The 72089-nt window shown below is 34.7% G+C and overlaps 2 protein-coding genes across 2 annotated transcripts in view; one reads left to right on the plus strand and one right to left on the minus strand.

Annotated features, from left to right (window-relative positions):
- Positions 1-13227: 13227 nt before the first annotated feature.
- Positions 13228-39228, minus strand: LOC139688591 (zinc finger protein 431-like). The gene is made up of 8 exons (XM_071586133.1): positions 39133-39228; positions 38062-38227; positions 33651-33769; positions 32901-33023; positions 25236-25364; positions 24241-24354; positions 15855-16092; positions 13228-13286 (listed from the first exon to the last, which is right to left on the minus strand). The coding sequence occupies exons 1-8, from the start codon at positions 39226-39228 to the stop codon at positions 13228-13230; spliced, it is 1044 nt and encodes a 347-aa protein (XP_071442234.1).
- Positions 39229-62165: 22937 nt separating this feature from the next.
- LOC139688592 (uncharacterized) overlaps positions 62166-72089 on the plus strand; it is a 13863-nt gene continuing 3939 nt past the window's right edge. The window contains exons 1-5 of the mRNA XM_071586134.1: positions 62166-62360; positions 62532-62702; positions 63274-63483; positions 63877-64089; positions 67777-67866. Coding sequence (XP_071442235.1) covers positions 62226-62360; positions 62532-62702; positions 63274-63483; positions 63877-64089; positions 67777-67866 — 819 coding nt within the window. The 5' untranslated portion in view covers positions 62166-62225. The remainder of the gene's footprint in view (positions 62361-62531; positions 62703-63273; positions 63484-63876; positions 64090-67776; positions 67867-72089) is intronic.

Consider the following 72089-nt stretch of genomic DNA (forward strand, 5'->3'; position numbering starts at 1 on the left):
AAGAAAGCTATTATGCATTGATTTCAAAACCAACGCTCTTTCATAACAATATACATTATGTTATACTACCTTGATCAAAAAGTTCCCGGAATAACCACCGTGTGGCGCTCCCATCGTTCCGATTTGAGTTATGTTTTTTTTGTTAAATTGGTACATCTGTTGTTGATATTCCCTTTAAATCTTAGTGTCATAACTTGACATTTGCAAAAGTTACGTAGCCAAGAGTACATCTATCTCTGTGTGTGTTGGCGATTTTTTACAATTGCAGAAATGGATTTAAATTTGCAACAACGAACTTGTATTAAATTTTGCGTAAAAAACGGATTTAGTGGCGCACGGACATTGGAAATGTTGGAAAAGTGTTTCGGCAACGATTCTCTAAAAAAAACGGTCGTTTACCAGTGGCACGAGCGGTTCAGAAGTGGTCGTGAGTCAATGGAAGATGATGAACGCAGTGGCAGACCATCGACATCGAAAGTCGGTGAAAAAATTGATAAAGTAAAAGAAATGTTGGTCAATAACCGCAAATTAACCATCAGAGAAATAGCGGAGGACTTGAACATTGCCTATGGATCCGCCCAAGACATTGTAGTTAATGATTTGGGTTTCCGTTGTGTAGTAGCAAAGTTGGTGCCAAAAGACCTCAATTTCATGCAAAAAAGAGACCGTGTTGACGTCGCAAAAGACATGATTTGAGAAGCTGAATCCGATCCGATATTCATCAATAGGATCATTACTGGAGACGAGACGTGGGTTTATGAGTACGACACGCAATCCAGACATCAGGAAAGTGAATGGCATTCACCAAATGAGCCGAGACCAAAAAATCACGTCGTTTTCAGTCAAAAAAGAAGGCAATGCTGACGGTTTTCATGGATTACAACGGTGTAGTGCATCATGAATTTTTGCCAGAAGGCCAGACAGTAAACAAAGAGTATTATTTGGGCGTTATGAGACGTTTGCGTGAAGCAATTCGCCGAAAGAGACCAGAAATGTGGGCAGAAAACTCGTGGATTTTGCACCATGATAACGCACCGTCGCACAGTGCTATAATTATTCGTAATTTTTTGACGAAAAATGCAACAAATACCATCCAATAGCCACCGAATTCACCTGATTTGGCTCCCTGTGACTTCTTTCTGTTCAATCGAGTTAAAAAACCATTACGGGGAACGCGTTTTAGCAGCCGAGAGGAAGTAATGGAAAAATCGCAGGAAGCACTGATGGACATACCGAAAACCGAATATAAAAAATGTTTCGAGGATTGGATCAAGCGCTGGCATAAGTGTGTTGCAGTCGATGGGGATTACTTTGAAGGGGATAATATAGATTTAGATGAATAAATTTGTATTTTTAATTTTCTGAATAAATTCCGGGAAATTTTTGATCAAGGTGCTATTCTGAGGGCAGGGCTTTTTAATCTTAGGTAGTGTTATGAGATGAAATGGCCTTCCATGTGGTTCGGCATGGCTAAATCCTTCTTTAAAAGAGGACTGGCATTAAAAATCTTTAATATCATTATTGAATAATACTTTCATTTAATTCAACTATTAACAGTATCAAATGTCCTGTGTTTATGAAAATGATGGACTACCAAATGATTTAAGTTCCAGAGTAACTTGTAGAAATTAGCTCCCGAGATGTTCATTCCTGATAAAATTATTTTGATATTTTGACCATCTGTCAAAATAAATAAAAATGGATATCCTTGGCATAAGTATCATGATAGATGAGGAGAGCTTAGATAGTGTTCTTTGGTGATAAATAGGGGCTGTCAATGCTCAAAATGACCAGGTTGTATTCTTGAACAAGATCATGATTCCAATTAGACAATGTGATGACTGCTTCTAGTTTTTTAAAGAAGCTTATTACTATGAGAAAAATAAGCCGCTAGACCTATTCTCTGTATTTCATATGGTATTTAATTTGATTGGAGGACCAAAACTATTGTTCACAATGTTGAGGCATTTTCTTGTTAATAGTCTTTAAATATTTTCATTTTATATTTTTAATCCATGGATATCAAAGGTGTACTTATTCTTTAATAGTAAGCTCTCCCATAATTTAACTTCTTTATACTTGATTTGAAACACTGACAATATCATTTGATGTTAGAAGGTTCAATGAATGATGTTAATGCTTTTGAAGAAATTAAGACAAATGTTATGTATAAATGCATTCAAAAATTATTAATTTAAATTGAAATGTAAAATTTTAAACCTTGTATAATTTTATAGATCAGGTTTGAAAGATTTTTGGGCATTCTTATAATGTTTTACATGGATGCAATCTGCATTGGTTATGTTGGTATTTTTCAGGATGATTTAGAGGACTTAGAATTACATTTATCCTCTGATGAAGAAGTAGACAATAAGGAAGAATGTGATGAAGATACTTTGCAGGAGACGGGTGGAGTTACATCGGAACAGTTGACAACACAAGGTGAGGGGAGGTAGAGACTCTGTTGTCTTCCTTTTGCATTTTGAATATTTTAGAAATACCTAAAATGTCAAATACAATGTTATGACTAATTACAAAAATTGATTGGAAAATATTTATATCAGAATAAATTCGTAACATAATTATTATTATCAGGTAATCTACCAATCAAGGTTGGTCAAGGATAGACATAAACACTAATAAAATAATTTCTGACCCCTAGCAAAACACAACATCCTTCGCTATATCAGGTCCCTCTTCAGCTCTGAGTTCTTTCTTCTTCCCATCATCCAGTCTAACATCCCTATTCTTTTCCTTCACTTTCCTCATTTGCCTAACATTCTACCCTCCATTAGTGTTCAACATCTGGCTGCAAGTCAAAACCCCCTTCAGAAACATTTCCTGCCTCCATAAGATATCTCCAAGCATACCTCTTTCTTTGCCCACTATACCAAGTACTTCCTCATTTATTTTCTTCTCCCTCCATTTTACCACCTCCATTCTTCTCCACACCCACATTTAAAAATCCTTCAGGCAATGTCTATCCTCCTGTTTCAATGACCACGTTTCTGCACTGTATATAGCTATCCTCGATATCAAAGTTTCCTAAAGAGTCTTTTCATAATGTCCTTGCTCAACGTCCCTTCGCCTAACACAATTCCTATCCTTATGTCCCTATTACTTTTACTGTGTTGGTCCAATCAATACTGAGATACATAAACTGTTTTTCCAGCTCTAGTTTTTGCCTTCCTATTTTAATGTTAACCTAAGCTTTTTCATCCTAGAAAATTGCATATTCTTTGTTTTATCAATATTGATTCTCATCCCATACCTGTTTTACTGAACTGCCAATTCACTAAGCAATGCTTGCAGCCCCTTGGCTGACTGACAAACTAAAGCTTGGTCCTCAGCAATCCCAACTGATTTTATCAATTCCCCATCCACTTTCATTCCTACCTCCCATTCTTCCCATGTCTCTTTATTCATTTCCTCTGAATACATGTTGAACAGCAACACTGATAATGGACAACCATGCCTTGCACCTCTTTCTAACACTGCCCATCTGGACTCCTCATTCCTTACTTGCAGCTGAGCAGTCTTGGACATGAACAGGTAGCAGATTAGCCTTATTTCCCTCTAATCTATTCCTATTTTTGGCATTATACCTCGTGGTCATGTTCTTTATTCCTTTTGAATAAAAATCTCATTTCTCCAATGGCATCAAATATTTCTACTGCCTTTCTATACACAAACTGATCATCCTGTAAGTTATTGATTGCCTTACTCTCTTTCCTTTTGTTTATGATCCTAAGAACAACTGCAACAGAAGAGGTTGCAAAATAAAATGCTCTCTTTCAGGAATTGACAGGGCAAAAATCCTAAAAATAAACAAAATAAAATGCTTATAATAGATTTCATTTCACTGCCACAGGTTGTTATTTTCTAAGTCCCTCTTGTTTTCAAACTTTAATAATTTAAGTACCAATCTGATACATATGTTGAACCACAAATATGCCATGGTTGCTTTTTTTCCATTTTATACTAACAGTTAAGGATCTTTACCCCTTTTTGCCATGATTATAAATGAAATTATTGAATATTTTTCCTCAGTTTTGAAGTTTCCCTTGTCAAGGTTTTAGTGCACTAATCAATTTAACTCCAGGTTTATTTACTATGGTCTTAATTTGTAGTAAAACTTTTTCAAAAGGTATTCCAGCTTTTTTATTTTGAATATTTAACCCTTAACTATTATCTTTAGGGATTTTGGGTATAAAATTAAGCAGGATCCATACATAATAAGTATCATCATTACCTCTAAAAATCAGAAGCCAATGATGTTATCCTCACAGCTACCTAAATAAATTGAAAATATGTTCATCTTGGATCAATATACTTAGTTGGTTTATCAGCCACTCATCAAAAGTCCACTGAAAATCATTTTCTAGAATATTGTTTCCAAGAGCATTGCTATGGGAAATTATGTCAGAAGCTTCCTTCTATTTTTGTTCCTTGCTCAAGACTTGCCACCAACTTTGAAAATACCTCATTTAATACAAGATCCTCATTAAACTGTTAATGTTGGTACCACCCAAAAGGCTGGATTCTTTAATAATAAGGGAGGTTATTAAATGCATATCAGAGTGAAAAACAGTTTCATTTTTGGCACCATAGAGTCAGTTAGAGTGGTCACCAGGTAACTTAGGTGGCCTTTATCTTTTACAAGTTGTCCCCCTTCATTTAATATTTTGTGCCACTCAAAAACCTCTGAGGCTTAAGACATCATCTGCATTAGCCTTTTTAATTAGTTCCAGGTCTCCAAATTTATGACCTGGAACTAGAGCATTGCTCCCATATACACTAATTGCTTTCATGAAAACAAAAAAAATCAGTCATAACTAATATCCACCATCTTTCTCAATACATGCACAGAGCCAACAAAACTAATATTTATTATTTTTGGAGATACCCTCTCCTAAGCCTACAAGTCAGACGCCTATCCACTGCTCTATTTGGACTACAGCAAGCCAGTCCTGATACCTATTATACTGACCCTGTAAGTGCATTCACACAAAAACTGCACCATTTTCCATAAAAGAAGTCTGAATCCTTTTGTTTAAGAAGAGCCTTATTATCATGCCATAGTTGTCAATGCTATTTATTTATTAGTTGTACAGATCCAAAATTTGCGGTTTCAGTATTTTTTTAGCTTTGTTTATAATTCCTTAATGATGTAATTTTTTCTTGTGTATAAAACAATAGGGGGATCGAGATGGTGCGGGGGCTAACGTACTGGCTTCCCACCCTGAGGGCGCGGGTTCAAATCCCGGCGGTGTTGAATATTTTTCAGAGGTATCTCGATCCCTACTTGAGGTGCTTTGTGGAGGGCACTTTGAGGGAGTACGCCGTCCGTCGGATGGGACGTTAAACTGCGGACCCCTTGGCGCCTTTCGTAAAGAGTAGGCTAATGCCGACGCCGGGTTTCTCTCCACCCTTCATCCTTTCCTGTCCATCCCCTATGGCGCAAATGACCTTAGCTGTCGGTCGCCTCCCCTCAAAACTACTACTACTATAAAACAATAGTTTCAGATACTGCCCTTTTATAGAAATGGCTTACATTCTTAATTTTATATATCCTTTAGCTAATTTAGTTTCTGGTTTTTTTTGGGAATTAACCTCCTAGTCCTTATCAAAGTCCTTGTGAGATATAATTAACTTGTTAAAAAGTTTGCACCTTAATATATTATATTTCATTTCTTGAATTCAAGAGATATTTCAGCCTGGAATTAGTCCTAATCTTTTCATAATTCCCAACTTCATAATTGATCCAGAAAGCCAAATAATAATATAACATGAAGTCACAATAAATCAAAAATATTATTCTCACTGTGGTAATGTTTGCATGATAGATATTTTTGCAGCCAATAGTAGGTTTATTAACTACTAACATATTATTCATTCTTAGGTCCTAATAAGTTATTTTGGCATGGTTTAATATACACTTAGCTTGGTCACTCGGAGGTTGTAATTTTGCTAAGTGGACCTATATTTATTTCATTGCTAGATGGTGAAATATTAAAAATATCAAGAAAAAGAATATTAAAGTAAAAGTAATTTATTCTTTAGAATTATTTTAGTACATGTAATTGAGTCAGAATTATCTACCCATGGTTAAAACAAGATTATACTCTTTAATTCTTTTTTTTTATTAAAGCACTATTTGGCTGGCATTTGAAATAGGCATGACACAGAAGTGCTTAATAATTGATCTTGTGAAAAGCTAGCAAGCAGCTAGCAATAGCTGTTCAGCATAACTTTTAGTGAGACTTAAATTTTGTAATAATAACTTGTTTCATTATAGTTTTCTGTTAAACCCATAAGAAATGTCACGTATTATACACTAATACTTTTCTTTTGTTTAAAAGAAGCATCATAACATTTTTTTTCTGACCATAGACCTAAAAATAAATTTCCTTTTTAAGCGATAAATTTGTTTTTAAATCGTTCTATTGACAGAAAAGTTAAAGTAGGGGTTTTATTTTCTGTATTAAATTTCCTGTGTAAAATATATTTGTTGTCAAAAATTTCTAGCAATCTAAAGGACCACTATAGGAAAAGTTATGCCAGAAAAAGTGAAAGGATTTTTTAGATAAATTGTATCAAAATTATAAATAAAAGTAATTTGAAGGGCACCATATGTGTCAGTTGGAAATCAGGGATTGCCATACTTATAATAGTTTCACATAATTAAATAGAAGTAATTAATAAATTAAGTATTAAACTTAAATTATTTGAGGTGAATGACTATCACTCACTAAATTGACCATTTTATCTGACTAGTAATTTGTCCGTGAATGAATTGATGATTTTATTATTCAATAAAGATTATCATTCTTCTAGTCCCCATTTAACATTTTGAAATTTTAGTATTTTAACTTCTATTGTTGGACTTTGTGCTTTTGGTAAAAAATAGCCACACAGAGTTAATTTCATTTGATTATCTATTCCCTAGGAAATGAATTTCCTTTCTTTAAACATTTGTCTTTTCTCATATTCCATTCTTTTAAAACAGGAAATATTCTTATTCCTTCTCAAAATTATTTTACAAATTTAATTTTCTAGGCATTTGTACATGCAAAATAAACATTAGTGGATATCTCAAGCATGATGCCATTGTACCCTTTCTCTGGATAATTTTTTATGTATATAAGTCAATTTACCACCAGAAAATTATATTCATTTAACTCTATGTCTCTCGATACTCATCTTAATCTTTGTACATTTTCTTTGTGTCATAGTCTTTGCTTATGAATAACACTTAAAATCCAAATATTAGTAAACTAAAAAACAGCATAGTATATATATTTTTAGTCCTCTTTTTGACAGAATTCGATGCAAATGTTTGGTATTTTTAATATTTACTTTTAAAAGTCAACAATAAGGTGCTCATGGAATGTGCAAGCTGGTTAGAAACAAGGCATCAGTTTAGTAAATTGGTGAATTCTTCTGCAAGGGTCACAGTTTTAATTGCTTGGTGTTAAAATGTTAGAATTATCAATTAAATGAAATAATTTTAATGGAACATGAAAATAAATCTTAAATATGATTTTCTAAAATTAGGGAATGGAGCAACAAGTATCTGTATTTTAGATTTGTTTATTTTAAATAGAATTTCAATGGATGATTTGATTTTAAAAACTCAAGGCAACAGTTTTCTGAAAAAATTCTTCTGAAAAAGTGCTAAAGAGTATTCTGCCTACTTTTTTTGTATTGAGTACAAATATTTTTAGCAGACTCTTAGAAAGAAACTAATAAAATTATTTGGGTCTGCATCAGATGATGACAGATGCTTTGTTCCTGGCCTTTTAGCTTAATTGAAGATTGCACAAAGAATACCATCTTAAGTAAGCACACATGCCCTAGGACAATTTTACTGTAAGAGTAGTTTATGTACATAAATGTTTTAAATGTCATCTTGAGAAAAATAAATTTGTTCATTGCAGTTTTATAATTTTTCATTTATAAGATTCCTTTTCTTCAAATCTTTCAGATAATTACAAGAAACAAGATGATGCAGGGAAGGATGCAGGAGGTATTTTATTGCATTCTTGTCAAATTTGCTACAAGGAATTTGCACAAAGGGACCTTCTCAAAGATCATGTCTTGCGTGTGCATGTTAGGAAGGACCCACAATTCAAGTGTGACTCTTGCTCAAAGGCATTTGACAGGAAAAATGACCTGCCAAGTCACATCAACTTGGTGCATTTGATGAAAGGAAAGTACCAACATGAATTCTGCACCAAAAACTTCCTATTTTTGAGTAAACTAAAATTCCACAAGTCATCACATACTGCAGAAAGACCATTTAAATGTGCAATATGTTTGAAAGGTTTTGTTCAAAACAAGCATCTGAAGAGGCACATTTTGACACATACTGAAGAAAGACCGCATAGATGTGAAATATGCTCAAAAGCATTTACTCAGAATAGTTATCTAAAAAGGCACTTGTTAACACACACGGGTGAAAAGAGACACATGTGTGAGATATGCTCAAGAACATTTGCACTGAATAGTAGTCTAAAGAAGCACTTGTTGACACATACTAGGGAAAAGAGCCACAAGTGTGAGATATGCTCAAGAGCATTTACTCAGAATTTTGATCTAAAAAGGCACTTGTTGACACACACAGGTGAAAAGAGTCACAAGTGTGAGATATGCTCAAGAGCATTTGCTCAGAATGTTAATCTTAAGATGCACTTGTTGACGCACACTGGAGAAAAGAGGCACAAGTGCGAAATGTGCTCAATAGCATTTGCACTAAATAATACTCTGAAGATACACTTGTTGACACATACTGGTGAGAAACCACACCAGTGCAAGATCTGTTCTAAAGCATTTACACAGAGTAGTGATCTAAAAAAGGCACTTCTTGACACACACTGGTATAAAGAGCCACAAGTGTGAGATATGCTCAAGAGAATTTGCTCAGAAGATTAGTCTAAATTGGCACATAATGACACACACTGGAGAAAAGCCACACAGTTGCAACGCCTGTTCAAAAGCATTCATTCGGAAAATTAATCTCAAGTCACACATGAAGGGACACTACTAAATGATCAGGGAGCAGAGTAAATTATATTCAATTTCATTCACCCATACTCATAACTGGAGCCTTATTCTCAGCCACATGTATTTGAAAACAGAAATGAGTGTGACATGTTCGTCAGAATTTTAAAAATAAAGCATCATCATTGAATACAGGAAGGCTTAGAAACGAGTAAAAAACTAAATGGCTTGAATTAAACTAATCCTTCTCCCAAGAAGTACAGAGGCAATGTATGAATGACATGCATAATTTAGATAATGACGATTATTTAATGATCATAAACTTTTCCAAATAATTATATCACTACCATGGACCATCGTAATACATTTGTTTCAAATTTTTAAAAAGTGTCAACATTATTCTGTTTTGTGTAACTTCTTTGAATAAAAATTGACAGCTTTGAAAAATTTTATTTCACTATCTTTCATTTGAATATCATTAAACCTATTAAGAATCCATTTTCAATTGCACAATATTTAGTTCAATGAAGTTAAGGTATATCTGCATCGGTTCCTTTGTTGTTTATTGCTGAAAAGCTGCAAGGGAATTCCCTAGTTCTAAGTGATCATTATTGGGATTCTATTGCTGATGTTGTCTTTGAGACAGTTAATTGGTAAGTTAAGAGTTTTAAGTATTTGTTTCTAAATAAAAATAAAGATTGGAATGCTGTTACCATTTGTGGTATTTTCCCTCCAGATAAAGGGGCTTTAAGGTATTTCAGTCGAAAGCACACTGTTTAAGGAGGAAAATAAGCTGTTGCTTCTTTTAGAGATATGCCACTTAGTTGGGAATATAAATGAAATTTTTGGTATTCTGGCATTGAAATGCATGGATTTGGTGATGTTTGCAATTTGCCAAAACATGCTTTTCACTATGGTGTTTTTGGCACTGAGCGGCAAGGTTAAATGTGTTGGTAACTTCTGGAATCTACGAAACTTTGCTGGGAAAATTGCTTTTAAAGGGCTTTTAAGATATGCAGCACTCACATTGCCCAGAGCTTATCCATCTTTATTCCTTAGTGCAAGTTATTTTGCAACTTTTCTTTTGCTATCCTCATGGTCTAAGGTAACTCCTGCCCCTTTGGTGGCTTAATGTCATACAAGATGTTTGGTATCTTTTTTGATATTTTTTTGTATTGTACCACTTGATGGCTATCCTTCTGGGAGGTCTTCTCCAAGGGATTTTGGACCCTGTTGAAAATTCAGGTCAAAGTGCCATCAAGTAAAGGATGGCAGTAATTCATCTAAGCTGACCTGGCATGACCTCAACAAGTTTGATGTAATGGTAGCCACTTTGGCCTATTGAATGATACTCCTGGACCTGGTAAAACATGTAGTATAAAATAGAATCCGGGTACTTGCTGTCATCCAGGCACGTGGCTGGGAAACAGCCACCATCAGAAAATGCCCTGCTGCGGCTGCCCTTGAATACTATCCAGCCACAGCTCACCATTATAGTACAAGCACCACCAAGACAACAATACCAGCCAGCAGGACAGCCCAGCAGACAGGCAGGAGCCAAGAATGCCTATACTCAGTAATCCGGGCAGCCCTTTTGGGGCAAAAGACGGTTCTGGGACACGTGTTCCTCCACTGCCAGGTTTGACAACTGAGCAAATGCCTGTGCCTGCACCATCACTTACTGTGGTGCCAAGCCATCTTAGCAAGATGCCTAATGAACCTGGGGTCCTTGTTGAGTTCCTTAAAGGTTCCAGAGGCCCCAGACACTAGTAGTGGGAGACAGACTCCTCATCTTCAGGAGAATCAATGGTAATTGAAAGTGATGAACAGGAAATGGTGACAAGTGTGTCAAACACATTGGGAAATAGTGGACTTGATATGGACCCATACAAAGAGACAAGTGTGTAGCAATTGCCACCACAACTTGCTACGCATGAAATGCATGACAATTACAAGGGCCAGAATGATAACTCGGAGCCAGACAAGGAACAGGAGCCAAGGGAGCAACCACTGTTACCAGGACCGCAAGAGGAAGAAGGAAAAAGCGCTCCCTACCTCAGGCAGATACCCATATAGATGCGGATCCTTCAGGCAGACCATCCATTGGGGCGCCAATGTACCAGGACAAGAAGAAATTTTGACGATACTCCCAATGGGTCTTCAATTGGCACCCACCATTATGCAACAGTGGGTGCAGGCAGTATGTAGTGAACTGTGCAAAAAATTCCAGGTAGTCATGATAGCATATCTGGACGAATGGCTAATCCTGTAGAATACTGACCAAGCAAAGTTGGTGCAACAAATAGTTCAGTTCATACAAGTAGAGCTAGGAATAATGGTCAATCTTGAAAAGAGCTTGTTAATTCCATCAGTGAGAATAAAATATCTGGGGTTACATATAGACACTGCTTTAATGTAGCTCAGCTTGACAAAGTACACATTAAAGCAGATCAGATACATGATTGATGTGGTCCAGAGAATACAACAGAAGGATATACCCAAGGCGGCGGGTTTATAGTGCCTGGATAACCTACATTTGGAAACCCCCCCCTATTCTTAGTCCAGGACACAGCAAGGGGCGACATCACGTGGCTGGAGTGCCTATGGGATGACAATTAATGGCAGGGACCAACAGTGTTTTCCAATTATAAGTACATTTTAGATGTGTTCAGTTACAAGACCCTATTCCAGGTGGCATGGGTGATCCCAAAGCTTTCAACTACTGAAATATGGGCCATAGAGCATTAGAGCCCAATTATGGAGACAGGGGCTTTGGTGGCCTAATTGGAGGCCCATCATGCAATCAGCATTGCAGACCCCGATATGAATGTAGAAATTTATTCTGATGATCAAGCTGTAATTTCAACCGAGACTAGGGGAAAAGGTGTTATATTTATGTGTCATGATATCTTGTATCTATTTATGAGCTTAATTAAAGAATGGTCACAGAATGTGACCTGGAGGTGCATTCCCTCGGAACAAAATCTGGCTGACCATCCTTCTCTGACTGTCCTGCCTCCCTATGCCCACTTGGCCTCGGTTTTGGGAGTCAGGAGGATATATAGTATAGGTGAGACGAGGCCTGAGATGGTCAGTTGGTAAAAAAGTTTCAGAGAAGGAGTACCTTCAGATCACATCCAGTCATGTATACCTCTGGTCATCCTCTGCCGTCTTATCCTTAAAAGGTAACAGATATCACCCTTGAAAACTATTTTCCTGCCCTCTCCATCAAGGAGTCAGATGGAGAGGCGATGATATCCGAGGAGATCTCTGAAGACATGCAGGGCGAGTGGGAGGAAGAGGAGGAGAGGGAAAATGGGAGGTTTCTGGAGAACAGTGTGGAGGTGGTGGGAATCATCATAGTGACTCCATACCGGATCAATGCTGGCTGGATCCCAAGGAGTGCTGCGGCATCATCTGACTAGGCAGCAGTCAGGTGGGACGTCATTCATGCTAAGGAAGCAAGGTGCAATGGAAATAATGAGATGGCATCCCGGGATGAACTGAGCCCCTGCACCAACTCGCTCCAGTTGGGTCAGCAGCTGATCCTGTCTTAATCCACCGCGCTTACTTAGTGACTTAAGCCACTTGGCCCACAGGTACTCCTCCGTGATGGAACTCAGCCAGCCTAAGGAGCATGAACTCATGCCTTGAGAGTCAGAGGTGTGACGGAGATAGGTGGAAGTGTGCCCTGCCCTTTGCGGGTGGAGTGGATTCTTGAAACGATAGGGCTGAAATCAAAGAAAAGAAGAAATGATATACAATCCATTTAAAGAAGTTGTATTTCCAAATTGAGTGTGGAGGAGAGGAGGGGAGAGAGATGGAGGGGGTGATTTTCCTCCCCTAAGAATATCCGTGCATCTTCCCACCCCCCTGCCTCTACCTTCCTCAAACCTGGGCTTTTGAGTAAATAATCTTATTTTCTAGGTCAATATTTGCTACGTTTTCTTCCTTTGAATCACATGCATAATGTGAATAAATATTCCATAGAAATAACATGTCATTAAACTTCTAATCATTTATTTCAAAACTTGTTAGGCTATGTCTTAGATGGACCCTGGCATTACAAAATAATGAGCTCTTAAACCCTGATATTCATGATATTATTTCTATGGAGGGGCAAATAAGTGAATGAAAATGTTGATAAAAGCATAACTATCATAGACCTATCAACTGATAATTTATTATTGGTAGAAGTGCACATGGAATCTACACCGTTTATCATCATTCTGGTCTACAGACCAAGGAATCATAAGCAGAAAGAAATTGATGGAATTTACCACCTTTACACAAAATAATAAATAATGAGTTCATGCAAGACAATAGGGCAGCATTTGTAACCTATGATAAAGATTAATGTTTGGAATAAGATAAAAGGCAAAGAAGAGATGGAGATTAGGTCGGAGAGTACAGTTTATGCACAAGAAATCACGGCATTGAGAAAGGAATTGAGTTCTGCAGGTTAAGGATGGAGATTAGGCATTATTTTCTCCTTGTTTTGACAATAAAAGACATAGGTATGCATGAAAAACGCCAGGTGACTCAGATAGGCATTAGTTAGATATTTAATACAAAGATTTAGGTACAATTAAGCATTAGGATAAATAAGAAATTAACCCAAATTATACTAGTATAAAAAGAATTGTATAAATGCCGTCGGAAGCTGTGGAACGTTTACAGAGTAAGGGTTGAATTGGTGCACTATACATTAATGCAGACTAATTGTCATTTGTCCAATGCCATTGGCTTGCTGCTACTATTATAATTTCAGGTGGAGAGTACAAGGAAGGGAGAGGGGGAGAAGAATTGGTTGAATTTGTAAAAGTGCATTAAATAATAAATAATGCAGGTAAGCAATAATGCAATACAAAGAATGCATCTTGTTTTAATGCTGGAATATGTATGATCAGTTACCATATTACCTGCCACATCATTGTCTGACCATTTCCTATTTGACAAACAGATCTCCCCTCATAATTCCCCTCATAATTCAAAACTGTCTTTATTCTTCCCCCAATGACTACTTTCTGATGGCTACCATCAAAATTACTCATGTAAGTATCCTTCTTTGTTCCTGAAATATCTTAATCCGTATTTTTGTACATTTATGCATGGTCAAAAAGCATTGTTTCAAAGATAATGAAAGACATCAGGTAAGTGAATGGCGTTCACCAAATGAGCCGAGACCAAAAAAACCACGTCGTTTTCAGTCAAAAAAGAAGGCAATGCTGACGGTTTTCATGGATTACAACGGTGTAGTGCATCATGAATTTTTGCCAGAAGGCCAGACAGTAAACAAAGAGTATTATTTGGGCGTTATGAGACGTTTGCGTGAAGCAATTCGCCGAAAGAGACCAGAAATGTTGGCAGAAAACTCGTGGATTTTGCACCATGATAACGAACCGTCGCACAGTGCTATCATTATTCGTAATTTTTTGACGAAAAATGCAACAAATACCATCCAACAGCCACCGAAGTCACCTGATTTGGCTCCCTGTGACTTCTTTCTGTTCAATCGAGTTAAAAAGCCATTACGGGGAACGCGTTTTAGCAGCCGAGAGGAAGTAATGGAAAAATCGCAGGAAGCACTGATGGACATACCGAAAACCGACCATAACTTTTGCAAATGTCAAGTTATGACACTAAGATTTAAAGGGAATATCAACAACAGATGTACCAATTTAACAAAAAAACAGACCTCAAATCGGAACGATGGGAGCGCCACACGGTGGTTATTCCGGGAACTTTTTGATCAAGGTAGTATATACTATATTCCTTCCCTTTGTACTTTTCCTCACCTGATGATAGTGTATCAAATCCATGGTTGAAAAAAGTGTTAAATTTGGAAAATCACTATACTTATTAATATTTTAATGATTGATAGTCAAATGAAATTTTTCACAACTGGTAACTTTTATTCAAAGAAATAACACAAAACAGGAGAATGTCACATTTTTACAAACTTGAAATCAATGTATTCTAAAGATCTTTGGTTGTGATGAATATTTGGAAGACTTTATGAGCAGCAAATAATCCTCATTAACTAAATTATGCATGTCATTCATACATTGCCTCTACTTCTTTAGAGAATGATTTGTTTAATTAGAGCAATTTAGTTTTTTACTTGTTTCTAAGCTTGCCTTTATTCAATGATGATGCCTTGTTTTTAAAACTCTGACAAACATGTAACTGTTTTATGTGGGCTTTCAAAAGTATGTGGCTGTGAATAAGGCTCCAGTTATGAGCATGAGTGAATGACTTTGAATATAATTTACACTGCTCCCTGATCATTTTTTAGTGTGTGACTTGAGATTGTTAGTCAGAATGAATGCTTTAGAACAGACGTTGCACCTGTGTGGTTTTTCTCCAGTGTGTCATCATATGCCTTTTTAGATTACCTTTCCGAGCAAATGCTCTTGAGCATATCTCACACCTGTGCATCTTTTCACCAGTGTGTGTCAACAAGTGCAATTTCAGGTGGCCACTCTGTGAAAATGCTCCTGAGCATATCTTACACTTGTGCCTCTTTTCCCCAGTGTGTGTCAACAAGTGCTTCTTTAGACTACAATTCAGTGCAAATGTTTTTGAGCATATCTCGCACTTGTGGCTCTTTACTCCAGTGTGTGTCAACAAGTGCATCTTTAGATGACTACTCTGTGAAAATGCTCTTGAGCATATCTCACACTTGTGGCTCTTTTCCCCAGTATGTGTCAACAAGTGCTTCTTTAGACTACTATTCAGTGCAAATGTTCTTGAGCATATCTCACACATGTGTCTCTTTTCACCCGTGTGTGTCAACAAGTGCCTTTTTAGATCACTATTCCGAGTAAATGCTCTTGAGCATATTTCACATCTATGTGGCCTTTCTTCAGCATGTGACAAAATATGCCTCTTTATCTGCATCTTTTGAACAAAACCTTTCAAACATATTACACATTTAAACGGTCTTTCTGCAGTATGTGAAGACTTGTGGATTATGAGTTTACTCAAAAATTGGAAGTTTTTGGTGCGGAATTCATGTTGGTACTTCCCTTTTATCAAATGCACCAAGTTGATGTGACTTGCCAGGTCATTTTTACTGTCAAATGCCTTTGAGCAAGAGTCACAATTGAATTGTGGGTCCTTCCTAACATGCACACGCAAGACATGATCTTTGAGAAGGTCCCTTTGTGCAAATTCCTTGTAGCAAATTTGACAAGCATGCAATAAAATGCCTCCTGCATCCTTCCCTGCAACATCTTGTTTCTTGCAATTATCTGAAAGATTTGAAGAAAATGAATCTTATCAATGAAAAATAATATAACTGCAATGAACAAGTTTGTTTTCTCTAGATGACATTTAAACATTTTGTACATAAATTACTCTTATAGTATAATTGTACCATGGCATGTATGCTTATTTCAGATGGTATTCATAGTGCCATCTTCAAATAAGCTAAAAGGCCAAGGACTAAGCATCTGTCATTATCTGATGCTGACCCAAATAATGAATCAAGTTTTTTTCTCAGAAAGTCTGCTGAAAATATTTGTACTCAATACAAAAAGGTAAACGGAATATAACAGCTTCTATAATACCTTTTTCAGAAGAATTTTGCCAGGAAATTGTTTTCTTGAGTTTTTAAATTCAAATAATCCACTGAAGTTCTATTTTAATAATAAAATTTTAAATTTTAATTTTGAAATAAATTAATTATTTTTAATTTTAATTTTTAATTTTAAATTTTTTATAATTTAAAGAAGTATATGTATTTTAATCTAAAATACATATACTTGTTGCTCCATTCCCTGATTTTGTAAACTCATGTTTAAGAATTATTTTCATGTTCCATTAAAATTAAACTCAAAAAAAGATGATTTAAAACTTTTAACATCAAGCAATTCAAATTATGACCCTTGCACAAGAGTTCACCAATTTACTAAACTAATGGCTTGTTTCAACCAGCATGCACATTCCATGAACACCTAATTGTTGACTTTAAAAAGTAAATATTAAAAGTACCAAACATTTGTATCAAATTCTGTCAAAAAAGAGGAATAAAAATATTTATACTATGTTACTTTTTAGTTTACTAATATTTGGCTTTCAAGTGTTATTCAATAGCAAAGGTTATGACACACAGAGAATGTACAAAGATTAAGATGAGTATCGAGAGACATAGAGTTAAATGAATATAATTTTCTGGTGGTAAATTGACTTATATACATAAAAAATTATCCAGAGAAAGGGTACAATGCCATCATGCTTGAGATATCCACTAATGTTTACTTGGCATGTACAAATGCCTAGAAAATTAAATTTGTAAAATAATTTTGAGAAGGAATAAGAATATTTCCTGTTTTAAAAGAATGGAATATGAGAAAAGACAAATGTTTAAAGAAAGGAAATTCATTTCCTAGGGAATAGATAATCAAATGAAATTAACTCTGTGTGGCTATTTTTTACCAAAAGCACAAAGTCCAACAATAGAAGTTAAAATACTAAAATTTCAAAATGTTAAATGGGGACTAGAAGAATGATAATCTTTATTGAATAATAAAATCATCAATTCATTCACGGACAAATTACTAGTCAGATAAAATGGTCAATTTAGTGAGTGATAGTCATTCACCTCAAATAATTTAAGTTTAATACTTAATTTATTAATTACTTCTATTTAATTATGTGAAACTATTATAAGTATGGCAATCCCTGATTTCCAACTGACACATATGGTGCCCTTCAAATTACTTTTATTTATAATTTTGATATAATTTATCTAAAAAATCCTTTCACTTTTTCTGGCATAACTTTTCCTATAGTGGTCCTTTAGATTGCTAGAAATTTTTGACAACAAATATATTTTACACAGGAAATTTAATACAGAAAATAAAACCCCTACTTTAACTTTTCTGTCAATAGAACGATTTAAAAACAAATTTATCGCTTAAAAAGGAAATTTATTTTTAGGTCTATGGTCAGAAAAAAAATGTTATGATGCTTCTTTTAAACAAAAGAAAAGTATTAGTGTATAATACGTGACATTTCTTATGGGTTTAACAGAAAACTATAATGAAACAAGTTATTATTACCAAATTTAAGTCTCACTAAAAGTTATGCTGAACAGCTATTGCTAGCTGCTTGCTAGCTTTTCACAAGATCAATTATTAAGCACTTCTGTGTCATGCCTATTTCAAATGCCAGCCAAATAGTGCTTTAATAAAAAAAAAGAATTAAAGAGTATAATCTTGTTTTAACCATGGGTAGATAATTCTGACTCAATTACATGTACTAAAATAATTCTAAAGAATAAATTACTTTTACTTTAATATTCTTTTTCTTGATATTTTTAATATTTCACCATCTAGCAATGAAATAAATATAGGTCCACTTAGCAAAATTACAACCTCCGAGTGACCAAGCTAAGTGTATATTAAACCATGCCAAAATAACTTATTAGGACCTAAGAATGAATAATATGTTAGTAATTCCAAAGAAACTGCGGGAGATGCCGCAACAGTAACTTTTAACGGAGTCATCCGCTAATGTGCATTTTAATGCAACAATTTCAGAGCGTAAAAATCATTCGCCTTGACTGGGACTTTCAGAGTTTAAGAGGACGCCTCGGTAGCTTAAGTGGCTAAAGCACTCGACCGGATATTGAGGGATCTGGGTTCGAGTCCCAGTCAAGGCGAATGATTTTTACGCTCTGAAATTGTTGCATTAATATGTTAGTAGTTAATAAACCTACTATTGGCTGCAAAAATATCTATCATGCAAACATTACCACAGTGAGAATAATATTTTTGATTTATTGTGACTTCATGTTATATTATTATTTGGCTTTCTGGATCAATTATGAAGTTGGGAATTATGAAAAGATTAGGAATAATTCCAGGCTGAAATATCTCTTGAATTCAAGAAATGAAATATAATATATTAAGGTGCAAACTTTTTAACAAGTTAATTATATCTCACAAGGACTTTGATAAGGACTAGGAGGTTAATCCCCAAAAAAAACCAGAAACTAAATTAGCTAAAGGATATATAAAATTAAGAATGTAAGCCATTTCTATAAAAGGACAATATCTGAAACTATTGTTTTATACACAACAAAAAATTACATTATTTAGGAATTATAAACAAGGCTTAGAAATGAAGAATTCTGCATGTCCGGGTTTTAACTGCATAGAAAAATCTACGCAGCCAAAGCTTAGAAATTACTGAAACTGTAAATTTTGGATCGGTACAATTAATAAACAAATGGCGTTGACAACTATGGCATGATAATAAGGCTCTTCTTAAACAAAAGGCTTCAGACTTTTGTCTGAAGCCTTTTGACATTTGACATGTTATGCCATTGTGGTAATGAGATTATTAATCAAAAGGAATATAGAACATACCCAGGAGTTATTTGCCTGTTTCTTAGATTTTGAAAAATCTTTGGATAGAGTGAATAGGAAAAAGTAATGAGTATAATGGAGAAAATTGGAGGGAAATCAGGCTCATCTGCAACCTGTTCATGTCCCAGACTGCTCAGGTGCAAGTAGGGAATGAGGAGTCCAGATGGGCAGTGTTAGAAAGAGGTGTAAGGCATGGTTGCCCATTATCACCATTGATGTTCAACATGTATGCAGAGGAAATGAATAAAGAGGCATGGGAAAAACTGGAGGGTGGAATAAAAGTGGGTGGGGAATTCTTAAATTCAGTTAGGTTTGCTGATGACCAAACTTAGTTTGTCAGTCAGCAAAGGGGCTGCAAGCATTGATTAGTGAATTGGTAATTCAGTACAAAAGGTATGGGATGAGAATCAATATTGATAAAACAAAGAATATGCAATTTTCTAGGATGAAAAAGGCTAAGCTTAACATTTAAATAGGATGGAAAAAACTAGAGCTGGAAAAACAGTTTATGTATCTCAGTATTGATTGGACCAACACAGCAAAAGTAATAGGGACATAAGGTGAATGGATGTTGAGGAAGGACATTATGAAAAGACTCTTTAGGAAACTTTGATATGAAGGCAGAAATTACAGTGCAGAAACGTGGTTATAGAAAGAGGATAGCCATTGCCTGAAGGATTTTTAAATGTGGGTGTGGAGAAGAATAGAGAAGGTAAAATGGACAGAGAAGAAAATAAATGAGGAAGGGCTTGGTATAGTGGGCAAAGAAAGAAGTTTGCTGGGAGATATCTTATGAAAGGAGGAAAAGTAGCTGAAGGGGTTTCTGACTTGCAGCCCAATGTGGAAGACTAATGGAGGGTAGAATGTTAGGCAAATGAGGAAAGGGAAGGATCAGAATAGGCATGTTATGATGGATGATGGGAGGAAGAAAGTACCCAGAGCTGAAGAGGGACCTGATATAGCGTAGGATGTTGTGTTTTGCTAGGGGTCACCAATTATTTGATTAGTATTTATGTCCATCCATAAAGCTACATTGACCAGTAGATTAACTGATAATAATAATTCTGTTACAAATTTATTCTGTTTTAAATGTTTTCTCATGAATTTTTGTAATTAGTCATAACATTGTATTTGACATTTTAGGTATTTCTAAAATACTGAAAATGCTAAAGGAAGACAACAGAGTCTCCAGCTTCCCTCACCTTGTGTCTTCAACTGCTCTAATGTAACTCCACCCATCTCCTGCAAAGTATCATCATCACATTCTTCCTTATTGTCTACTTCTTCATCAGGGAATAAATGCAATTCTAAGTCTTCTAAATCATCCTGAAAAATACCAACATAACTAATGTAGATTGCATCCATGCAAAACATTAATAAAATGCCCAAAAAACTTTCAAACCTGATCTATAAAATTATACAAGGTTTAAAATTTTACATTTCAATTTAAATTAATAATTTTTGAATGCATTTATACATAACATTTGTCTTAATTTCTTCAAAAGCATTAACATCATTCATTGAACCTTCTAACATCAAATGATATTGTCAGTGTTTCAAATCAAGTATAAAGAAGTTAAATTATGGGAGAGCTTACTATTAAAGAATAAGTACACCTTTGATATCCATGGATTAAAAATATAAAATGAAAATATTTAAAGACTATTAACAAGAAAATGCCTCAACATTGTGAACAATAGTTTTGGTCCTCCAATCAAATTAAATACCATATGAAATACAGAGAATAGGTCTAGCGGCTTATTTTTCTCATAGTAATAAGCTTCTTTAAAAAACTAGAAGCAGTCATCACATTGTCTAATTGGAATCATGATCTTGTTCAAGAATACAACCTGGTCATTTTGAGCATTGACAGCCCCTATTTATCACCAAAGAACACTATCTAAGCTCTCCTCATCTATCATGATACTTATGCCAAGGATATCCATTTTTATTTATTTTGACAGATGGTCAAAATTTCAAAATAATTTTATCAGGAATGAACATCTCGGGAGCTAATTTCTACAAGTTACTCTGGAACTTAAATCATTTGGTAGTCCATCATTTTCATAAACACAGGACATTTGATACTGTTAATAGTTGAATTAAATGAAAGTATTATTCAATAATGATATTAAAGATTTTTAATGCCAGTCCTCATCTAAAGAAAGATTTAGCCATGCAGAACCACATGGAAGGCCATTTCATCTCATAACACTACCTAAGATTAAAAAGCAATGAACTCAGAATATAACATAATGCATATTGTTATGAAAGAGCATTGGTAATGAAAGCAATGCATAAAAGCTTTCTTTCCTTACCTGAATCTCAACTTCTTCACAGTTATCATCATCCATCAAATTCACATTAGTGTTGGCTGAACAATTGTCCTCTTCCTCAATTGATGACTTTTGTACTGAATGGTTAATAGCTTTCATTGAACTTCTCAACACCATCAAATTTCTTCTTTTATCATTCACCAAATCAACACCATGGCTCTCTGAATCCTTCTGAAGGCTTGGGAGCACACACAGCTCCTTAATAAACATAAATAATCATAATCAACACCAAGATGTTTGATAAGTAAAAATAAAGTTCACCTAAAAATAAGCCCTATATAGGCATTACTTAAAATTATAATATTCATAGGCATATCATAGAAAGAAAAGATAATATACTTTCCCTAGGTTAGATATTGTTTCTGAATGAGAAATTTTGTGCATCATTTACGTTTGCATAGAAATAGCAAATTTTGAATGGTACTCAGAAATATTTGCTAGGCCATCAAAACCAGGAAATATGGCCATTTCAACTGTATGGCCATTTGTCAAATTATCTTAAAGGTTTTATTTTAATCTATAACATTATTGGGCAGGGAATATAAGCAAAAATTGGATAATTAAAATGATTATAGACAAATAAGACTTATCTTCTAACATGATATATCAAAAAAATAACTTTCAGGTTTGTGATATTCACATCTAAGGTAAGGTCACTGTTTTTCCTTCATTCTTATTAATCAAGGAATGGAACTCATTTCCATGTGCAAAATATTAGTGAGCGGCTGAATTCTGAACCCACAGGTACTGGTCAATTTGATGGCGGGTTATGTTGGTTGGCAATGTAAGAGTGCACACATTTATTAAAAAAATTTACTCACATCAGAGACTGTAATAGTTTTATCTGCAATATTTTATAGGTTAACATAAACAGAGTAAGGTCTGCAGTTATGGCCTTCTGCAACATTTAAAAGAAGATAACAGTTAAGAATGCAATTAAAAAACATGAAAATTAAGTAACATGATTGAACATTCTTCCTAATCAATAAGATTTCCATCAGGCAATTTAAGAGTGAAAGAAATACCTGTCATTTAATTTTATGCTTAGGACGTGATCTATCAGAACTTTGTACCTGAGGAATCAACTGCATTTTATATTTTTTACCTAAGTGCTTAATGGGCTACGAAAAAGTGTCAACAAGGTTAATATAACCAACAGAAAATTCATGAAATTATATTTAAAAAAACATTTATGACACCTCAAATTAGCCTTACCATGTCACCTATTACTGTTCCTTCAAAACGAAAACTCTGAAAAAGACAATTTAATAGGGTTCTTCAATGCCAAACAAATATCTGTTCTATTTTAAGGTATTCATGAGTTGAAAAATGAAGCATTTACAATAACAGCACATATATCACCAAAATAATTTGGTTATAATGGTGCCATTATGGTTAGAATGTTTCTTAAATACCTCAGAAGTCCCTTCTTGATTCTCTTCACTGTTGTCCATATCCCTATGCCTAGCTGGAATTTCAACACTCTCCTGCTGTTCAACTTCCATTTTCTTCATCTCTACAATGGTCTGCAAAGTTAGGTAAATAGTGAGAAAACAGTAAAAATATATGAATTTAGGTATAATTTAAGGAATTATGAATTTCCTTAGGATAAATGGATTTCAAAACTTTTTCCTAAAATATGATGCATTTGGTATTCAATTTTCAATATTTACCTTAAGCAATTATTTTTATGCGTAACATCACTAAGTATCAAAACAAAACCAATAAATGATGGAAACATATTTAAAATGAAAAATAAACTTCTTGTTAGATAATTTAAACATTAACAATGAGAATTATAAAAGATTTTAGATAAATATATCAGGCCATTAGTTGGCATGCATGAAAGAATCAGATAAATGTCAGAATCTACAGTATCACTGAACAAGAATTATTCTATATTATGAATTTAATCAGAATTATCATCAAAATTCCATCGAATGATTCCCGAAGATCAAGTTATTTATTTTTGAATTTTAATAAGTAATTACTTCACTTATATTATGAATGCCTTTTTCTTGCAATTTGCCTACGTTCCTTATGAGGACTTGAAGATTGGCAATGTGGTAAACACTATCATTTAAGCAAATTTTAACTCTCATTAACTTAAACTTCCACCACTATGGTCTGATAACTTTTATACAAAACCTTCTTAATGCCATGCCATACCATATTAATCGTTTCATTTATTATTTTACTTCTATATTTATTCCTAGATATACTTTCTTGCATTGCAAGATACGTAGAAATCACATACAATACACACACATCCTCTATATAATAAGCAATAATATAACGTTATTGTCTTTTTGATTAGCAAGTAAATACACAGCTGTGTGGTCATGATAATCATTCAAAAGTGGCTTTCATAAATACCTATCTATGCATAAAAGATTAAGTATAAAGTATTGTATTTTATAAGATGATATACAGAAATCTTTTCTACTGTGTGTATTCATGAGTTGAAACATGAAACATGAGCAATAACGGCATTAATATCACATATTCAATTTATTATTTACCTTAATAGAACTTCCTACCAGATTCTTAACATTGTGGTCCACATCTACCTGGCTAGCTGGAATTCCATTGGTCTCCTGCTCTTCAGCATCCATTTCCTCTGTCTTCACTATGATCTCCTAAGTTAATTGAATAATGAAAAAACAGTGAAAATATAGAACTTCAGATATTGTTTTAACATTATATGCAATAAAACCTTTTAAATTAAGTAAAAATCACTGACTTCAGTATTTTAAAAAAAAGATGAATATGTTTTATCTAAATTACCAAAGCTTTTGGATGGGTAAGGTTTTTTGTTGATATCTTTAACTGATAGCTCAAAAAATTAAAATGTCAACCTGTTTCAATTTCTTCATTACCTGAAAAGAATCTTCTTCCTGATTATTCATAATATGGTCCACTTTTTTCAACCTAGCTGTATTTTCAACAGTTTCCTGATCTTCATTATCTGAAGTTTCTTTTTTAACTGTGATCTGAACCTAATTGTTCAAAATATAAGCATTTAAAAAGATTTTAAAAAGAGGATGAACATTGAAATTGAATATTTAATTCTTGATAAACATTTTCCATTTCATTTTTATGCATATATATTTCCTTTGCAATTAATACAATTCAAAATTAAACACGTGTTTTTTCTTAATATCTTATGGATATGATATGAGAGTATCAATGTTTACCTGTATGGGGATAATTTATATCTGAAGCACAGCAAGATATAACAGAAAGAGCAATTATTTAAGGATATAATTTGAAAATGCAAAACCACACCACCTGATAGCTGATTTCAGCATTAAAAATAAGACTTATAAGAGATTAGATACATAATATCAGACCATTATTGATATGTATGAAGAATTCAGATAAATCTCAGTTTCTCATTATTTGCTGAATATTAATTCTTTGATTGAATGGATTTATTCCAAATTGTTTTTAAAATTATTTTATTAAGAGTCCAGAAGATGAAGGTATCAATTTTAGAATTTCAATTAGTACTTACTTTGTTTACACTGGGAATGCATCTTTCTCCTAATATGCTGGATACTCTAGTGAGCCCCCGCAAATTGGCAACTCCCACATTGCTATCATTGGAAGCATCATTTGACTCCTGCTCTACCTTTAGATTCCTCTATAAACAATCAATGGAGAAATTTATTAAAATTAACAAAACATTAGTATTATTAGGAAATATATATTTTCCAGTGGATATACCAGCACTAACATCATGGAAAAAATGATAAGCAAAATGCTGTAAAATGAAATGGAGCACTATACAGCCTTTTGTATATATTTTTAACTATTTAAATATGGTCATGGCTACTAAAGTTAATAGAAGCCTTAGTTTTTGAGCTTTAAAAATATTAAATAACTCTTCACAAAAAATGACAGAAAAAATTTCTTAATTACATGTTTTTTTATTAAAATAGAAGATATCAATTGAAATTTTTTGAATTAGAGAAATCAATTGAGTTTATTTATATGAATTAATAAAATATATCAAAAGGACCAATCTATTTCAACCATTCCAATCAACACTAGTTGGCCAAGTGCATCATATTAAAGTATTTTAATCTTTTTATAACTATGATGACTAGATGGTTAGGCTTCACAAAATAATTCCTACATATTCTTTTTACCTCACTAAATGATTGCTATCAACGAGTATAATGTGTTTATCACTGCAATGAGTTACAAATATTAAAGTCAATTTCCTTAAAATTGAATGACCTTATAAAATTACGATTCAAAAGAATATTCAAGGGAGTACTCCAAGATCATATTTTAATAGGGTATGTCACAGGGACATTCGTATATTATCATCCTTTTCGGTTTACTCACAATTTATGAAAACAGATTGCATAAATGCATTCAATATTTTCACACTTTTAGTAATATTAAATCTTAGTACACTGTTACTTGAGATATCCAATTAAATATAGAATACAATTGCTCGAAGTGTTACCACGAGCGTAGTAAATTCCAAATTTTTAAATAAACGCCAGTATTATTCATTTGCAAATAAGACCTCAAGACTTACGTACAATAGCGAGGACACTTATTAAAAATAAATATGTTCATTATTCAATTTAAGTTACTTCCGTTTACGCATAACGTTATCCAAAAACATTGCTCATAACATTACAAAATACCAACCATAATTGGCCTCGACTCACCGTTGTGCGGCGGTTTTTTCTCTCCGCGTGTTTCTTTGTCCTTTGAATGTTCAATAGATGTTGGTTTTCATGGCACTGCTGTTTAAACATGTAGAAATCCGTCAGCAATTTGAAACATTTATAGCACAGCAACCACGGGTTGTTCCTTTCCCTGACTACCTATAATAACAAGATTATCAAAGTATTAAACCCTAAACTTTCGCTCTAAATGGGGCTCAAATCATTATTTGAATAACTTAAAGGCTATTTTAAGCTAAAATAGGGCACTATCGCACATTTCGTGGTAAATTTACTATAAAAGCATCATTATCAATAATACGTAAACATACAACGGGTAGCTTACTTCCAATTCCAACAACTCTTCTATCGCTTCCCGCACCAATTTCTCAGCATCGTTGTTTTCATAAAATATATTTGTGTACCGTCCACCACGGTTTAGACATAATCTACACTTTAAACTTTCGTGTCGGGGCATCTTTGGAGCTCGTCACACTGTCACCATTAACTTCGCCAAAACAGTGACTTTCAAAATGGGCGACTACATTTCGATAGGTCGTTCATTGTGAATCGATTACTAAGCGCGAGTTTGAGAATCGATTCTGTTTTGTTTCGGCGCTAGGTGATCACCATATTCAAATAGTTATCTATATTTTTAAAATATTTAAACTCCCACTCAATAGATTGTGGTCATTCCTGTATGCTTACAAAACTTTAGCACTACCGAAAAATTGAAAAAATACCTGTGATTTTAAATAAGAGACATTAAATCCAACATTACCAAACCCGAGTATATTTTATTTTGTATTTTAACTGAAAACTTCAATCTTGTTAAAGTGATGTTATGTGTATATAAATAGGTTCCCGGAATAACAATATCTAAGAAGAAAAATAGCAAATTGGAAATAATCTTCATTAATTCCTTTCATCGGAAAACTTTGAAATAAACTTATATGAGGTGTTAAACTAAATGCATTACCTTAATTTGGCATATTTATTTAGAAAATGATAATTAATGTGGGTTATCTGAGAGGAGGAGGAGGGAAAGATACGTACGTCTCAAGCTCAACAATGTGAGCCTGGGCCCTGACCACGGGCCCTAAAAGAATCATCATTTAAATAAGTATGAATGTACACATGAAAAAAATTGATCTAACTAAATGGATCTAACTACCTCTAAGTAAAAAACCTCGAAGCTCACGCAAAACACGTATACCCTGTGAAGACTGAGGAAATAATATATGCAATCACATAGGACGTATAATCATTCCTTAATCTCATTTCATCGTCGCAAATGTTTCATTTTCCTTTATTTACACTTCTTCTTCTCCACCCCTCTCCACAGTCAATTTTAAAAGGGCTCAAAACGGCACCTTCAATACGTATCAACATCACAGGAGAGGTTAAAATGCACCCTAAAACAGATTGTACTCTCCACAAGTAGCTGAAAAGAGTCTAAGACAAGTAATTTTTGCACATTAGCCTAATGTTTCCCATATCTCTTAATTTGTTCATCATTTTAATTTTTAGTTTTTAAAAATATAAGCTACAAAATCCAATTTAAGACATTTAGAGAACAGGAAATTACATCCTCATTGTATTATATTTGTTCCTGTACTTATTACTGCCCTCATTGCTGTGTTGCCTTTCACCCTCCTGAGTTAAAACTGAACATGTGTTAAGGGTTATTCCTTTGATATAGTTCTCCATCTTCTTGTAGATACACCTGAGTATCTTGTTATCTGCGTTTATCTTCCTATACTTCTGTATTTGTTATAAATTGTAGAATTACCATTTCTTGGAAGAGGAATCAAAGTATTTTGAGAATTCTTTTAGACGAGTTACTCTCTCATATCTATACATCGAAATAATGCTTACTTAGTCTTTCTTTCCCATATTCATTTACCCATAATCAGTTTATTATAATTATTATGATTTGATGATACAATATTTCAGATTCCTTTCACAATTTTTACATTAGAATTGGAAAGTATGATATGTATCTTAAATAGCATATATGTACATAGCTAAATAATAGTTTACAAATGAGTAATAAAATTATTAAGGTTTACTTCAAACCAATTGATTCGAATGTGCATGAAGCGGAAAATGAAGTGTACTGTTTGTGGTAAAAATGGTTTGGAGTGTAAAATATGTTTTTGACGAAAATAGAAATTTGCCATTCACATTTTGAAAATACTGTAGACGATATTAAAAATGTTAAAATAAATATAGTTGTCCTGTTGACATTTTTTTAAAATTTATTTAAAATATATCTTGAGTTACATTAATCAATATTTCGTTCATATATTCAGTACAATGTTGTCAAAGTGTATTTTTGTAATTTGGAATTAGGACTTTTGTGTATTATGTGGTTAAACAGAAGTAAATTAAACATATTAATAGATTGTGAAGAATGAAAATCATCTGAAGATGGTGTGTTCTAACTGTATGGTGAATCAAACTGAATTCCTGCTTTTTAAGCATTGATTTGATTGATTTCCACATTTTTCAGGCTGCGTCCGCGTATGTCGTTTAAATGTACAACAGTTTCGCCAGCTTCCCTGCTGGCGTCCTCAGGTCAAGGATGAAAAAGAAGCTTGTTGTCCCGTCTTATATAGGAAAAATCCGGCGCCAATACCGGGAAATTTCTTGGCCAATCAGGGAACGTCCTCATATTTGCGCGGAATTATTCGTTTCCACGCACTGTGGAGTGGATATCCATCCTCTCTGTTAAAATTTTTTGGCCTTTTAACGATTTCAATGGCCTCTCTGAATATTCTCTGGAAGTATTTTCCTTCTTTCGCTATTATTTAAGCGTCGTCGAAGAGAATAGAGTGTCCAGGCTCACTCCAGGCGTGCTCAGCGATGGCCGATGCTCTAAACTGTTTGGCCTTGGTTGCCCTCTGGTGTTCACTCATGCGCGTTTTCAGCGCTCTGCACGTTTCACCGATGTACCATTTGCCAATGCTCATCTAAGACATAGTATCAGAGCAAAGGATTTTCCAATAAATTATTAGAAGTTTAAGAAAATGCTATTTATGCGTAATTTTCTTTACTTATTGCATGAGGTAAAAAGGAGGAATAATTAATAAATGCTGACCTAGTAATCATATTGTGAAGCATAAAATGAGATTTCTTTCTCAGAATCCTATGTTTAATTCATATAGACACATCTCTGGTCCCCCTTTACTGTTTAAAAGAGTTGCATGATCCTTACCAGGATACAAGCTGTTCTGAAAAATTATAATTAGGCACAGGAAGAATATCATACTCCTCATTAAAGAATATCCTGCAAAGGTAAATATCACAAATTGCTGTGTAGGTCTAAGTTATATGGTATTGGAATGCTGGTATATTGGAGTATGGTATTGGTACACTGGTGTTAGTTCAGCTTTAACATTAGCTACTCAACTTATCTATTCGTTTCTCATTACATTTATTGTTTGTAAGGAGAAGAGTGGTTTCCTGAGGCAGTACAAGGTGCAGAAGGGATATGGCTTAAGGTAAGCCATGCATGGTTTAGGCATACAATGATATTATGGAATCTAAAAATCATGTGGATAGACTAGCACCAGTTTAGAGGGATGAATAATTTACCACCACTTTTTGAATGATTAAGATGATGGCTAATAATTATAACAAGTGAAAGTATATGGGAAAGAAGCTGAAACTTATGAAGAAAAGCCTACAAATAACTATGTGGCCCCTGATGCACATTAACTTCCTCCTGGGACAAAGAATGTCTAAGTAGAATATCAATGTTCGACACTAGAATGCTGAGAACGTTATGAAACACTAATTCATGTAAAATTTTTAAGGAACCATATATATTTGGCAAATATAATGAAATCATTTTTTTTATTTTCTGTAACATTCGTGTTTGAATTAAAATAACGTTTTATAAATCAACACATATACAAGGATGCCTCTTAAAACTCCCAAAGGAGTAAATGAGGATTAAATCACAGTATTGATATGATGGAGTAACATGTGTGAAAGTATTCTCAAATTACTTTTAATTCATATTCCAAAAAAAGATAATTTTTTAAATTGTAAAGAATACAGAAATATTTGTAGTTTACCTCTATTGCGTGACCTTCAAGGATGTCTTTTTATTTAGATGTCAGATGCGTTTTTGGCTGTAAACATGCATACTCATTTTTGTGATGCACCTTTTAGAGCCCACATCACAATGTGGAAGGTTTTATTTTGGGATGTCGTCTCAAAAATAAGCACTGAAGGTGAAAAAACTTAAATTCTAAATAAATCTGCCAAATTTAGTTAATGCATATAGATGATCAAAACATATAAGTTCATTTTCAGAGTAAATGCCTTATATAATTACACAATTTCCATTTCTAGTCATTATTCTACCTAGAAATATTTATACCAGGAACCTAGTTATTTAACATAACATCACTTTAACAAGATTAAAGACTCAGCTATTTCACTTATGTTATCCCATTTAAGTACATCAATATGATACATTACATAACTTACAATATCAGCTCTTTTATCCTCAGAATGATAAATAATTAAGCTGCAAAATCTAAATGTTTCTAAGTTCCATTTGGAATAGTAAAAAAATATGTATCTTTTAGTTTGATTCTGACCTGATCCCTACATTTACCTGATTCATCTTGGACCACTCCATCCTCATTTTGTGAGCTGTTATTGCCAGGCGATTCTCCCTCCTCATTATGCATTCCATTCTGCTGAGACATTTCCACCTATTCCACATGACACGATCTATTATCCTTCTCCTCCATGATGGATTACGTCAATCAGTAAAACCAAAATGTGACCCAAAACCCACCCGCCCCACATCAATACGCTGTGATATTATCACTTGAAAATGAGAAGTGTTTGGGGAAGATACCCTATAGCTGTTGCTAAGTAGCACGAGATAAAATTCATTCAAATCTTACAAATTGGGGAGGCTCAAACCCAAGAGATGAAGTAGCATTGGGTCTCCAACTAAGGCAAATATTTGAGATGTTGACTACTCCTTATGCTTCAATATCTTCTTGATAACGTCGTCCATATTGCAAAAAATACTAACCTGGAATAATACAGCACAAATAAGGCCCTAGATATTCTCCCCACTCATATCTTGCAACATACAAGTTGGTATAGGTCTGGATCTACACAAGTGACATAAGAATTTCCTTTTTTTAATTTAATATGCTACTTTTTGCAAATGGGAACTGTTCTTCACTACTCCTCATGTGATGGCTGATTCCAATATTTGAAACATTAAACGAATTTGGTTTTTCTCCTGCTACCAAGTGTAAATGCCTTTTTTACCCATGTCATTAAGTTTGCTACACAATTTGAAATTAACCCTATTATTATAAGTTTGAATTAATTTGCAGATATAATCAACATAGTTCTTGTTCAGTATTTTATTTAATTTTAGCATTTAAGGATACTCATTGTATGTTGGTTTAAATAGAAGTGTTTTTTTTATTAACTATCAGTAAGAAATGTCCTGAATTTGCTATTTAAAAATCCACCACCCATAACTATTTGAATTTTCAATGGTTGATGCACACAAAAAATACTTTTAAATGCTTTAGTTACCTCCTCTGGCCACTTCTGTACTATAAATTTCTGGAAAAAGCAAACCTCCAAAATAAATTAATAGCCATTCATATGCAAGCATTACCATGATTGAATTCTCTCAAACTGTACATATCTTTCAAGTTGCATTGCTAGCCTTCATCAATATTAGACTTTTCACAGCTATTTCTCTGAAATTTTCTTCTCAAAGTTTTACGAGGTATATATGCCTCTTGACCTTCAAACTATCCCTGCATAGGTGAAAGTTCCATTCCCACAGCTTCCCAAAACGGTTAATTAAAGGGCTACATAGTAAAAACATTGCCATGGAAGCCTCATAGTGGATTCATTGTTAAATACACCAAAAACATGAAAATTAATTTGTCAAAAACAATGTAATTAAATTGAAAATATGCTTAATTGAAGATTATGGTATTTTAATTTAAACAGAGGAAAGAGTTCTTTAATAAATTGATGTAATCATAAAAGAAAATTATAAAGTGATATATTATATCATATTTTATTAAGAAAATCACAACACAACAGGATAATATCTGAGAACAATAACAATTTTATTATAATTTCAGCATTTTATAATGCCATTATTTAATGTGAGGAAATTGATGCAAGCGACTTTTTAAATTTCATACTGAGGTCAGTGTTTTATTGCACTTCAAATATTAGTCATTTTGGTTCTCTTTGAGTGATAGAATTGAGTGTGATATTAGGGCACTTTAGTCAGTGTTTACATCTGCATGCAACTTCATATGATTTCTAAGGTTACTTTTATTAATAAATAATTTCAAACATTGTGTACACTTATAAGGCTTTTCAGCAGCATGAGTCAGAAGATGATCATTCAGGTAATCTTTGCGATTAAATGATTTTGGACAAAACTCACACTTGTAAGATCTCTCGTCACAGTGTACCAACAAGTGCTTCTTCAGATTACTGTTTAGAGCAAATGATTTTGAGCACATATTACACTTGTATTTCCTCTCGCCAGTATGTGTCAATATGTGTCTCCTTAGATCTCTATTTTCAGGAAATGCCTTTGAGCAAATTTTGCATCTGTGGAGCCTTTCATTAGTGTGTCTCAACATGTGACTCTTTAGATTTCTAAGTTGAGTAAATTCCTTTGAGCATATATCACACTTGTATGGTCTTACACTGGCGTGTATCTTCATATGTACCTTCAGATTAACCTTGAGAGAAAATTCTTTAGAACATATATTACATTTGTGCCTCATTTCAGCAGCGTGTGTCAGGATGTGTTGTCTTAGGGATCCTTTGATTGAGAATACTCTTGAACATAAATCACACTTATGCTGCCTTTCAACGGAATGTGTCAGCACATGATTCCCAAGGAGACAGTTCTCCTTAAAAGATTTCGCACACATCTTACATTTGTGAGAATGTAAGATGTGTGCGAATCATCCTTATCTCTCTCATCTCTCCTTAGAATGTGTGAACAGGTGTCTCTTTAAGATCCACCTTCAAGAAAACGTTTTCAAACATGTTCCACATTTAAATGGCTTTTCTTCAGCATGTGTTAACATGTGGCTTTTGGGTTGACTCAATCTTTCGAAGTTTCTGGTGCACTGTTGGCATTGATGATATTTTCCCAGAGTGTGCATCACTTTGATATGTCTTGCAATTTCATTTTTACACTTAAATACCTCTGAGCAAATATCACATAAGAATTTTATCCCTTTCTTAAGGTGCACGCCAAATTGACAAGAGTGCAGTAGGTTACTTTCAGCATCTTTCCCTGTACCATCCAGCTTCTGGCCATTCCCTTAATATTTTAAGAAAAAGAAGATAACCAATAAATAGTTATAATCAAGTTTTTCGTCTCAAGTAGGGATATTCATTATTCTGTACATAATTAATAATATTTAAAAATACTTGTGTACATTCTTATTGTATTAATGAATGTAGGTTTACAATCAAAAGTTTGAAGGTCTTCCTTCATACAAATTCATTGGGCTATCTGTGTATCCTATCAACTGCGATTATGCTAAAATTTCAGGAAAAAGGCAGCTGTCATCACATAATGCACACCTTAATAGTTACTGTAATGAGTGTTTCCCATAATGTCCACTGAAAATACTTGTACTCAAAACAAAAAGATAGGCTAAATACTTCTTAGCCTCTTGACATTTGGGACAGTTTAAGTGAAAAGTTACTTTTTGCTCTATTCTGTGGTTTTATGAAATCATCGTTCAAAGAATAATTTTTAAATACTTTAGAAATTATTTCCTCTCATTGATAATTTAAACTTTAACTGCCATTGAATGAAAACTATGACCCTTGTGCAATTTTTTCACCTTATTGTTGACTATGTCAATGGACTATTTAACCCAACATACACCTTTTTGTTAACTTAAAACAAGTAGGCATTAAAAGTCAAGAAGGGATAGGGTTGATTAAAGTTGAGAAGGGATAATTATATTTCCTATGCTTTAAAAGAAAAGCAAGCAGGAAAAGAAAATAGCACATAGAGAAGGAAATTCTTTAACATAAAGAACAGAAAATTAAATTAAAAACATAACATTCTACTGCTTTCAACAAATGGAACAAAGTAAAACAACAGTCATTGAAAAGGCTAAACTAAAAAAAGGAAAATGGGATCTATGGAAATGACAATATTTAGCGATGAATTATATCATGAGTTCAATCATGACCAATTAATTTATGAAAAAAATGGTCAATTTAGTTAGTGATGGTTTAATTCTCCTAACAACCAAGCCTTATATATAATTATGGGAAACCAATTATAAGCGCAGTATTATTAAGGGGTCATATCCTTATCCTGTGCCACATGATTTCCCAATGAAACATATGGGACACTTATTATATTGATTACTTTTTGTTTAGCAAAAAATGATGAAAGGGAATTATTTAAAAAAAAGGGGTTTCCATGTTGTCTTGCATAAATTTTCCAAAAGCTTTAATTTCAAAGGATATTTTTTTTTTCAAGAAAATATATTTTTGACAGGAACTTTAGGAAGGAAAAAGAGCCATGCCTGAACTTTAAAAAAATGAAAAAATAATAATTAGGGAAGAAATTGTTCAAAAGGTCAAAATACAACTTTCATGCGGTTGCTATTAATCAAAAGAAAAAAATAAATCAATAACAATTAATAGGGCGACACATATGTCAGTGAACTTAGGGTTATGTTATTCACTAGTTTTGGCTATGGCACATTTTATGGTGCATACAGATTGTTTTTTCTATTAAATAACTGTAATTTTGGCCCGGCTTGCCAAGTCTTTTCTCTGGAACAGGGAAAGGGACTGGCTCCCTTACCCTGATGTGTGAATTTCACAATCAGACTTAGTACTGGGTGAAATCTACTGCTACCTAGCAAACAAACAAACTTTCATGTTGATTACAGTTTACAGATTGACCTCTTAACCACTTGGCTACATGGTTATATATGCTATAAATATATGTATAAATACTGTATATATATATATATATATATATATATATATATAGAGTAACACAAAATAAATATATGGTGGTAATATATGCTATAAATATATGTATAAATAGTGTATATATATATATATATATATATATATATATATATATATATATATATATATATATATATATATATATATATATATATATATATATATATATATATATATATGTATTTACTGCTTAGCCACATACATATAGGTACATATACATATATACCCCCTGATTGAGGGCAGTTCAATAAGTACCCGTGTTTTACAACAAAGGGCCTTTCTGAGCGAAGTATATGTTTTCATTGTGTGCTGCCATCTATCAAATGATGGGAAAATGAATTTCAGACTGATTTAAAGGCTAGTTTGGATTTGAAAAAGACTTGTTTTGTGATATTTAATGAGAAGGAAAGAGAGTAGTATTATTCAGTAGTTCACTTTTTGTTTTTGGATGGATAGAAATGCAAGGAGATAAAAGCAAAGTTGGTTGCTGTTTATGAAGTAATTTTGCCAACTATGATCACAGTTAAATATCGGTTAGATGAATTTTAATGTGGACAAACATCTGTTTTTGATGAGAAGTGACCAGGACACCCAGCAGACATGGCTACCCAGAAAATCATTCAAAAAATCTACACCATGGCTCTTCATAGTGCACAAAATAGCAGGCGTCATGGGTGCGTTGACCAGAATGGCAATATTTCACATGATAAGTAGGGGATGAAAAAATTCTTGACACAATGGTTTCTGAAATTGCCCATTGTGGACAACAAGCTGATCTGGAGTTGTCGCCACCAAACTGCATGAGCTACATTATGAACTCCTGGCAAATCCCTCTCATTCACCTGATCTGGCTACCTGTGCCTTCTTTATATTTCCTAACATGAAGAAATGCCTTGCAAGAGAAAAATTCAGCTCAATTGATAAAGTTATCGCTAAGACATGGGCATATTTTGGAGATATTGACAAATCCTACTTTTTGGAGGGGTTAAAAAAATTGCCGCAATGTTGGGAGATGTGTATATTTCTAAAAGGGGACTATGTTGAAAAATAAAAAAATATTTTTGAAATGTGGTATCTTCATTTCTAACATGGATACTTATTGAACTGCCCTTGTACATGAAGAGAAGTTGCAAGAAACTTTTATAAGGAAGGGACGGAAGGAACTAAGGAAATTATTATAACAGAAGGGTCTGAGGATGCTGGATGGAATGGATAGGTATGATAAGAGATGCAAAAGGAAAAATTGGATGATGGATTTCTAGAAGGGTGAGAATAACATGTAAGGTGTTGGGAGTGGAGGGGTTATCATGTGTGAAGGATCTGCGAAGTTGAAAAAACCACCATTAAACATTTGTCTCCAGAAGTAATGATTATGTATGCACTACTTATTATTCTGTATAAATCTGAGGATTTGGTTGAAGAGAGGTCCTTTTGAAAAGGACATAGCATAGATTTGAAAGGAAACTATCTCAATGGTCTGGGTAATTACATATTCTATCTTTTTATGTAGAGGTAATTAGGAATGGACCATTTGGTTTGATATGGATAGCAACTGTTACAATGGGTTGTAAAACTGTAAAATATGGGTTCAGGAACATCCCAATCAGTGAAAATACCCTGCATGAGGCCGGACATGATTATTTATTCTAATATTGAGGGATGTGACATACTGTCCAATATTGAGGAGAATGGTAAAGTTGGTGATTAAGAAGATAAACTACATTATTGGAGGTCATGATGAGTAGGTAATTGGTGAGAGAGATAAAAACTGTATGTGATATGGGTGAGATCCTGGTTTTTAAAACAAATATTTTACATATAATTTTATTGCAGGGATTGGGAGTTATTATTGGAAGAGGTTGAAATGTTAAGTATGGGATTGTTTGATATAAGGTGTGATAAGTTGTTAGGGCATTTGAAAGTTAACAAGGAGCATTTAGGAAAAAGATTGGTGAAGAAACTATCATGTTTGGGGATAGGCTAAAGATCTTTAAAGATTGATCGGTTTCCCTGGTACATGAAATCCCCTGGTACCAACCTAGGTTATGTGATAGGGAATGAATGTATTAGGGAATTGAAACCTTTTATATTTTGATGAATGGATAATTCGGATCTGGCTCTGTTTGGCTTGGAAACAGTCATTGAAACAAAAGGAGGTGCAAGATTTGATTGCTTTTGAAATGAAGGTTTGGAAAAGAAGATGGAATGGACAGAAAGAAAAACATAATAGAAAGTGCTATTTGTGGAGAGAAAGTGGACTGTAAGGATAAACCCAAAGGAAGCAGGATTGATGGATTCAGAGTGCTCCTCATCCAATGGCATTAATCCACAGCACTTGTAAATTGGCATGCATGCAGACTATATCTTGGAAAATAAACTTGACTTATATTGCACAAAATGTTAAAAAAGAGAATAAAGTATTATCAAAGGCATTGCTATAGCTTTTACAAATAAGGAACATTAACAAGTTCCTTGAAATATGGTTTTGACACATACTGTTGGTATATTCAACAACAGTTCTATCTCACTGAATAGGAAACACTGATGGCAATGAAAGGGTCTTGCCTAAAGAAAAGTGAAAAACTAATAGGCATGAGACCTTACCTTGTTCCTGCAACAGATCCATTCCCAGGCATTTATCCTCCTCAGGAATGTCAAAATGAAGGTTTTCCTTAATATCTACTTCCTCATTTATGAATAATGAAACATCTCCATCTTCCAATGGTTCCTGAGAAATGACAAAATGACAGTCTTCCTTAATATCCACTTCCTTGTAAAGGGACAATGAAACATCTCTATCTTCCAATGGGTCCTGGGGAATGTCAAAATGACAGTCTTCTTTAACATCTACTTCCTTATTAAAGGATAATGAAACATCTCTTTCTTTCAATGGGTCCTGAAAGACGAACATTACAGATAATGTGAGATCTCATTACAGAGAGAGATGTGTTTTCATAGAACAATAATGACTAATGGAAGTATTATATTCTCCTAATAACTTCTGCAAAAAGGAGAATAGAAATTGAATTGCCTAATGGTCAAAAAACATACAGAGGAATGAAAGAAAACAAACAATCAAGTGCAAAAATCAAGATAAAAGAGGGTTTTCAAGAAAATAAACAGGAAAGTTTTATTCCAAAGAAACTGAAGGAGATGCCACAAAAGTAACTTTTAACACAGTCATCTGTTAATTTGCATTTCAATGCAACAATTTCAGATTGTAGCGGCATCTCACCCAGTGTCGTTGAAATTTGTCAATGTATTAACAACATAAGTGTTAAAAGTTGGCTTTAACCTTATGGGATGTGGCACATCATACACCAATACATGACATGCTTCTGACATTGTATGCACAGTAATTCAAAAAACCATCTTGTTCCTTAAAAAGCCCAAAAATTTCAGAGTTTAAAAGGATGCCTCAGTAGCTTAAGAGGCTAAAGAACTCGACTGGATATTGAGGGATCTGGGTTCAAATCCCAATCAATACGAATAATTTTTACACTCTGAATTTGTTGCAAGGAAAGTTTTACCTTAAATAGGCTAGATTTAATATGCAGATGGTTAATTGTGTACACATTGTTATACATACACACAACATTATATATAAACACTCACCAAATTCTTTGCTTCTACATTACTGCACCAATGATTTTCACCTTCCTGAATTCATGCAACCATTGGCAGTTCTACACCCCTTTCAGGAGCAAAAGAGCATCCACTAAAAGTCTCAGCCCCTTCTTTTACAATAAACAAGTCATCTTGGACATTCATGGCACTACTGCCAACAGTGTCAATGGCGAATGCATCCTTATCAAAGTCTTTCTGATTCTCAGTGGGCAACAAATGGAAAGCATAAACAGGTTATAATATCATAATGGCAGATGATTAACATTTACAAATAAAAGCATCAGGACAATACATCTTTCCAGCTAAGCAAATACTTGAAACAGCAGTAAAAAACTTAATCACTTTAACCTAATTTGGTAATTAACTTTGTGAAACAACATTTGTTTTGACTGCATTGCATAATAGCTCAATTTTTTTAACCTAGATCAATACCTTGTTCTATTTATTAGTGGTAATCCAATTCTTCCAAGTGCTCACGAAATAATTGACATCTCTATCAATCATTTCTGTTCAAGCCAAATGATATGAGATGCTGCAGCATTACTCAATGCCCATAATTTGCATTACGTACCACAAACCATATCCTCTCCTAGCCTTTTTGCACCTTTGTTGTCATTGCTCAGGGCATCACTCTCCTCATTATAAACCATTAACACAGCAATCAATGGGAACCTCCATTTGGCAGTTAATGTTATAGTTCACGGAATGTTAACCCCCACATGTCATTATGTGAAATTCAGCCATTAGCAGTGTATTAATAATTGGGAATAGATTAATTCATTCCCTGTGCCACCAATGGTTTCCCAGCATTAACTCTGGTAATGAAATAAGATTGAAAATGCTCAAGTCCATGGTATAGAGTGACTATAGCGGTGTGTGAACAAATCCAATTGAAGTCTCCTAGTTGGAAATTCAGTATCCATCACCTGCCTAACACACCTCAATCTAACACTGATATTTCTCCTCAATCCCATTCTAAAAGAGAAGAAACATTCTGCCTTGATAACATTTAATTAAACCCTTTTCAATTCATTGGAAAAACATTTGGAATGGGGGTATGTCCTTGATGGCAAGTGGCTCTAATAAATACGCAAAATTAAATATCAGGTTGTCAAAAATATTAAATAAACTTCAATATAAACCTAATAAACATAGACCTAGCAACCGATGGAATACCATTGGTAGATGTACCCAGAACTGACAGACTTGATTATAGATCAGGTCTCAATGCCTCTGAGCAATCATAAGGAGGATTAAATTGACATAATATACCATCACAAAGAAGACATAATAGGGTGTGTATTACAGCAGGGAAACCCAGAGCAATGGAAGGGATGGTGATGAGGATGAAGACTATGGTTTATGCACAACTAATGCCTGTAGGGAGAAATAAATTGAGTTCTGCTGGAGACAGACAGCGGATAGTTAGCAACAAACTTGGCAATGAATAACCAAAACCAAAAAAGGCATTCAAATACAAGGAAAAGTTATTCCAGGTGACTCAGAAGATTATCAGTAAGATTACTTATTATTATCAAGAAAACATTTCCAAATCCATTCCAGAGAATATGCAATTAAAGATTCCCTCTAAATCAAAGTTGTATTCGTTTTTGATATTGTTCAATTTAATGCATTAATATTATAGAATACATGTCCGTTTTTTTTTTAACTTTTTAAAACGAGGAAAGTTATTTCTTGTTACAAATTTTCCTAGAATATAAAATTTAGAAACTTTCATTTTACCCCTTTTTAGGATTGGGTAACTTCGCAACACTTAACAATAACTGGCATTGATCATGACCTTGGTGATGACAAAATTCTTTTCCCACAGATTCGTTTTCGCAGAGGAATATAGTATTCGTTGTTGATACAGTTCAATTTAATAAATACAACTGACCTCCTCACGATTGGTTATCCCCTCCTTCGTCTTAAAATTGCACCCCTTTTTCATGCGATCATAGAAAACAGACAAACACTCCCCACATCGACGCTTAAATAGCCCTTATTCAGTCAGTAACTCCATGCAGAGAGAACACACCAACCAGGGATGAATTTCATCCTGCACAACCTGATTAAATATTTCATAAACAGATATTTACCAAATAACGCACTAAATCTTCTGGTCTTAATATCACCATTATTTTACGAAAGAGTGTACGCGACATACAAACGAACTTCTATCTCGTATAAGATTTTTTACACACATAACATTTTAAGCACTGAACACAGACAACTAAACTTACTTTGAAATGTATTAAATCTTCTATAGTCTTTTGCAGCATGATTTGTAATTTAATATTCTCGCCGAAAACATTGATCAACAGTCCACGACTGTTTCAACACAATCTGCACACTTCAAATTCGGCTTTATCGCACATTAAGAAAGTTTTAGACTATTCCGAAAAATTTACTTTACAATGTTACCCAAAATAATTCTGCAATATGTCACAGTTTACTTGAAATAGAACTAAAGTTTATTAAAACAGGCGATAACTCAAAGTAAACAACTCAACAACTGGACACTTGCATTCCGTTCTGCATCTGTCACAGTCTTTAGAGATTTTCTCTTTAAAATGCAAAGGAATTGAGTGATATGAAAAAATGAATCTTTTTCTGGCGATGTGAATCGATGTCAAGTTAACATTAAACGTAGTTTGTTATGGTTAATCAGATAATTAAGATCTCAAAATAAGCTTAAGGTAATTTTAACTGTCAATGTTACGTGATACGTAAAATAATTCCCAATGATCATATGTTCTGACCCAGATAAAGGTCGACTCTTCTCGTATAAATCCTTTGATTTACAAGAAATACCTGAAATAAAATGAACAGATGAAGATCGAAACGCAAGTGCCCAGATGGGAAGATGTTTTGTTTACTAAGGTTGTTTTATCGATTTTGAACACTAATTCAAGTAAATTGTGAAAGAAAAACACCTATTCCGCCTTTTATTCACTCTCTTACTGGATTAGACGTGATTCACCGGGTGGGATTCGTCTACTTGTGTAATGTGCGGAATTGTGATCCAGTCCCTCCAAAGAGTCGGTCATTTTTATCAACCCTTTTGCTCTTGCACATGAACTGCTGTGTTGGAGAAAAAATAAGAAGGATGAAATGCCAATCGCAAGTTGTCGTAGCCCTTGTGTTGTACTGTTGTGTTAGTAATCGAACTATTTCACGTAATTTTTGACAGATATCTATATATTTAACGTTATATTGTCCGGTAAATCATCCGGCGTAATCTAAAACGTTCATAATGTGTGATAAAATTGATTTTTTGGTATGCAGATTGTGTTTAAACAGTGGTGGGCTTCTGATAAACATTTTCGATAAGAACAATAAATCGGAATTTATGTTGGAAAACACTATAGAGGATTTGATAAATGTAAAAGTAAGTGAATTGTATGTGCGATGTCCTTTCTAAAATATGTTTTTAAGATCTTCGTTGTACTTAAAATCAATTAGTAAGGTATTGGGGAAAAAGAATACGTAAGGTATTGGGGAAAACTATAGTGATTAGTAGACAAGAGTAGATTTCAGCATTATAATGTCAAAATATTTTTTTGTATATATATCAAATATTGTTTTGATGTATTTTATCAGGTTGTGGAGGATGCAAATTATCCCTGGTTGATTTGTTCGACCTGCATGAAGAAGCTTACGGAATTCCGGCTATTAAGAATCAATGTGCAGAGTGTCTGTTTGTTTTCTACAATCGTATCCAAAAGGGGAGCAATCCTGTGACGGACGGCTGGTTAACTAATCGACAAGAGGTCAGTTGCATCCATTAATTTGAAAGATGTAACAAAATCATATCTTGCCCCAAAAGAATATATTTCGTTGCATCTGTGTTGATTTATATGCTGTACAATTCATTCCCGTATCTCATAATGCCTGTGATTGATAACTTTGTTATCAATCACAGGCATTATGATTTGTTGCACAAATGTGCACTATTTGAGTATGTAAGCTTGGAAAAGTAATTTTGTTTAAATTACTGTTCATTTCACCACTCCCAAACCGACATATGCAAAAGCATCCTATCTTTTATTTCAATGATCTTGCATCTTCAATGACCATGTTCCCGCACTGTTCATAACTGCGCTCCATGTCAAAGTAAATGCGATCATTTTTTTGAACATCCTTTCATTACGCCCTTTCATATCTATGTATAAAACAATTCAAATGATTCAAGAACCATTCTTTTTTGACATTTTCACACTACCGAACAGTGGGGCTGGGTTCGATTCCCTTATACTTCTTAATGGGGTCCACCGTAATAGGTGAATTTAACATAATGCCATGAAGGACTTAGTATTGGGTGAATGCTACCATCACCTACCAAATAGACCTTCTGTGTTGATCACTGTTTTTATTTATAAGGAGTTGAGTGATGTCCTGACGGAAGACAATAAGAGTCCTGGAGAGCATATGGTTGATGGTACATCTGACAAAGTGTGGGCATCGAGTATTACCAGTGAATCTGTTGTACATTCGGTGGGAACAGCATCAGTTGAGATGAAGAACCCATATTCACCCTCCCATGGAGTGAATTTGATGGCCGTTAACAATTGCCATGAAGTGAATATTCAGGTGAGTGAATTGAGCTGTTTTCCATTGCAGTCATAACCAATTCAATGTTGCAAATTAATATTATTTTTATAGTGTCTTGAAAGTGTCTTAATTTTTTAGTGTCTTAATGGTTTTTCACTTTGGCATGGTTAAGAAATGCAATGGGTTTCAAAGGCTCTGTTCTTACCTCCTCTGAAACCTACTCTGAAATGGTGAACCATCATATGATAATGTTTATTCCATTGAATGAATGGTAGATGCATGCAATTTAAGCACCTGAATTCATAATTGTTAATTTTTTTGCAAAATAGTGGATACCAAAATTGTTTTCAAGCTAGAATTACATGACCAAGTTAGACCAAAACGATTTTTGCCCTGAATCATTTATTTTTAAATGTTAATTAAATACCATTATTAAATCATGATTTTTATATGCTTTGAATTAGTTTCCTTGTGAGATAAAGGAAGAGATTGAAGACGAGACCATCGCCAATGATGCTGTCGACAGCAGTGAGTTAGATGTCCAAGATGACATGATCATTGTCAAAGAAGAAATTGATACTACCAGTGGATGCTCTGTTCATCTGAAAATTGATACTGGCTCATCAATGCAGGAAGGTGACAGTCATTGGTCTGACAATGAAGATTCAAGCCATTTGGTGAGTGCATCTATTCATTTCAGGAGCATAATTATCAATCTACACTTTTCATCCAATTTTCTCTTCCTGCTCAAAGTAGTGTTATCATCGACAGATGTAATGAACATTTCAATTTTCTCGGACTGATTGGGCAAAGATCACGTAACATAAATTTTGTCTCCCAGATTTTGTGTATAGGGTCAAATTTATAACCATAATGCCCTCGGTCGATAAGACTCAGGATGAGTCTGCTTTAAATGCTCTCCCATATATACAGGGTGTATTCCAAAAGTAATGCAATCACATTTCCCATGCCACTCCTATTATAAGGAGTGGAATTGAGTCACTGTTAATAAGTAGGAGGGACTCTAAGCTATGCTTCAAAACCAGTTTCAGTGCTCTCCAAGTTGTGGAAACAGCAGGACATCAGTTATTGTGCGCCAACCAGCAATCTGTATTTACTGTAAATTTGCTGTAAATATCATGCAATTTACTTAATGGTATTAGTGTTTATAAACAAGACTACTGGTTTTTGCTGTATAGAATTATTGCAATGGTCTGCATATGCAATTCCATTCAAATGAAAATGACAAAAGCATTGAGTTACTGCTCATGATAAAGGTGGTGTATTCAAATAGGTAAATGTAGTGATTTGTCAGTTTTTAAAGAGGAGATAAGATATTCCCAGGATTCTTTAGCAAATTAATGTATTAGGATAGATAATGGCTATTATGTAGCATTACATGTATTAGGTTTATGTGAAAATTATAGCAGGATTTAATTTTCAGAACAGGAAATAAACAGCTTGTGCAAAGTAAGGACTGTTCAGGTATATCATGATTCTCTTGATGCTGGGTGTTTGCTGGGATGACTTAGTTGTTCCTTCTCTTTATTCTTTTGAGCATCTCTACATAGAAATCATATTATTTGTTCTTTCCCTGAAGCATGAATTTATTATTTGTAGCCAGGTATTCGATGCATTCAGTGGCCTTGGTTAGGCTGGAAGGCCTTTAATGACAGGAGGACTGAGATATGCAGCATCTCTCAGTTCCTACCTGTCTGCTACTTGCAGGTTTTAAAAGGTTTTTAATCAGAGAAGTGGTAATCAAAAGATTGGTGGTCGGAAGCAAGATGATTAAGGATAGGATAGTTAAGGATCATGATGGTTTTGGTAAAATTGTATTATTTATGTTGAAGAGGGAAATGGTGATGTTTAATTGACTAATGTACTAGGCAGGGCCAAAGATACAGTAAATGCTAAGTTCACAGATTGTTTAATTTTATTGTATTTGGATAAAGAAGTGATGATAAGGTAAGGGCTTTTCAGGCAGTTTGGTTCAATGAGAGGAGTATATCGGGTTGAAGGTTTGAGAATTTTACTATTCAGCAGTATTTCAGGGTAACCACATTTTCTGTGACAGTAAAGTAGCTAGTCCATGTATTTTTATCTGGCGGGAAGTTTTCTTGTAGAAACAGAAGCCATAGACAGAGTGAGAAGGGGATGAAAGATGAGATGAGTGATTAGTATGCCCAGACGCATAGGAAAACCTCTTGTAAGCCCTGATAGTATAAGTGTATGTGACAAGCAAGGATCAATGCTGCTAAGTACATCCAAGCTAGACAGTTTGTATTTTTTTTGTTTTGATTATTCGATAATAAATAATAATAAATAATATTCGATAATAAACTTATAGGTCACTGGTGTAGAGGGAACTTCTTGTAAGCCCTGATTGAATGTGATTGCTAGAAAGTACATGATTAATTTGCAGTCTGCCATTTAATTGTTCTACCCATTTATGGTATCGAATTATTTCAATTATTTTTAGTGTTTTATTTTGTTTCTTATTGGTGATATTCAGTTATTTGTATATTTTTATAGATTTACTGCTTATATCCTCTCTAATTTCCCTCATCCATCCTTTGCCCATTTATAAGAGTACGGCTGGTATTGACTCTTCACATTATATTTCAGAGTTTATTGGTTTTCTGAATTATTGGTAGCATATAAAATGAGGGTTCTCAGGATTATGCAAGTATATGATAATTCTTCAGAAGATGGGCCAAATTTGAGTACTATTCAGCATGGTTAAATCATTATCGAAAAGTAAGAAGGACAGATCTATTCTAACAATCAGAGATATATTGAGTATGAAAATAGCTGAAATAGAAAAGATCCAAGAGAATTGAAAGGAATAATGTGAAAAACTGTCTGTTAAAGAACTTAGGCCAACATCGTTGCACAGTAAGAGAACTTGGGTCAGATAAAGAATGCTAAGACAGAAAATATCCGAGAAACTTGGAAAGAATATAAAAAGAACTAACTGGATAAGAACTTAGGTAACCAAGTTTATGCATGAAAAAGTAAGCTTACAGTGAGGAAGATAGCTAAGGTCCAGGCATATCCGATGTTGGCATAGAAGGGGCAATAAAGGTGGTAGGGCTAGACAATGTTTGCAGAATTACCAAAAGGTTTTGGAAAATATGAGAGAAAAGGTATATAGACTGGTTAATAAATGTATGGATCGAATCTGGCCAGAAAAATTTATGTGATAAGTTTTAGTTCCTTTCCAAATAAGTTAAAGGTCATATCATGTGAAGACTACAGAACAATTAGTGTGAAATACTGTACATCTACAGTGTTCTTCTTTGGATTGTCAACAAAAGGATACAATCAAGCAAATAATTACTTAGGGGATTTTTTTCATGAGCTATCAGCTAAAATATTTATTATTTTGCAAACAAGTAAACAATTTTTTTCTTCATTTAAAAAAACCATGTTTAGCAAAAATATTTTTCATGATATCCTGAAAATCTGTGATATTTTTCTTTGATCTTGCAGGATCCTTCGGAAAATGCAGAAATAAATATACCCCCTGAAGAAGAAGTTGATATTAAGGAAGATTGTGATGCTGACATTCCTCAGATGGAAGTTAGACTGAGAGATAAGATGTTGCAGGAACAAGGTAAGGAAAGCTAAGGACTCTGCTGACACTTCACCACTTCTACTTTCTGGTGTTATAAAGCTGTTTGAGATTAATCCTTGTAGTACTACACAGGTATTTTGGAAAAACTGGGTTAATTTTTTAAAATTGTTTTTAAAATAACAGAAAGGCTATTTAAAATAGTTTGATAATTTGCAAAAAAGATGTTTATATTATCATTGCTTTTAGAATGATTTATAAATGTATATTATATTATTTATTTAGCAACTCAAACTAGATCTTTTATTAATCTTGCTGTTTTTTAAGCCTTTTCTTTTGTTTTGATTGAATATTCTTATTTTAGATTTTATCAGTTAGTAATGATAACTTAAATAACCCAAAACAACCATTTCCCATTTCAATATCTGGTTTTTACGTTTCACGAAAGCATTTGTGAGAAATATTAAGCTTTTTAAAAAATTGACATGCAAAATTTCTTGATGTATTTGTGATGTTTGCACAATGGATTTAATGATACATTAAGATTGGATTAAGACTCTCCATCTCAGGATGTCCTCCTACAGGTTTTTTTCTGACAACAGTTTTGCCTGTGTTTCAATGAGCATCTTCATGGCAAAGTTACCTGATCTGGTTCACTTTGACCGGAAGATGCTGATTGAAACACAGGCAAAACTGTTGTCAGAAAAATAACCTTCATGGTGATATCCTAAGAATGAGACATCTTTTATCTGAATGTAACAAAAATGTACAAACCCAAGTTGAGAGTTAGTTCAGTGCCTTCTAATTTTACCCTAAGGTCCTCATGGGATATTTTGGTATGGCAAAATAGACAATTGGCTGGGTTAGCTTGATTAAATTTTGCCGAAAGTTGATATTTTTTATTTTACACTGTAAAAATTTGGTGTGAAAATTCAATTAATTACTTTTTTCATGAAACTAAAAATAATTTTAATTGAATATCTTCTGAAAAATGAATATAGAGTTAATTATAATTTATCATAATAAGTTGCAAAAATAATTTGCCACTAAGTAATTCATTATATTTTAGCCAAGAAAGATGTTCAATTTATGTTCCCAACGCAATCATTAAGTAGTTCAAATCATCTGGAAACCCTAAGATATGTATGATAATTAAAACTAATTAATTGCACTATTTAATGTTACCTGCTGCATACTTACATTTTCCTAGTCCTAATCTTACTTTTTTCTTAATTATGTATTATCAATTGTTATTGATTTATTTTCTTCATTATATTAAATGCAACAATATGAAATTTCCCTGATGTTAAAAATTCTTTTCACAGATAAAAATATATCATTCTTTAAATGATATATTTCCTTTCCTGTGTGCTATTAAATGCTTCAGAAATATTCTTATTGATCTTTCTTGAAGGTCTCATATAAAAAATAATGGTTTTGGTATCAGGGTAACACTAAGTAAACCCATGTGGAACAGTGATGTGAGACAATTATGACCCCTTTTTTTAGATATTTTCCCATATTGGTTGTTTATTCGCAAAAATTTGCAAAGAAAGAGTTCATTTTACTTCAAGGCTATGCTATATTCCTTTTTTTGCTCAGCAATATCAGTTTAAATCTAATCAATAAAATATTACCAAGCAAAATAACCTAGTTTGTATCTCTCATTTATTGGGCAGATATTGAAGATATTGTGAGTGACTTTTAGTACATACTTTATGTACTTACAAAGGATAAGGTGCTTATTGATTAAGCATGATGGATGAAATAAACAATTGACATAACAACAGAAAAGGTAAAATTTTCAGATACACAAACGAGGACCCAAAGGTATCAGAAATTCGGATGCAGTAGTCAATAAGAGCTGTTTCAGTGGAACAATTATTTTTCATTTTGGCAGAAAACATGATGGTGGACTATTCAGAGTAAAATACTGCAGTATAATTTTATTTCCTGTTGGATGAAATACCAGTGCAACCATTAGTAATGCTCAAGACTTGTTATGCCAATCTCTTCTAAGGAAACCCAGAGTCTATGAATGATTTATACTTTTAAGAACCAATTCAATTCAGAAGACCAACCCCATTCAGGCTACCATTCAACATCAGTAGCTGATCAAAATATTGACAAAATCAATGCACTCATTGGTGAAGATCATCACAGAACCATTGATCAACTCTGTAAGATGTCTGGAATTTCCTTGCATTTCTTTTTGGTTGATTTTTTCTGAAGATTTGCATTTGAAAAGAAAAATTTTTATACCTTATTGCAGCCAAATTGGGCTCATACCCTTCTCTTTGTGATGCAATTTTTGAAAAAAAATAGCATGACATCATTTCTCCACTCCCTCTACCCTGAGAAAAACATATTGACTCTGATGAAGGTAAAACAAAATGTGCTAGAAAGCATAATTCAGAATGATCTGAGGCTTTCCTGGCAAATACTGTGGATGAAGGCTTCTCCGGTTTTGCACCAGGTCAGGTAGGGTAGCACCAACGTTTCGACAGCTAACTTTGCCATCGTCTTCAGGGTGAATTGGCATTGCCAGGAATATGCCCCGGATTTATGTTTGCTCTTGAGTCTGCCAACTCGTGATTGCTTAAGATGCTTGTTCTCTCGATTCCGTGATCTTTTTGAGTACAGATTTCAATGCATTACTAATCTGGAATCCATTGTCTCAATTTACCTGGTTCTTGTTCAATCTTATGTGGACTCCTTCATTGACAATCCGGTCCCAGTATCCATTGGCTGGACAAAGGACCTTTGTCTTAGAGAATTCTATTCTATGTTCCTTTTCGATGCAATTTTCTGCCACCGCCAATTTCTTGGTGTAGCAGAGTTGGATGCATCTCTTGTTTTCAATGAGATGCTTTTCCACTGTTCTCCCCGTTTCCCCAATGTATGATCTCCCACACTCGCAGGGTATTTCGTAAACCCCAGCTCTTTTTAGATTCTGGTCGTCCTTCAAGGTGGATAAGAAGGATTTCAACTTGCTCTGAGGTTTATGTATTGTCTCCACCTTATGTTTCTTAAGAATCCTGGCAATCTTTTTCAATATGGTGGACAAAAACAGGATGTAGGCTCTGGCAATCAGAAAACAGCGGACTACAAGCCAAACATATAAATACTGGGCACAATCCCGGCAATGTCACTTCACCCTGAAGACAATGGTGGAATTATCTGTCGAAATGTTGGTGCTACCCCACCTGACCTGGTGCAAAACCAGAGAAGCCCTTATCCTCAGGCATAATTCAGGTCAGCTTTAGTTAATGACAGATGCTTTGTTCCTGGGATTTCAGCACAGCTGAACTTGCTAACATACATACGAGGGTCATCCGGAAAGTAGTACCCGTTCGTGCCGACGACGCGAGTAGCCGCTGGACGAGGTCAGATAGCTTCAGTGGCTTGTCTGCCTTCTCTGAGCCAAGTTGCGTGACGCTAGCATTGCCTGTGTTGTTTCTGTGATTGTTTACAATGTTTAAAAAAATTGAGAACGCCGCCAGTTGTGAAGTGAGGGCAGTGATTAAATTCCTCAATGCAAGAAACGTTCGCCCATGTGATATTCATCGCCAATTAAAGGAGGTGTATGGAGACAATGTAATGGACGAGTCGTCTGTTTGGCGGTGGTGTCGCAACTTCAACATGGGGAGGGGGAACACACACGACGATGAGCGTTCGGGGAGACCGTCTGTCATTACAGACCAACTGGTGAGCTCAGTTGACGAATTCGTGAGGAACGATCGGCGCGTCACAATTGATGACATCTGTGAGCATTTTCCCAATGTTTCTCGAACAATTGTTCATGAAATTGTTAAACACCATCTGCATTATGCAAAAATTTGTGCAAGATGGGTCCCTCGCAAGCTTACAGATGAGCACAAAACCAAGCGTATGGCTGCAGCACTGACGTTTTTGGGTTGTTATTCTGATGAAGGAGACTCTTTCTTGACTCGCATAATTACTGGTGACGACTTTCGACCATCCACCGTATAGCCCGGACTTGGCCCCTTCAGATTTTCATCTCTTTACAAAGCTTAAAGACTTTTTGGCAGGAAAAAGATTTGACAGCGATGAAGAACTTAAAGAAGGAGTGACCCTGTATCTCAATGAGCTGGCGGCGAAGGACTATGCAGCAGGAATACAGAAACTTGTCACACGTTATGACAAATGCCTTAATTTGCTTGGAGATTATGTTGAGAAGTAGTTTAAAGTATCCTCTTTCAAATAAATTTTTTTATGTTTGTTAATATTTACTTTTGTCTTTATTTCACGAACGGGTACTACTTTCCGGATGACCCTCGTACATACATAGACAAATGACTTTTTACAGGAAAAGATGTGTACATGCATACCTTTAATAATTTATTTAAAATAATACGTTTATCCAAACTGGTTTAAACAATTTTTTTCATTGTAGGAATATATTATTAAATGAATATCAACCTTACCTTATCCTTCAAATGTTTCAGATGATTACCAAAAACAAGATAATGCAGGAGAAAATGCTTCAGCCACTCAACTAAATGTGAATAAAATTTGCAACAAGGTATTTGAACAAAGGGACCTTCTCAAAGATGATGTAATGCATGTGCATCTTAACAAGGTGATGCAATTCAAATGTGATGTTTGTTTGGAGGTATTTAAGAGAATAAAACACCTTGAAAGTCATATGAAATTGGTGCATGCTCTTAAGAAGAAGCACCAATGTGAATTCTGCTCCAAAAACTTTCTAAATTTAAGTAAACTCAAAAGGCACATGTCAACACATACTTGGGAAAGGCCATTTCAATGTGCATTATGTTTAAAAGGTTTTGCTAAAAATATAAATTTACAGATGCACATGTTAACACACACTGGAGAAAGACCACACAGGTGTGAAATATGTAGCAAAGGATTTGCTCTTAATAGTAGCTTAAAGAGGCACATGTTGACACATACTGATGGAAAGAGGTACAAATGTGATGTGTGTTTAAAAGCATTTCCTTATAAATGTTTTCTAAAGAATCACATGTTGACACATACTGGTCAAAGGCCACACAAGTGCAACATCTGTTCAAAAGCATTCGCTCAGAGAAGTCATCTGAAGTCACACATGATTACACACACTGGTGAAAAACCGTACAAGTGTGACATTTGTTCTAAACCATTTGCAACAAAAGCTTCTTTAATAGGCGACATTCTGACACACACTGCTGAAAAACCGCACAAGTGTGACATTTGTGCAAAGACATTTGCTATGAGAAGTCATTTAAAGACACACATAATGACACACACTGGCGAAAGGCGACACAAGTGCAACATTTGTCCAAAAGCTTTTATCCAGAGCTGTGAACTAAAGGCACATATGCGGACACACACTGGTGAAAGGCTTCACAAGTGTGGCATTTGTTTGAAAGCTTTTGCTATGGGTAATCTTCTAAAGAGACACATGAAGACACACACTGCTGAAAGGCCATAAAAGTGCAATGTCTGTTCAAAAGCATTCATACAGCGTTGTCATCTAATCTCACATATGCTGACACACACTGGTGAAAGGCCTCACAATTGCAATGTCTGTTCAAAAGAATTCATTCTGCGTACTCACCTTATCACACACATGAAGACACACTCTGCAAAATGATCATAAAAATGTAAGATTCTAGAGCTTATTACACTCTAAAGAAAGGATTGTAAACTTTAATTACACCATTGTAACAAAGTGATATTATTACCCTGTTTTATGTAATTTCTTCAAATAAAAAATAATTGATAAGGTGAGAAATCTCAGCAAAATTATGTATATCATGATAACATTAATCTAACGAGAAACAATTTCATCCTGTAGGAATTAAAATTTCATAATTTTTTAAATAATAATCTTCTATTTCATCATTAACTCCAACAATGATACCTTTAATATTTGGATTGTAAATGTAAATTTTATTATTCATTTGTCCAACAATCATGCTAGGATTTTTTTAGTAAGTTTATTTCTGTGCAACCTAATCTGTTCAGTTTGTATTAAAAGGCAAAAAACTTGTCTCATTCCTTTTTGCCTGGAAATTTACCTGCTTTCAATTTCCTTGAGGAATAAGATGATGAGATAAAGATAATGCAAATTTGATTGGGCTAGAGAAAAATACAAACTGTTATATTCACAGGGCATTTTGAATGTATATGTTTTCTCTTTGGCTTGTCAGTAAGTGTGAAAAGCCTAAGGTTGGCAGGGTTTAGATTTCTAGAATATTACTGAAGAAAAAATATGCAAATGTTTGGCAGTTTATTGATGAATATTTATTGATGCAGAAAGAATTGTTGCTTGATGTCTATGAAAGTAAGATGAAACAAGGCACCTGTCTTTAATCACACAGCATTTTGTTTGGAAGAAGTAATGGTATATTTACATAGGTGCCTATATGTTAATACTAGAATGCTGTGAAGGTATTTCCTGGTTCTTGGTGAATGATTCTGGGGATTGCGTAGCTGACATCATCTTTGGGGAAATGGACTGGGATGTTAAGAGTTTGGAGTATTTGGTTATGCACCAAAATAGAGATTAGAACCCTGTTACATTCTGCTGAAATATCATTCAGGATAACGAGGCATTGAGCTATTTCAGTCTGCAACACCTAATGGCTGGAAATAGGGGGGCAATGATAAAGTTTCATCTATCTAGACATTTGGAGCTAGATAAGCTCATATTTCACCTGAAACTTCTGCTGCTTAGTGAAGAAAAGGGGCTTAGTAGAGAATATTGTTGAAGTTTTTCTTTATAAGACTTAGAATAAGTGGGTTTGGATATAAAGTCCCTTTGAAAAACGAGAAGCATTTGACTTTGGTTTCTTTGATGCTGAATCACAGGCTCCTAAAACCTGCTTTATCTGCTGTTTCAATGCATTTTCTGGTGCACCAATATCTCATTCATGGTGTTAAACTGTGGCGCAATAAAGATTGGCTTCCTCCTGAATCAGTTAAAATATTGCTAAAAAAGTGTTTTACAATTAGCTGGCATCCATCTTTAATCACACTACATTAAGTTTGAAAGAACTTCAGGTGTAACTAAATGAGTTCTATTGTATGTCAAGAATAGAATACCACAAATGCATTCACCTTTTCTCTGTACAACTCTGAGGATTATATTGCTGACTTCATCTTAAAGAAAGTAGGTTTGGATGTTAGGAGTCTTAAGAATCAGGCTCTGCACAACAATAGGTATTGGAGTACTGTTACCATTTGTGGAAGCAGCCTTCAGGATAAATTAGCATTGAAGTAATGAGCCTCAGCATAATCTCTTTATGGAAGATGGGAAAAGAGGGGGAGACTACCTAGAAAGTTCACTTATCTAGACATTTGGAACTTTGTGTTCCTGATGGGACTGCCAAACTAAATGTTTCTACTTGGTTATCTTTGGCACTAAAACTCTCGCTTTTAAGGAAAGCTCTGATGGATATTTTGTTTCTTGCTGGTAGTGTTAGGAGCCATGTCTCATTAATTCTGATAATTCATAGGAAAAAAATGAGTCAGTTTCCTCTTGAATTGGTTGAAACATTGCTAAAAATTTGTTTGGACATTTGTTGGTAAATGGCTTTCAGCAAATGCAGGATTCACCTTGCCCAGGTATTTCCTTTCCCTAATTCCTCGTAGAAGTAATTTTGCTCCTTATTCGTATAATAAACTTGTGGCCATTCGATGTTTAATGTGTTGCTTCAATTTATGGCCATTCTTCAGGTGGATCATTTCCAAGGGATATAAGATCATGTTTTAATTAAGCTTCCTAGTTTTTAATGGTTGATATTGAAGAACTAGAGTCCCTATACATTTAGTTTACTTTGGATTAATTTCCTCAGAGAATAATGCATCCATAATGAAGAATTCTGAGGCTGCAAGAAATTCAAGTTAATTTATTTCAACAGAAGCAATATAAGGAGCTACCTGCATGGGCTCCAGCCCTGCAGGCACAATTTGATTCCTTGTCCTAAGAGATGCAGACCATTAAGCAATCGCAAATCTATCCTGGTCAGTCAGCAAGACCAGTAACACCCCTACCACCAGCACCAAGGATGGCACTTGAGAAGATATTTGTGGCACTACGCTCCGCAAGCCCAGCCACATGGATCACCCCACCAGAGGACAATGATGAGGTCTTCACCCTGTGCTATCAAGTTAAGGATGGCAGTAATTCATCTAAGCTGGCCCGGGATGACCTCCACGAGTTTCATGTAATGGTAGCCATTGTGGCCGATTGAATGATGTTCCTTGGCCTGGTAAAACATGTAGTATACTACAGAAGCTGGGTACTTGCTATTGTCCAGGCATATGGCTGGGAAACAGCCACGTGATTGCAAGAAACAATGGGTAACACCTCCTGCAGCTGCCTTCAAATACTATCCAGTCACAGCCCACCATTATAGTACAAGCTCCATCACAACAACTATACCAGCCGGCAAGACAGCCCAGCAGACCAGCAGGAGCCAAGAATGCCTATACTCAGCGATCCCGGCAGCCCTTTCAGGGCAGAGGACAGTGTAGGGACACACATTCCTCCTCTGAAAAGTTTGAAAACAGCACTGCCCTGCCAAATGCCTGTGCCCACGCCATCACATCCTGTGGCACCAAGTGATCTGAACAAGATGGGTAATGAATCTGGGGTCCCTGTTGAGTTCCTTAAATTCCAGAGGCCCCAGATCTCAAGGAGTGGGAGGCAGACTCCTTGTCTTCAAGAGAATCAATGGAAAATGAAAGTGAGAAACAGGAAATAGTGACAAGTACATAAAACACATTGGGAGATAGTGGACTTGATATGGACCCATACCAAGAGACGAGCATGTAGCAATTGCCACTGCAACTCCCTATGCATGAAATGCATGACAATGACGAAGACTTTGTTTCTCAGAGCCAGACAAGGAACGGGAGCCAAAGGAGCAGCCACTGTCACCAGGTCCAGAAGAAGAGGGAGGCTCTTCTTCCTTAGCACAGGCAGATACCCATATAGATTTGCATCCCCCAGTGAGACCATTGGTTGGTGCGCCAACATACTAACACCAGAAAGGAGCACCATGGAGCGCCTCTCTGCAGAGGATCCACCATCCCTGTGGTACCAGCCACCCACACCCTCAAAGAATGGGAGCCGTTCACCCATCTGCAAATTCAGTGATGACTTCTGTGACCAATCGCCCTTCCATGGCTAGTTCAAGGTGAATGGAATGAGCCTGAACCCGATAGAGGACTGCAGCTCTAGCATGGAGATCTTGCTGAAGATACTGAAGAAGACCCCAGGGTCACTACCCCTGACCAGCCACGGCCTGTGCACTGGTGGGCCAGGGGATGCAATGGCTGGCACCACTAAGATGCACCACTACCAGCGGAGGCACATGCATTCCTTGCTGTGTGCCAAGCCGCACCTCTTGATCAAGGAGTCAGCTAGTAGTAGTATTTAGGGGAGGCGACCGACAGCTGAGGTCATTTGCGCCATAGGGGATGGACAGGAAAGGATAAAGGGTGGAGAGAAACCCGGCGTCGGCATTAGCCTACTCTTCATTAACCTACTCCGAAAGGCGCCAAGGGGTCCACAGCTTAACATCCCATCCGACGGATGGCGTACTCACTCAAAATGCCCTCCACAAAGCACCTCAAGTAGGGATCGAGATTCCTCTGAAAAATATTCAACACCGCCGGGATTTGAACCCGGGCCCTCTGGGTGGAAATCCAGTACGTTAGCCCCCACAATATCTCGATCCCCAGGAGTCAGCTTGAGAGGCAATCATCTCCAAAGAGATCTCTGATGACATGCACGGCGAGTCGGAGAAGGAGGAGTAGGAAATGGGAAGTTGCTGGAGGACAGCGAGGACAGCATGGAGGTGGTGAGAATCATCTCGAAAACTCCATTATGGATTGATGCCAGCAGGATCCCAAGCAGTGCCATGGCATCACTGGCTGAGGCGGCAGTTTGGTCGGAGGTCATTCGTGTTGAGGAGCCGAGGTGCATGGGAATAATGAGATGGCACCCCATGACTAACCAACCACCAGCACCAACTCGCTCAAGTTGGGTCAGCAGCTGCTCCTGTCTTTGTCTACGTCAGACTCCAGCCACACCGACTCCTCCATGAGGGAACTCAGCTGGTCCAAGGAGCTTGAACTCATGCCGTCAGAGGTGTGATGGAGACAGGCTGAAGTGTGCCCTTTGCTTGTGGAATGGATTCTTAAAATGATAAGGCTGAAATCAAAGAGAAGAACAAATGAAATATGATCCATTCATTGAAGTTGTATTTCAAAAGTGTGTGGTGGAAAAGGTGGGGGAGAGAGATGGGGGGGTGATTTTTCTCCCCAAAGTATATCCCAGCATCTTCCCATACCTCTGCCTCTACCTTCTTCAAACCCAGGCTTTCCAGTAATTAATCTTATTTTCTAGGTCAATATTTGCTACTTTTTCTTCCCTTGAATCAAATGCATAAGGTGAATATATATTCCATATAAATGACATGCCATTATACTTCTAATCATTCATTTCAAAACCTGTGTGGCTATGTCTTAGATTGACCCTGGTATCACAAATTAATGAGCCCTGAAACTCTGATATTCATGATATTATATTTAAGGATGGACAAAATATTGAATGAAATGTTCATTAAAGCATAGGTATCATAGATCTATCAACTGATAAATTCTTATTGGTAGAAAGCTCATGGGATCAAAACCCTTGATCATCATTCTGGGCTACATATGAAGGAAATACAAGCAGAAAGAAATTGATAGGATTTGCCACCTTTACAGGACATAGTATATCATGAGTTCATGCAGGAAGAAAGGGCAGCAGTTAACGGTAACATACAATAGTGATTTAAGGTAAGAAAAAGATGAAAGGCAAGAAAAGATGGAGATTAGGTCAGAGAGGACAGTTTATGCACAAGAAATCACTGCATGAAGAAAGGAATTGTGTTCTGCAGGTAAAAGATAGAGATCATGCAATACATTCTCCTTGTGTTGACACCAAAAGACATATGTATGCATGCAAAATGTCAGGTGACTCAGATAGACATTAGTTAGATAATTATTACTAAGATTTAAGTAGAGCTAAGCATTAAGAATTAAATAATAAATTAACAAAAATGAAACTAGTATAAAATGAATTGTAGAAAAGCTGTCTGATGCTATTGTAAGTCTACAGGGTAAGGGTGAAATTGGTATACCATATGGTAATGCAGATTAATTGTCATTGGCCTTCTGCTCCTATTATATTTCAGGGAGAGAGTACTCGGAAGGGAGAGGGGGTGAAGAATTGAAGCAATTTGTACAAGTGAATTAAACAATAAATTTATTTTCCACAAAAATGTGCATTATTTTATGCTGGAATATGTATGATTAGTCACCATATTACCTGCCTCTTCATTATCTGACCAATGACTGTTACCTTCCTGTGTTGATGCAACAATTGATGAATGAATATCACCTGCTGGAGAAATAGAGCATCTAAACGGCCTCCTCTTTGAAAATGATCATGTCATCTGGGATGCCACAGCCCTCTTGTCAATAGCGTCACTGTCAATTCGATACAACTGACCTCTTCTCGATTGGTTATTACGTATTTCCTTGAAGGATAGCTTCCCTTCTATATTATTATAGAAAACAAACAAATCACTCGGCATATTGACGTTATAGCAGCCGGAATTCCGTTAGCTTCTCCACCCAAGGAGAACACACGAACCAGGGATAATTGGCATCCTCCACAACCTAATAGAATATGCCATAACCATGTATTAACAAAAGAATGCACGTAACTCCTCTCGCCTAACCTTCAATTCACATTTAGACATCAGTGTTCGGAGTATATTAACCTAATACCAATTAATTTAGATATCGCGCAAATTAAATATTTGAAAAACCTAAAGCAGACAATTGAACTTACTTCGGCCTCTATTAGATCCTTTATCGTGCGTTCTAACATTTTCTATAATTTAATATTGTAGCCTAAAACATTGATCAATAGACCGCGACTGTTAACACATAATCTGCAGACTACATATGCGTGTTTATCGCACAATAAGAAGATTTTAGAGTAATTAGAATGATTTACTGGACAATCTAACGTTAGAGAAATAATGCAATATGTCAACATTTATTGAACTAGTATTAATAGTTATTAACACAGCCGAAAAAACTAAGTAAACAACGTTATACCAGGGCATTCGCATCTCGTTTGTCATCTGTTATACTCATTTGGGAAGTAATGCTATGCATTGATATGGAAATAAATTATCTTAATCCGATCCCTAATATTTATTTTCTTTTCCAGCCTGAAGTGTAAATTAGTCTTCTCGACAAAACATCGATGACTACGTCACGACTGTTACAACACAAACTGCAGACTTAAAATACCGCTTTCTTGGAAAGTCTGATCTTTTTCAAGTATACAGAAGAATGAAATTAAAAACCAACTATAGAAGTAAAAAGTCGTTTTTCACACATTACGTCACGAATCATTTAAAATTTTCAATGTAGCAATAACACACAAAATACGTAACTGGCCTGATGGCCACTTGCATTTCGTTCTTCATTTGTTAATAAGTTGTTTTGAATGCAAAAGAAATGGGCTGATGTGGGAAGAGATTATCTTATTCCAGATCACACATATGAAAACCTTTCTTGCGATTACTCAGAGTTAATTCAAGGGTGAGTCATGGAAAATCGGAATCCGCCTTTTCTAAAATATTTTTGACCTTTTGTGGTATCAATGAAATCATAGAATTGGCAAAGAAATAAACGAATGAAAATATTGCTGTACCGTCCTTTCATTTCAAAGATCCTTGTCAAAAGGTTAACAATAAGTATTCTTTACGTTGCAAATATTCTAGATTAATCAATAATATAGGTATCTATCGCCGGTTGTAATCCTGGAGCAATGCAAATAAGTTTTAGTGTCCCGTTTTTTCATTAGGTTTCTTTAGGAATACACGTCAAAATAATTATTTGATAGGTGACGTCCATGTTTCTGAAATTCGAAAAATGTTATGAACTGTATTCCAATAGAGATGAATGACTTCATGCTAATATTATTCATTTCATTAACCTGAGGTAAATTTATTAAAATATATTCGGTTATGATCATGCATATTTATCTAATATACGTGCGTTCGTAGGCGAATATCATTTTGTCATATTCATGAAATCAGTCTCACTTGATTAACTGCTGTAATAGTTATAAACTAGTAATTGGCATAGGAAAATCTGGGAGGTGGAATATCTTAAGATTATTACGTAGGGCCATTATATTATCTTCATCTTATGGAAATGTCTAATCGAACTGCCATAATAACGAACACCTAGCTTTGTTTATACGAAGGTGGGTGGGAATCGTTTCTAAGGAATATATCACAGATGGCAAATCAATAAAATTTCATAAACAGATATTCAACAAATAACGTAATAAATCCTCTGGCCTTAATGTCACCATTCTTTTACATAACAGTGTACGGGACATACAAACGACCTTCTAGCTCACATAAGATTTTTTACACACATAATAATCTAAGCACTGAAAACAAACAACTAAACTTACTTTGAAAACTATTAAATCTTCTATAGTCTTTTGCAGCATAATTTGTAATTTACTATTCTCGCTGAAAACATTGATCAACAGTCCACGACTGTTTAAACATAATCTGCACACTTCAAATTCGGCTTTATCGCACATTATGAAAGATTTACACTACTTTGAAAAATTTACTGGACAATCTCACTTTAAATAATAATGCAATATGTCACAGTTTACTTGAAATGGAACTAAAATTTATTAAAACAGCCGAAACCTAATGTAAACAACTAAACAGTTGGACACTTGCATTCCGTTCTTCATCTGTCAAACTGTTTTTAGAATTTCTCTTGAAATTCAATGGAATTGCGTGATATGGAAAAACAGATCTTCATCCAATCACAGATATGTCGGCGTATTTCAATGTAATCTAGCAATTAAGCTAAACTAAAATAATTTCGTTTTATATGATTTTATTAGTTAGAGAAGAATGACGGGCATTCTTTGGTATTATATACAAATCGAAAAAACTAAAAAGGTCTAATATGTTCCGATCATTTAAATGAAAGACCTGGATCAAAAGATTCAGATACGTTTTGCTAATGATTGCTAAATGTAAGAAAAACCCAGTATTTATACAAGCGAAAGTTATTGTGCGTTGTAGACATAAAGTGTATGAAAAATATTACAAGTTCAATGCTACCGGCTTTTCTTTCTGTTCCTATCTGAATAAACATCAAAATAATTCTTCGACCCGTGGGAACGGGACTTTGACGAACTGAATCTTTTTCTGACGATATGAATCGATGTCAAGTTAACATTAAACATAGTTTGTTATGGTTAATCAGATAATTAAGACCAAAAAATAAGCTTCAGTTAATTTTAACTATCAATGTTACGTGATACGTGTAATAATTCCTAAAATTTGTTCATATGTTCAATTTAAGATCGACTCTTCCCTTATCAAACCATTGTTCACAAGAAATACTTCGGAAATAACAGGAGTAGATGAAGAACGTAACGCAAGTGCCCAACTGGGAAGATATTTTGTTTACTAAGGTTGTTTATATCAATTTTGAACATTAATTCAAGTAAATTGTGAACGATGCTAACATACATTTAGCGTTAGGTTTTCCGGAAAATACCTGTGACACTCCATCCTGCTCAAATATATTTAGGAAAACACTTATTCCGCCTTTTATTCACTCTATTACTGGATTAGACGTGATTCACCGGGTGGGATTCGTCTACTTGTGTAATGTGCGGAATTGCGATCATCTCCCTCCAAAGAGTCGGTCATTTTTATCGACCCTTTTGCTCTTGCACATGAACTGCTGTGTTGAAGAAAAAATAAGAAGAATGAAATGCCAATCGCAAGTTGTCGTAGCACTTGTGATGTTGTATTGTGTGAATAATCGAACTATTTTACGTAATGTTTGACAGACATCTGTATATTTAACGTTTTATTGTCCGGTCAATCATCCGGCGTAATCTTAAACGTTCAAAATGTGTGATAAAATTGATTTTGTAGTATGCAGATTGTGTTTAAACAGTAGTGGGCTTCTGATAAACATTTTCGATATGAATAATAAATCGGAATTCATGTTGGAAAAGACTATAGAGGATTTGATAAATGTAAAAGTAAGTGAGTTGTATGTGTGATGTCCTTTCTATAATATGTTTTCAAGATGTTCGGTGTAATTTATAAGCAATTCATAAAATGCGTAAGGTATTGGGGAAAGTATAGTGATAAGTAGACGAGGAGATTAGCACATTCTGATGTTAATATCTGTTTTTGATATATTTAATTAGGTTGTGGAGGATGCAAATTATCCCTGGTTGGTTTGTTCGACCTGCATGGAGAAGCTTACGGAATTCCGGCTATTTAAGCATCGATGTGCAGAGTGTCTGTTTGTTTTCTACAATCGTATCCAAAAGGGGTTCAATCCTGTGACGGAAGACTGGTTAACAAATCGACAAGAGGTCAGTTGTATCCATTAATTTGAACGATGTGTAACAAAATCATATCTTGCCCAAAAAGAATATATTTTGTTGTGATTAGAATATGTGTTGATATATATGCTGTACAATTCATTCCCGTATTTCATAACTTTGCTATCAATCACAGGTATCATGATTTGTGACAAAAATGTGAACTGTTTGAATATGTTAGCTTGGTAAAGTAATTTTATTTACATTACTGTTCATTTCTTCTTTCCCAAAATGCTTTCAATCATCTTGCGCTTCAATGACAATGTTTTCGCGCCGTACATAACTGCGCTCCACTTCAAAGAAAATGCGAGCAGTTTCTAGACATCCTTTCTTTACGTCCGTGTCATATCTATTGATAAATTATTTCAAATCATTCAAGATCTATTCTTATTTGATATTTTCACCCTACTGAACAGTAGGGTTGGATTCCCTTGTGCTTCTTTATGGGGTCCACCGTAATGGGCGAATTTAACATAATGCCATAAAGGACTTAGTATTGGGTGAATGCTACCATCACCTACCAAACTGACTGAGTTTGATTACTGTTTTTATTGTTTATAAGGAGGTGAGTGATGTCCTGACCCAAGACAATAAGAGTCCTGGAGAGCATATGGTTGATGGTCTATCACACAAAGTGTGGGCTTTAGGTAGTACCGTGGAATCTGCTGTACATTCCGTGGGAACAGCATCAGTTGAGATGAAGAACCCATATTCACCAGTCCATGGAATGAATTTTATGGCCATTAATGATTGCAATGAAGTGAATATTCAGGTGAGTGAATTGAGCTGTTACCCATTGCAATCATAACCAATTCTATTTTACAATTAATATTATAGTGTCTTGAAAGTTTAATTTTTTTTTCTTAAGCATGTGGAAGAAGTGCAATAGGTTTCAATGGCTCTGGCCTTTCAAAAACCTACACTGAAATGGTGAACCATCATTTGATGATGTTTATTCCATTGAATTAATGGTAGATGCATGCAATTTAAGCACCTGAAGTCATAATCTTTGATTTTTTTGCAAAATAATGGATACCAAAATTGTTTTCAAGTGATAATTACATGACCAAGTTTGGCCAAAAAGATTTTTTGCCCTGAATCACTTATTTTGAAATGGTTATCATATGCATTCATAAAATCATATTGTTAATTCGCTTTTAATTAGTTTCCTGGTGAGATCAAGAAAGAGATTGAAGACGAGACCATCGCCAGTGATGCTGTCGACGGCAGTGAGGTGGATATGCAAGATGACATGATCATTATCAAAGAAGAATTTGACACTAGCAGTGGATGCCCTGTTCCTCTGAAAATTGACGCTGGCTCATCAATACAGGAAGGTGATAATCATTGGTCGGAAAATGAAGATACAAGTCATTTGGTGAGTGCATATATTCATTTCAGGAGCATAATTATCAATCTACACTTTAGATCAAATTTTCTTTTCCGATTCAAAGTGGTGTTATCATCGACAAATGTAATGAACATTTCAATTTTCTCAGACTGATTGGGCAAAGATCACTTAATATAAATTTTGTCTGCCAGATTTTGTGTATAGGGTCAAACTTATAACCATAATACCCTCGGTCAGGGACTCTAAGCTATGCTTCATTTACAGTGCTCTTCAAGTTGCGGAAACAGCAGGACATAAGTTATTGTGCGCCAACCAGCAATCTGTATTTACTGTAAATATGCTATAAATATCATGCTATTTACTTAATGGTATTAGTGTATATAAACAAGACTACTGCTTTTTGTTGTATAGCATTATCGCAATGGTCTGCATATGCAATTCTATTCAAATGAAAATGGCAAAAGCATTGATTTACTGTTCATGATAGAGGTGGTGCATTCAAATAGGTAAATGTGGAAGTGATTTGTCAGTTATATAAGAGGAGATAACATATGCCAAGGATTCTATAGCAAATAGAAGTGTTAGGATAGATAATGGCTATTATGTAGCATGACATATATTAGGTTTATGTGAAAATTAGGGCAGGATTTAATTTTCAGAACAGGAAATAGACAGCTTGGGCCAAGTAAGGTTTGTTCAGGTAAGTCAGAATTGTGGTGATTCTGGGTATTTGCTGGGATAACCTCGTTTTTCCCTTCTTTATTCTTTTTAGCATCTCTACGTAAAAATCTTATTATTTGTTCTTTCCCTGAAACATGAATTTATTATTTGTATCCGGGTATTAGATGCATTGGTTAGGCTGAAAGGCCTTTAATGACAGGAGCACTCATATATGTGCGATCCCTCAGATCTATCTGTCTGTTGCTTGACAGTTTTTTAAGGTTTTTAATCACCTTAACAGAGAAGTGGTCTTCAAAAATTGGTAGTGGGAAGCAGGTTGATTAAGGATGGGATAAATAAGGATCATGATGGTTTTGGTAAAAGTGTATTATTTATGTTGAAGAGGGAAAGAGTTTTGTTTAATTGACTGACGTACTGAGCAGGGCAGAAGTTACAGTAAAGGCTAAGTTAAATATTGTTTAATTTTATGGTTTTTCGACAAAGAAGTGATGATAAGGTGAGGGCTATTCAGACAGTTTGGTTCAAAGAGAGCATTCAATTGGGTTGAAGGTTTGAGAATTTTAGTATTCAGCAGTATTTCAGGGTAATCACTTTTTCTGAGACAGTAAAGTAGCTGGTTGGTGTATTTTTATTAAAGAGGAGTGTTCTTGTTGAAACAGAAGCTACAGAATGAGTCAGAAGGAGATGAAGGACTTTGCATGTGAACAGAGGCCACAGTTGAGATAAAGTTATTGTTTATAGTTGGTAAGGTTCATTCAGACTGAGTTGAAATTATTTTTCTAGTGGTGAATGTTGATAGCTTTGAAAGTTATATTAGAGTCAGATATAGATGAATTGAAAGATACTGGAAAAGAAGAAGAAAAAGACATGACAGTACGGTTTGAGTATTTCTTTGATGAGAAAAATTATGTTAAAATTTACCCTTAAATAGATTGGCATATGCATTCACTGCATTTTATAATGACCCTTCAAAAATTGAGGTTTTGCAATATTTTTCTATGCTTAATGGTAATGGTATTACTCTGCAAGAGCTTCCCGGCACTTTTCTTACCCTTTTACAAAGGTCAAGTCACAGTACGTAACATCAGAAGAGATTCCACTGTAAACTTGTGGGTGATTGAGTAAGTTTTGCTAGGGTTAAGGCATCTTTGCATAGCCAAGCAAGTGAGTGATTGGTGGGCCACTGGCGCAGAGGGAAACCTCTTGTAAGCCTCAATAGAGTATGATTGCTTGAGATTAGCAAGGATCAATGGTTCTTAATATATCCAAGCAAGAGAATTTGTAATTATTTTGTTTTTATTATTATATTACTTGTGACTTATGGGCCACTGGTACAGGGAGAACCTTTTGTAAGCCCTGATTGAGTGTGAGTGCTTGAGACAAGCAAGGATCAGTGCAATATAGTACATCTTAGCTAGAGGGGAGGTGATTATTTTTCATTTATTACAATTTTTAATTTTATTTCATTATATGTGAATAGTGAGCCACTGATGAAGAGGGAAATCTCTCGTAAGCCATGATAGAGTGTGAGTACATGCAACAAGCAAGGATCAATGCTGCTTAATGCATTCATGCTATAGAGTTTGTAATTATTTTGTTTTTATTTTTATATTACGTGTGACTGATGGGCCACTAGTGCAGAGGGAATCTCTCATTAGCCCTGATTGAATATGATTGCTGGAGTGGAGTGACGCAGAGAGAAACCTCTAATAAGCCCTGATAGTGCGAGTGTATGTGACAAGCAAGGATCAATGCTGCTGAGTACATCCAAGCTAGACAGTTTGTATTTTTTTTTGTTTTTATTATTTGATTATTTGTTACTTATGGGCCACTGGTGCAGAGAGAACTTCTTGTAAGCCCCGATTGAATGTGATTGCTTTGGAGTAGCAAGGATCAATGCTGTATTGTCCAAGCTAGATACTACATGATTTATTTGCAGTATGCCATTTAATTGTTCTTATCATTTATGGTATCTAATTATTTCAATTATTTTTAATTTTTTAATGTTATTTCTTATTGGTTATATTCATTTATTTATAAATTTTTATAATTTTTATAGATTTACTGCTTATATCTTCTCTATTTTCCCTCATCCATCCTTTGCCCATTTATAAGAGTACGGCTGGTGTTGACTCTTCACATTATATTCAGAGGTTATTGGTGCTCTGAATTATTGGTAGCATATAAAATGAGGGTTCTCAGGATTATGCAAGTATATGATAATTCTTCAGAAGATGGGCAAAATTTGAGTACTATTCAGCATGGTTAAATCATTATCGAAAAGTAAGAAGGACAGATCTATTCTAACAATCAGAGATAAATTAAGTATGAAAATAGCTTAAAAAAGATCCAAGAGAATTGAAAGGAATAATGTGAAAAACTGTCTGTTAAAGAACTTAGGCCAACACCGTTGCACAGTAAGAGAACTTGGGTCAGATAAAGAATGCTAAGACAGAAAATATCTGAGAAACTTGGAAAGAATATAAAAAGAACTAACTGGATAAGAACTTAGGTAACCAAGTTTATGCATGAAAAAGTAAGCTTACAGTGAGGAAGATAGTTAAGGTCCAGGCATATCTGATGTTGGCATAGAAGGGGCATTAAAGCCAATTAAGTTGATAAGGTGGTAGGGGTAGACAATGTGTGCAGAATTACCAAAAGGTTTTGGAAAATATGAGAGAAAGAGTATATAGACTGGTTAATAAATGTAAGGATGGAATCTGGCCAGAAAAGTTTATGTGATAAGTTTTAGTTCCTTTCCAAATAAGTTAAAGGTCATATCATGTGAAGACTACAGAACAATTAGTGTGAAATACTGTACATCTACAGTGTTCTTCTTTGGTTTGTCAACAAAAGGATACAATCAAGCAAATAATTACTTAGGGGATTTTTTTCATGAGCTATCAGCTAAAATATGTATTATGTTGCAAACAAGTTAACAATTTTTTTCTTCATTTAAAAAAAACCATGTTTAACAAAAATATTTTTCATGATATCCTGAAAATCTATGATATTTTTTCTTTGATCTTGCAGGATCCTTTGGAAAATGCAGAAATAAATATATCCCCTGAAGAAGAAGTTGATATTAAGGATGATTGTGATGCTGACATTCCTCAGATGGAAGTAAGACTGGGAGGGGAGGTGTTGCAGGAACAAGGTAAGGAGAGCTAAGGACTGTGCTGACACTTCACTTTTTCTACTGTCTGGTGTAATATAACCATTGGAGATTAACTCTTGCAGTACTACTAAGGTTTTTTGGAAAACCTGGGTTAATTTTTTAAAATTGTTTTTAAAATAACAGAAAGGCCATTTAAAATAGTTTGATAATTTGCAAAAAAGATGTTTATATTATCATTGCTTTTAGAATGATTTATAAATGTATATTATATTATTTATTTAGCAACTCAGACAAGATCTTTTATTAATCAGTAAAGAATGATATCTTAAAAAACCCAAAACAACCATTTCCCCATTTCAATCTCTGGTTTTCACCTTTCACCAAAGCATTTGTGAGAAATATTAAGCTTATTAAAAAATTGACATGCAAAATTTTTTGATGTATTTGTAATGTCTGCACAATTCTTTTAATGAAAAATTAAGATGGGATTAAGACTCCATCTCGGGATGTCCTCCTATAGGTTTTTTTTCTGACAACAATTTTGCCTGTGTTTCAATGAGCATCTTCATGGCAAAGTTACCTGATCTGGTTTACTTAAACCTGAAGTTGCTCATTGAAACACAGGCTAAACTGTTGTCAGAGAAATAACCTGCATGGTGATATGCTGAGAATGGGAAGTCTTTCATCTGAATGCCACAAAAATCTATGATCCTAAGATGTGAGTTAGTTTAGTGCCTTCTAGTTCTACCCTAAGGTCCTCATGGGATATTTTGGTATGGCAAAATAGACAATTTGCTTGGATAACTTGATTAAATTTAGCCGAAAGTTGATATTTTTTTATTTTAGCCAATAAAAATATATACAATTCATTCAATGAAATCAAATCAAAAGTAAGGAAAATCGATTTTTTGAATTAATTTAATTTAAGAAGGTCATTACACAGCACTGCCTCACCATTGATCTTGTCAATAAGTTATCAAGAAAGGCTAAGACATATACAGGATACCTTTAGTGCTGCAAAAATTTAGTGTGAAAATTTGATTAATTAGTTTTTTCATGAATCTAAAAATAAATTTAATGAAATATCTTCTGAAAAATGCATATAGAGTTAATTATAATTCATCATAATAAGTAGCAAAAATAATTTGCCACTAAGTAATTCATTATATTTTAGCCAAGAAAGATACAATTTATGTTCCCAACGCAATCATTAAATAGTTCAAATCATCTGGAAACCCTAAGATATGTATGATAATTAAAACTAATTAATTGCACTATTTAATGTTACCTGCTGCATACTCACATTTTCCCAGTCCTAATCTTAATTTTTTCATAATTATGTCATATCCATTGTTATTGATTTATTTTCTTCATTATATTAAATGCAACAATATGAAATTTCCCTGATTTTAAAAATTCTTTTCACAGAGAAAAATATATCATTCTTTAAATAAATATATTTCCTTTCCTGTGTGCTATGAAATACTTCTGAAATATTCTTCTTGATCTTTCTTGAAGTCCCTGTTTAAAAAATAATGGTTTCGGTATCAGGGCAACACTAAGTAAACCCATGTGGAACAGTGATGTGAGACAATCATGACCCCTTTTATTAGCTATTTTCCTTTGCTGGTTGTTTATTTGCAATAAAAAACCTGAGTTCATTTCACTTCAAGGCCATGCTATATTCCTTTTTTTGCTCAGCAATATCAGTTTAAATCTTATCAATAAAATATTACCAACCAAAATAACCTAGTTTGTATCTCTCATTTATTGGGAAGATATTGAAGATACTGTGAGTGACTTTTAGTACATACTTTATGTACTTACAAAGGATAAGGTGCTTATTGATTAAGCATGATGGATGAAATAAGCAATTGACATAACATCAGAAAGGGTAAAATTTTGCAGATACACAAACGAGGACCCTAAGATAACAAATTAGGATGCAGTAGTCAATAAGAACTGTTTCAGTGGAACAATTTTTTTTAATTTTGGCAGAAAACATGGTGGACTATTCAAAGTAAAATACTGCAGTATAATTTTATTTCCTATTGGATGAATTACCAGTGCAACCATTAGTAATGCTCAAGACTTGTTATGCCAAACACTTCTAAGGAAACCAAGAGTCTATGAATGATTTATACTTTTGAGAACCAATTCAATTCAAAAGACCAATCACAGTCAGGCTACCCTTCAACATCAGCAACTGATCAAAATATTGACAAAATCAATGCACTCATTGGTGAAGATCATCACAGAACCATTATTCAACTCTGTAAGATATCTGGAATTTCCTTGCATTTCTTTTTGGTTGATTTTTTCTGAAGATTCGCATTTGAAAAGAAAGATTTTCATACCTTATTGCAGCCAAATTGGGCTCATACCCTTCTCTTTGTGATGTAATTTTTGAAAAAAAATAGTACGACATCATTTCTCCACTCCCCCTACCCTGAGAAAAACATATTGACTCTGACGAAGGTAAAAAAAATGTGCTAGAAAGCATAATTCAGAATGATCTGAGGCTTTTTGGCAAATACTGCGGATGAAGGCTTCTCCAGTTTTTTACCAGGTCATGTAGGGTAGCACCAACGTTTCAACAGCTAACTTTGCCATCGTCTTCAGTGTGAATTGGCATTGCCAGGAATGTGCCCGGGATTTATGTTTCCTCTTGAGTCTGCCGACTCGTGATTACTAATCTGGAATCCGTTGTCTCAATTTACCTGGTTCTTGTTCAATCTTATGTGGACTCCTTCATTGACAATCTGGTCCCAGTATCCATTGGCTGGACAAAGGACCTTTGTCTTAGAGAATTCTATTCTATGTTCCTTTTCGATGCAATTTTCTGCCACCGCCAATCTCTTGGTGTGGCAGAGTTGGATACATCTCTTGTTTTCAATGAGTTGCTTTTCCACTGTTCTCCCCGTTTCCCCAATGTATGATCTCCCACACTCGCAGGGTATTTCGTAAACCCCAGCTCTTTTTAGATTCAGGTCGTCCTTCAAGGTGGATAAGAAGGATTTCAACTTGCTCTGAGGTTTATGTATTGTCTCCACCTTATGTTTCTTAAGAATCCTGCCAATCTTTTTCAATATGGTGGACAAAAACAGGATGTAGGCTCTGGCAATCAGAAAACAGCGGACTCCAAGCCAAACATATAAATACTGGGCACAATTCCGGCAATGTCACTTCACCTTGAAGACAATAATGGAATTATCTGTCGAAATGTTGGTGCTACCCAACCTGACCTGGTGCGAAACCAGAGAAGCCCTTATCCCCAGGCATAATTCAGGTCAGCTTTAGTTAATGACAGATGCTTTGTTCCTGGGATTTCAGCACAGCTGAACTTGCTAACATACATACATACATTGACAAATGACTTTTTACAGGAAAAGATGTGTACATGCATACCTATAATAATTTATTTAAAATAATACATTTATCCAAACTGGTTTAAACAATTTTTTTCATTGCAGGAATATATTATTAAATGAATATCAACCTTACCTTATCCTTCAAATGTTTCAGATGATTACCAAAAACAAGATAATGCAGGAGAAAATGCTTCAGCCACTCAACTGAATGTGAATAAAATTTGCAACAAGGTATTTGAACAAAGGGACCTTCTCAAAGATGATGTAATTCATGTGCATCTTAACAAGGTGATGCAATTCAAATGTGATGTTTGTTTGGAGGTATTTAAGAGAAAAAAACACCTTGAAAGTCATATCAAATGGGTGCATGCTCTTAACAAGGAGCACCAATGCGAATTCTGCTCCAGAAACTTTCTAAATTTAAGTAAACTCAAAAGGCACATGTCAACACATACTGCGGAAAGGCCATTTCAATGTGCATTATGTTTAAAAGGTTTCGCTAAAAATATAAATTTACAGATGCATATGTTAACACACACTGGAGAAAGGCCACACAGGTGTGAAATATGTAGCAGAGGATTTGCTCTTAGTAGTAGCTTAAAGAGGCACGTCTTGACACATACTGATGGAAAGAGGTACAAATGTGATGTGTGTTTAAAAGCATTTCCTTATAAATGTTTTCTAAAGGATCACATGTTGACACATACTGGTCAAAGGCCACACAAGTGCAACATCTGTTCAAAAGCATTCGCTCAGAGAAGTCATCTGAAGTCACACATGATTACACACACTGGTGAAACACCACACAAGTGTCATATTTGTTCTAAACCATTTGCAACAAAAGCTTCTTTAATAGG

The sequence above is a fragment of the Hetaerina americana genome, unplaced genomic scaffold (assembly GCF_022747635.1).
Source record: "Hetaerina americana unplaced genomic scaffold, ioHetAmer1.1.p SCAF_200, whole genome shotgun sequence".
In the NCBI taxonomy this organism is placed as follows: Eukaryota; Metazoa; Arthropoda; class Insecta; order Odonata; family Calopterygidae; genus Hetaerina; species Hetaerina americana.

Excerpts from the sequence above, each read along its gene's own strand:
- LOC139688591 (XM_071586133.1), bottom strand. The coding sequence starts at position 39,228 with ATGAATGTCCAAGATGACTTGTTTATTGTAAAAGAAGGGGCTGAGACT. Across the intron at positions 33,770-38,061 it reads GGATCTGTTGCAGGAACAAG|GGAATGGCCAGAAGCTGGAT; the intron begins GTAAGGTCTCAT and ends TAAAATATTAAG. Across the intron at positions 24,355-25,235 it reads GCATTCCCAGTGTAAACAAA|ATCATAGTGAAGACAGAGGA; the intron begins GTAAGTACTAAT and ends TTAACTTAGGAG.